Source organism: Hippoglossus stenolepis, chromosome 15 (assembly GCF_022539355.2).
Source record: "Hippoglossus stenolepis isolate QCI-W04-F060 chromosome 15, HSTE1.2, whole genome shotgun sequence".
Lineage (NCBI taxonomy): Eukaryota > Metazoa > Chordata > Actinopteri > Pleuronectiformes > Pleuronectidae > Hippoglossus > Hippoglossus stenolepis.
The window spans coordinates 18,219,964-18,284,771 of NC_061497.1; the positions used below are offsets into that span (position 1 = coordinate 18,219,964).

Consider the following 64,808-nt stretch of genomic DNA (forward strand, 5'->3'; position numbering starts at 1 on the left):
TTTGAATTTGCGAAAGGGGAAAATTCTGACAAGTAGGTCAGTCAATACCTCATGATTCATATTCAAAAGGGGTACTGCCTCTCTTTCAGGCAAACCTAGCTTGATGCAGAGCAGAATTTGTGAAACCCACCGTCCCAAAGCCACAGATGAATAGAAAGCAAAGAAAAGCTTTATCGTACAAAAGGGAAGTTAATATAGTTTGAAAGAAATTCCTCTGATAAGTTTTACCCTGTGAAAATCAACTTTACATAAGCATCTTTAGAGAAGTGTGTTAGATTACTGTGCTGTTCTGAGAAGGAAAATATCCCAGTTAGCTAAATGCTTCCTGCTTTGTTAAATACAGCACGTCTGTCTGTCTACCACTGCTGTCTTTTCATAGTAGTCGTAGTACTAAATATGTATTCACAATTTGGAATTGTTCTGTAGATGCATCCTCCGTCAACTCAGTCTTTATCAGTCTCCTAATGAATGCAATAAAATAAAAAGCTTGAATTCTATCCTTTCAAAGGCAATAGAACAAACTTCCCATTAACAGATGTAAACACACATACAGTACACAAGTCCAAAAAACCTTTTAGAGCTACAACGGAAAGTTCCCAAAACAAAAGGCCTCTAAAGATGTTAGTGGTTTGCTTCCCCTCATGCAGCTTGTTAAACATAATACAATTCTGCACAGTAACCTAGAAAAAAGAGACTAACAAAAAAGCTAACAAGTGTGCATAATTGGCTGCATATGAATACTTCCTCTGAATGAATAATCGGAGCATAATGTGCCATTTTTAACTGAATTAGGGGTCACATGATAGTCTGAGTAGCTCAGGGCAGGTTGTATTTGTTCCTCTTTTGTTGGCGAGATTGGTTACAGTGTCAGAGGACGAGTCTTTAAAATGTCCACATGTGTTTTGAAAAAGAAATCCCAGTGACTCACAGAGATGGAGAGATTAAAAACATGAATAGTAAAAGGTTTTCAATTATGTAAGAAGCAAAAAGAGACTGAGGTTCGCCTGGAAAAGATGAAAAGTGAGGCTTGATTTGTTACCCCCACCAAATCCTGTCTATTTGTTTGTTTGTTTGATGCTTGGTTTGTTTGTTTAGCAGCAGGATTACACAAAAATACTGAAGAGATTTCTACGAGGCTTGGTGGAAGGATGGCACGTGAGGAAAGACATTTTGGGCCGGACCCGGTTATTTTATCACTTTCTTTAACTTCGCAAGATAGAGTTTACAGGGAATAATTCAGGGATCTTCTTGATCAGATGTAGCTTTTGCAGTAGAAGAATTGATCGATCATAAATTTACAGGTTGAAGTATATGTGGCTGCGGAACATCTTCCCACCTATCCAGTCATCAAGCTTTTTATGGCACAGAGTTGCAGCGCAGTCTTGAGTCAGGCTTCATAAATCCCAGCCATGCCCACTTTTACAGCAGACTGGAGTGGACATGGTCTGTTATATTAGTGGAATCAATACACAATAAATTTGTGTACTTTATGCATTGGCCCTATAGTTCAAATTAAGGTAAATCTTAATTCCTCAAAGATGGTTTCTGTAATTTTAGGTAGTTCCTGCCATACTGATTTTTGTCCTTGTGTCCTAACTTTGGTTTTAATTGTTATTTCATGTTATGAAAATAAGGAAAAAACATCATGATTGACAGCTGAGACTTACTCATGATCGGTCGAGCACATGTATTGGCAGGACCTTAATATTGCAGTCAACACCACAATCCCAACTGCACTAGTCTGGAATCCAAAGTACATCAGAAGAACAAGATGGAGACGTCCATCTCAATACACAGTCCATATATGATTATTACAACTTATCTGCTGTGTCTTTTACTGCTTTTCTCTCTTATATTGTTTCTTTCTTTTTATCCACACTTGTGTTTTTTTTGTCCTTCGCTATGAATATAAAGCACTTGTTGTTTTTAATGTTCTGCACACTGTGAATAAATCGACCTGATTTTGCCCACAAAACAATAAATCCACATGTTGAAAGAGACAATCTCCTCCTGACATTACACATTACATGTAACCATCATGGATACACATATAAGACGTTTGTATCTTCAGCAAAAACCATCGTGCAAATTAAATATAAAGAGCGACAGAGCGAGCTGCTGTTTTTGTGGTGAGTCGGTGGAAATATTTCTCTGATGTGAAGGCGTGACATAGACAGGGGAGAATGCCAGAAATTGAATCTGCTCAATTTGTACGAAAGATTCCAACAGCTTGTCAAGCATCAACAAGCCTAAACATGCTGTTTAGGAACCGTAGTTTTCCACAGTTTCATATGAAGTGATGAGGTCTTAACCTCACTCTAGAAAGTTCTTTGAGATGAATGATGTTGTTAGGATTACATGACGTTAGTAATACTGAGAATTAATCATGTGAACAAGCTGTGAGTGCAGGAAAGTGACATTTCAATGCTTCTCTTAATGTCTGATTTCTTACCCCATCAAACAATGTGATGAAATATGCTAAAAAAACACGTTCAGCCTATTACACTGAAATATCTCAAATTATACTCAAACATGAGCGATCTTAATTCAAATTCAAATTACAGTCATGAAAGCATTTTAATTCACAAGCTAAACAGCCAAAACGACAAATAAGCTCGGCTACGACGAGCACGATTAGTAATGCAAATGCTGCTCAGCAGACTGAGAGCATAAATTAGCAGCGAGCAGACAGCCTGACATTTCCTAAGCAGATTAAGACTCACTGAATGTGTTACAAACAACTGCTGGAGTTACTAGAAATGACTCCCAGAAAAGCTCCAGTTCACAACCACGTCTGCCCAGACTCTTGTAATAACATATGTAGTGAAGACTCAAGAACAATTTAACAAAATGTATTAATTTTGTCATGTTTGAAAACCATTGACCAGTGGAGGATTTAGGATTTCTCTAAGTCAGGGGCCATAATTTACACACAGAGGGCAATTATATGTCCAACATCAATACAAAAAAATCCATGATTCATTAAGGTGCACAGTTCAATCAATCGAGCAGCTTTGAGCAAAGCTAAACATTTTTGAAAATATTTTGAAATATTTTCCCAGTTCAAGCACATTTTGTTCCTCAAATAAGGTTAGAAAATAAAAATTCTAAACAAATTGTCATGTTTATTGTTAGAATTGTTAGTTACTTTATTGAAATAAATTAAAAAAAATAAAAAAAATTACAGACTACAGACAGGACAGGGGCAAATAATGGGCCAGTCAGATTTGAGCCAGGGCCAGAGCCCCCCTTGGCCCTGCCCCTGGATCCGCCCATGCCTTTGGACAACCAATTTCAAACAGTTCATCCTTTGCCAGATGAAATTAAATTCCCTCCAGGTGATTTTTATATATTGCGACGTGACAGTGACCTTAACCTTTGACTATCTACTCTTTTCTAGGAAATTCCCCTCAAGATACTGAGATATCACAAGAATGGGGCAATACAATTACTTCTGCCACGACTGTCACCAAGGCATACAAAATAAGCCTCAAGTGTCAGCAGCCATTGTGCTGAGGACACAGACTCAAAGAGGCAAGTTAAGAAAAGAACACTTGGTAAAGTAAAGCATGGATTTACCTTTCAGTTGTGTCCCAGGATTTTTTCCTTTGAGGAATATTTTCTAAAGACTTTGAAGAATAGTTTTTATTAAAGCACTAGAACCGATAAGGAAAATATTTTCTGATATAGGGAGAAAGAACAGTTGTAGAACAGAACACTCCCATGTACAATCAATTAACACAGTAAAGCTGTCATAACAGATTAGTGCATTTCTCCATCCTCCGCTTATCTAATAATTGCTATAATCTGCCCAAACAGAAAGACATGGGAGTTTGTCCATGTCTGCACGTCTCTTCCTGTCTACACACCAGCGTGGATAACCTTCATGTCTGTCTCTGTTTATGGTTTGGATGGAGCCGTTCCGTCTGTATGACATGAAAATGCTCGAGGCTGCTTTTATCTCAGTATCCGAAAGGAGTCCTCTTTGGTCTCAGCTTTCAGTCCACAAAAAGAGGATGTGTCAAGAAAGCCAGTAGGAGCGCCTCATTTCATGCAGGCCAGCTAAGAAAGCAGGGGGATCAGAAAAGACTTACTTGACACCAGCATTGACTGAATAGTGCCGTGTTTACTTAGAGAACACAGGAATGTGCTTCACCTCCTTCCTCTCATGTCACTGCTCATATCAACAGAACAAGAGAAGCAGCATCTGTGCAGCTGGAGCAGCTGATGTGAGTGTGGATATACAGTGTGTACACAAAAGGACTGGTGGAATGGGCTGTCAACTGCTGAATGCAGGTCGTGCTGGTTCCAATCCGCAGACTGTTTATGAAGATGAACAAAGCATATCGACCTCCTACTGTTTCACAAAAATGAAGGTAAAATATTCCCGACAGAGACGCCACTACCTGGTGCTTTTGATGTTGTTTGGAGCCAGAGTCTGCACAGTAGTGATCACGGTTTGGAGCCGCGGTATCAAGGTCCATGCTATCGACAGACTGTGAGTCAGTCTCAGCTGTCAATCATGAAGTTTCATCCGCTTTTTACAGCATCAAATAACTAAAGCCAAACTTTTTGGTTTGGCCGATAGCACATCCATTGACAATGATTTGGCTTTCAGTTTCGAGGAGCTGCCACGTTGTCCATCTTTAATTAAAGTCTATGTTTCAGGATAATGCTGGACGACATTGATCCAAACAAACAAAGAAAACATGGATTTTTTTATGGCCGTGGACTTCAGCCAGTTATCAACTGTGAAAACCAAATATTAAATATTATGACTTTATGCTTCATATCAATTTCTGACCTAAAATTGGGACAATATGTATATGAAAGGGAAACAATTTCTACACTGTTCGTCTAAAGTGAGTCATCCGTATAGTAAAGAAACCAGTTAAACTTTGAGTCAGCTGACACACATTGGACCAAAACAGTGATTTTTATCAATTTCAAAAACTCTACATTATAAAATATAAAGTATAAAGTGCTGGTTCACTACGAGTTTACTGGCAGGACTGGCACCAGGAAGTACTCTAACTGGGCAAATGCATCCATCCCTCCAGCTACCACTTCCTGAAAGAGAGGAACAAATGCATTTCCATCGGAGAGCACAGAGAGATGAAACTTTAAACATAACACAAGGTCTCGAGATGAGAAAGGAAACCACGAGCCAAAAATGTTTTTTAAATGCCACCTTCCTCGGATGGTGCCGCGAATACAACCGGCTTGTTTATCTATAAATTACCGAAGGATTGAATAAATCAGTGCCGCATGGTGGTAAGAGTGAGATGGGCAGTGAGCGGCTCACTGGATCTGCGTGTGCTTCGAGAGCGATGAATTATTCCTCCGGCACAGAACAAAATCCTTCATTGGTGTAAAAACACATTTTCAGAAGTGATACAAATGTGTCTCACCTCTCTCTGGAGCCGGCGTCCGCATGAATCATTCGAATGGATTGATAAAACCCTCCTTCCTCCCATCACCAGACGAGGCCAGATAAGTGACACAGTCCTTGAAGACTAATGAAGGATGAGAGCTTCCTCTTCAAACTGTGACACATCCTCTTTGGTTTATATCCCCACGGGATACGAATGTGTGACATGACAGGGTTGGGGACCTTTGCTTCATTATTCTACTGAGATTTAATGAGTATGGCGAGGAGACAAAACACGGCCATTATATATTCAGCAGTTTACTAAGAGTCAGAAGTTAAGAGGCTGAGCTGCGGAAGTGCTCGAAGATATACAGATAAATCCCTCTCTACTCCAGAGGCCGGTCGATTTACAAAGCTTGGAGCACAGCCCTCTTACACCGACTGAACGAGCGGCTGGTTTCACCATAAAACAATATGCAGCGAGCTCCACGACAAAACAAATGCATTCACATGAGATCATTATTGGGGCTTGGAACAAAACAGTGGATACGAGGATAAGAGACCAGCAGTCTGAGGAACCCTTTTTCTGAATGGGCCAGTCAGACCAATAGGAAAATGGCCTCAGTGGTTTTTGGACCCTGCTGTATACGTGCAAGGAACTGTTGAATTATTATTATCATTCATCAGCCGCTGTGCTTTGAATGGGCCTTGTCAGGGTTTGCTTGTCCATTTTTACCTCGGAGCATCTCTGGCGAGGATGTGGGACGCCTGGCAAGGACAAAATCTACTATGAAGATAATAGGGTTTGCTGTTTGCCATTTATTTATTTTTATCTTGCCTATTTCCCGGGTGTCCCTTGGGACGTTATATATTTAGGATATTGATCTTTGGACGCCGTTAACGTGTTGTGTGTGTGTGTGTTGTTTTGTCTGAATGACTCCATGAGGGTCGGCTCCTGAAAATCGAATAACTTAATCATGGGAAATTTTCATTCGTGTAACGTAGCTAAGAGATTCATATGACATTATTTTAGTAATAGCACATCAGCGGTTTCCCCAATGGTCTTGTTGCTCTATCATAGTGAAGCATAATGTTCTCTTCTCTTTCCTGCTCTTAATTAGCTTCAAGGAACTATACACTCTAGGGACGACACAAACTTAGTGTTACCACAGCACGAATGCAAAAGCCTCAACCACAACCTCAAAAGCTACAACACAACCTCAAAAGCTACAACACAACCACAAGAGCTACAACACAACCACAAGAGCCACAACACAGCCACAAAAGACACAACACAACACAACCACAAAAGCCACAAAACAACCTAAAAAGACACAGCACGACCTCAAAAGCCACAACACAAATGTAAAAGCCACAACGCAACTACAAAAGCCACAACACAACCTCAAAAGCTACAACACATCCACAAAAGACACAACACAACCTCAAAAGTCACAACACAACCACAGAAGCCACAACACAACCTCAAAAGTCACAACACAACCACAGAAGCCACAACACAACTACAAAAGACACAACACAACCTCAAAAGTCACAACACAACCACAAAGCCACACAATGGACACACACCCACAAACGGAAGTGAAGTTACTTACTGTTGTCAACAGATCCATCGTTGTGAGAACAGTCAAGCTAGCTGAAATGTGATGCTCGTTTATTTAAGGTGTTACGGTACAGGTGCGTTTTTTCATATTGGTCGTTGCAGTCACCTGTACCGTAATACATGAAATAGACACGCCTCACATTTTAGTAGCTCGACCTCGACCAGTCAATTGCTCTACTTGTTTAATTGTCTCACTTCCGTTGTGGTTGTGTTTCTGTTGTGTGGCTCTTGCTGTTGTGTTGTTACTTTTGCATTCAATGAACAATGGCTGCATCCATCACTGCTTGACATGTCTGGTGCACAGAGCAGCCGAGCCTCTGAATCTGCAGGTCTGGGAAGTTACTTTACTTTTAGAAGAAGTTGCTGTCAGATAAAGGGGTCACGTCCTCTGATGTCGAGACGCTGGACGTTCGACCACAGGAAACGGAGTCAACGTGGCCTATATCCAGCAGCGACCCGAGTCGAGGAGCGATGACCCGTTTCCACAGTGGGACATTGTCAACGAGGTGTTTGTAGGACATCTTCTGTGTGAAAGCTCGTGCATTCACACAACTGACGGTGCGACCTTAAAATACTCAAAGCCTACATAATAAGATGACAGGAATTTGCATTTTCTAAGTCCTACAAAGCAGCAGCCATAATTACAGAAAACCACGGGTTGACACGCTGATGTTTTGCCTGTCATACTCGCTACAAATCAGAATTTCAATAAGGCTCATTTACATCTGTAGTCTGAGTAAACACACCGCTAATCTGGCCCCTGGAAGTAAACTAAAGATTAGTGGTGGATGCTGGATGTAGCGGTGCAAGGCAAAAAAGTCGATTAAACAAATCAGTAAAAATAAACCTTTCATTTACAGTCACATAGTGAATCGTCTGTATTTAACTCCACACGGTGCATTTATGTGCAGGCCTTTCTGCATCACACACGTTATGGGTAATTTCGGGTTCAGTGTCTTGCCCAAGGACGATTAAGCACTGAAAATGCAGGAGACTGGGATGGAACCACCAACCATCTGGTTAGTGGACAACCCGCTCGATCTCCTGAGCCACAGCTCCAAAGTACCTGGACCAACATTTTGTCATTTAATTTTTTTTATATTTGTTGATTGAATTTTAGTACATTCGCTGTATTTTCTAGCACACAAATATAAAACCTTTTGTTTGACGGGGACTAAAAGGATCACAGACATCGATGGTATTGGTTTAGATATGTCTCAGAAAGCATCTCAGATTTCTTTAAGTGCCTTTCAGCCACGTTCACTGACTGTTGTTGTGGTGTCGGCCGTTCATATTAATACAAACATCCTGGATGTTGTGCTGCCGGGCTGGATTTAATATGACAGCTTTATTATAGACTTTACCAACTGATTTGCTTCTCTCCCTGATGGAAACTGTGACGGGTTTATTAAACATTCATATTCATATGTTGGTGCTGTGATCTGTGAGCGACAGGAACTAGTATATGTTTTGTAAAATATGCACTTTACATTCCTATGTTTAAAAATGCATATTTTGGCCGAATGGCAGTTAAGTGTAAAAGCTCAGCAAAAACATTCAGCAAATTTATTAGAAATCTGAGTATTAGCTCTCTAAATAACTTCTCACTGATTAAAATATTGGTCAGAGGAAAATTTCCTGTATCAATTTGTGATCGCAGATTCCAGTCCTGTGCTTCCATGGTGTTTTGACGAAATGTTATTTATGATTCACTGAGATTTCCTCACCACCGTCCAACAACAGATCTGGCTCCGCTCCTGGGTTTGCTTTGATTAGTTGCAGCCATTCTCTGGCTATAAAAAAAGTTGTGGATAAGTGATAAAAACGCGATCAGAAATATGTTACACAGCAAAAAAATCTACGTGACAGTAATGGTCGACCAACTCAGCGTCACAATGACTTAACTGTGTTGGATTTATGAGACGCTTGAAAAACACTTACAAGAACGCGTGTGTGTTCAATGAACCGGTTTACTGCTCATTGATGGAGAGTTAGAGACTGGATGGATGCCGCTGCAGAATTGAAGCTGATTCAGCAGCACAAGCAACAGCTTTTCTGTGTGAAGGGCAGAGCTGGAAGAGTCTCGGAGGTTTATGAAACCTCACTGCACCGATGACTCCCGTGTGTGTGTGAATGCGAGTGTGGGAGGTTAGTAACGTCGCATCTACACATGGAAGGAGCGATGTAATGAAAGGCCTGTGACCGTGCAGATTAAAACAATTTATAATGGGACTTCTGAGACTCGTGAAGAGCAAAGTAGAGGAGACTTATTATTCTATCAATCCTGAGGTGATGCAGGTATTAATTGCGTTTATCTCTGTCGTGCTCACACAGAAGGAACAAATCACATGAAAGCCAATTATACCGACTGACACCAGAAGCAATTCAAGCGATTAACACCATCTGCTATGAGGCTACGTGGATGCTGAATATACAGTTTATGTATCACAATATGTCAACACACGGAGCTTTGATAGAGACATCGTCATCGTCACAGTTAATATCCCTGTTGCTATAGTAACTGAAGTCACAATGACACAGGATACTCAACGAGGATGACACGTCTGGAGAAATGAAAAACACGCAGGCGGAGGCAGAGAAAAGAAAAAGGTGCCCTTTTTCCTGTTGGTGTGTTTCTGTGACATAAAACAAATAAAAACACACAAATAAAAGTTTGTTATCCAAGTAGATTAATGTTTTATTTTCTGCCCATTTAATTCTAGAAAATGTGGTTTTCAGTAAGTGCACACAGACATTTATATATTCTCAAAAAAAGATGTAAAATGGCATTTTCATACAGGCTCGCCAGCTGTGGTCATAATTACTCTCACACCCGTCCACACGCATCCACACACACACACACACACAGACCCACACACACACAGACAGACAGACAGACAGACAGCCTCACAAAAATATAAAATTCTAATAAGTTCTATTGAAAAATCCTCCTTCAGAGAAACACTCACTCGGTTGTTATCAACTTGGTAAACTTTTTGTTTCACAGATACAAAACCAACAGAAATAAAAAAAAAGGAAAAATGCAAAGATCTGGTAAGCAAGCAAAAAGATGCTGGTCAAACATAAAAAATACATTGAAATAATCGCTCTTCAATAAAGTAAATATCTAAAGCCTCATACACACGTGTTGCTGCATAATGGGTGGGGGGAGGGGTGGGGGGGTGTTTACATTTAAATATTGACGAAGAGCAGTATGCGTTCAGTTTGGGGGTAAAGTGACGCTCAGACTCACAAAACCAGCAACAAACAGGGTGGCTGCAGTATTGACTTACAGATGCAAACACTCACTGATGCTGAACCAAAAAGCAAAACAAAAAAACAGTTGTCACCAGTAAGTTCTCCATATTCTTTAAAACATTAAGTTCGTCCATGTGGAGCTGATCTTCATGACACATTTTTAAAATGGATGTTCGACGGCAAAACGTTTTAAAAGACACCACCATTCACTTATCCATGGCTTAAACACAGATAATGGCAAATATGTGAGCAAACGATTATCTCCTGACACATCCAGCAGAGGCAAAGAAACATTAGCATCCACTCTGTTAAGTTAAGTTATTGTTTGCTGTGAATGTGCAGTTTATTTGATGATGAGCTAAACCTCTGGAGAGACGTACTTGGGCCATAATGTTTTACAACCCATTCCACCTGGCGCACAGAGACATTAGATTTAATACTGATATAAAAAATATTGATTTACTTTGCACATCATTAACTTTACGCTACAGTGCAACATAGGTTTGTACAGTTTGTTACTGTGCAGTGTTTCTACAGTTCATCTCGTGGGTGTGTTTCCTGCAGCCAGTGTCTGTAGACGGCCACGGGATCTACGTTCCAGTGCTTGTGGAAGGAGATGGCCTGCTGCAAGGAGATCAGCGTGTGGTTGTAGTCGTCCGGTCGAGCCTAGGATATCAAAAACAAGCCGTTTTGTCAGTGTGTGTGCTCATGATTGTGTCTGCTCAGTGTTTCACGTTTCATGTATTCAGAGGATTCCCACCGCTGCAAACTATCGGACTCTTCCCTCAGGGTAGCGCAGCTCAATGTTCTGTTGTCATAGACTCCGTAACCCACAAGCTAGTCTTTCTGTCTCTTTCCCCCCCCCCGACACTCAGGGAGGGATAACATGAAGCGAGCATCGTGAAGCGCGCCACCTGATACTGGAGCGTGAAGGTCAATATTTTGAATCTGGCTCTCATCAACAGTTTCTGTTTTCACGCCTCTGAACCAGAAAGGTGAGGGATGATTTCAGGGAAGGCAGCAGAAACAAAGAGATAGACGTGCTTCCTCCTGACCCCCTTACTGCAGAACAACACTGTGTCTTGGTCAAGTTGATGATTAGTTGCCTTCTTCTTCAGTACAAGCAGCTAACAGAATTATAGTTTTATAGGCACAATAACAGCGTTTTACATCAAAAGACGTCTGTCTGCACCTTCTGTCAAACGTCTCTGATTCCAAAACTCTAGTCTAGTTCACACCCCGTGATTTTTAGTCAGATTTTTTACCTGCCAACAAAAGCCCCGGATCAGAGCCAAATTGGCGTTCAATCAGCATTCGCCAATTGCAGAGAGTGAACTCTTCAAAGACACAAGTTGGCTGCTCCAAATCGACTTCTAGCAGGCTGCATATCCACATGAATCAGCCACAAATATAGCCAATCAGAGCACAGGACGCGGTGACCAGTCATAGTCGGGTGTTTCTGCAGGTGAAAGATCCTGGAGTCTGTGAGCCCCTGTCAGTCGGCCATGTAGTATGAACTCAGGACGACTGCAAGACTCCAAACCACAAGACAGCAAGTTGTGCAGTGTGTAGTGCACTTTGAAAGTCGAGTAGACAAAACATCGAGCTGTCTTATCTGAAAACCTTTTATTCCTCAATTATATTCATTAGTGGAAAGTAATTTTCCAATCCAGAGCCCTGACCAGAAGCTCAACATTAAAAACAAGAGCTGATTCTCTGAGATAACACGGCGGGTTTCTGTCTGGAGCGAATGAACATTTTCATCTTATCACTTTGTGCCATTTTTCCCCGTTTTTATCTCACTGGTAGAAAATCAGAAAACAAAGATCTAACACATCAAAAGTAAATTTTCCTTTAAATTTCTACCTCAAGATATCCTTCGTCGAAAAAAAGAAGACGAGTGTTATCTCATAAGAGACCCTGTCTGGAGTTTCCTTTCTTTACCAAAATCCATAATCACAAGTATATTGGTTTTGGAGACGGACTACAGCAGTAAATCTACTGTTTTTATCAAACTACTGCACTGACATATTGGTCCCAGGAGCCCGAGTTCATCAGTGCCTCTCTGAAAATACAAGAATGAATTCTATTTAAATCACAAACTCGCTGTGTTTTCTAGAGGTTCAACATTGGCCAGAGGACTTTTACACTAATTGGACAGGGGAGTCACTCCGGCAGCATCTTTCTTTACTCGTCTATAACTTGACGAGCTGCATCAGGAGTTTTCTCCAGAGACCTTTGTTAGACTTTATTCTGAGAACATTAGAGACAAAGCTCAGAGAGAGTTAATGAAGATGAAGAGGTTGTCTTGAGTTTATAAAAGCAGATCATTTCCACAAGAAGCTAGAATAGATGTTTAGTCTTTGATTAATTATTATTGGAAACTTAACTTGTGTGTGTGTGTGTGTCTGTACCTGGTGGAACAGTGGACTGTGTGTGATGGGGACACCGAGGGAAGTGAAGCACCGGCCCAGCACCATGTCGTCAGGAGCATCATCAGTGTAGCATCTACAACCACTGGAGACGAGCCTGGAGACTGCAGGCCTACTAAGCACCATCCTACACACACACACACACACACACACACACACACACACACACACACTGACCAAAAATCTGACTGATAGTGGATCTATTTGCCACTGTGTGATTCTCTGACACACACGTAGTAGCTCTTTAATCATGTAATACTGGTAATTAAATATTGTCCCACCACACTAAAATGTTAAATGTGCAAAATTCTATAAGGTGCACTTGAGAAAAACGTTTAGAACATTTCATTTAATATTATCAGCGGCTTCATCCTCATTTTATTGTCACGCTACACCAGCCTCACCCTCCGCCTCCTGTGGTGTAGCTGTATCCGTGGTTAATCAGGCTGTAGCCGTATCTCTCCCCGAGGCTCACCGCTTCCTTTGGATCATAGCAGCGCAGCAGTCGCCGCAACCTGGGTAAACTGAAACGGACAAAGACCAAGGAGGTCAAAGGTCACACATTAAAGCGAGTTACCAGGATTGTAGGCAGATTAAAACCGCTTATTGAGTTGTTTCTTTATCGCACCAAAACACTTTCTACACACACCGTCCACATTCACAGGTTGTCACTTGTTTTGTCAGATTGGAGCTCGTCTGGGGACAGTGTGCGTTTATCTGGACTGAAAACTCTTGCTGTTATTGCAACAGTCACATTTTCAAGGTCTGGAAAAACTGTTTGTGATTGCAATTCACTCCAATCAACCTGTCACAATCAGAGGAAATGAACCCCTCGCAGATGTGAACAATAAAAAGCTGGAGACATTTGAAGGGACTGAGAGCTGGAGAATCCTAAACAGAGCCAGTTCTCACAGCAGCAGCGCTTTGAGACACGAGTGTCAACTGGCTTTGACACGAGTCAAAAGTACAAATGCAAACTTTATTCTCCCCTTTGACAACTTTTAAACAAAATGATGTGCTAAACTTAACTTCTCTTCTTGGAGTCATAAGTCAAAGAAAAACTCTTGTGCCAGTTACCTGATGAGTGTATCATCATCAACAATGAGAAGCCAATCAGCCTTTGGCCCAGTGTCACTAAGGAACCGCGTCAAGATGGCAAATGTCTTCCCACAATGTCCTGCAGGGACACAACATAAAGATGTCAAGTGTGAGAAAGATGGAGAAGGTCACCGGCTCTGATCCTGGAGGTTTGTGACTCATAAAACGACAGAATAGCAGAAACCTCACAAAGGACTGAGAGAGAGAGAGAGAGAGAGAGAGAGAGAGAGAGAGAGAGAGAGAGAGAGAGAGAGAGAGAGAGAGCAGAGAGAGAGAGAGCCAGAGAGAGAGCCAGAGAGAGCAGAGAGAGAGAGAGAGCCAGAGAGAGAGAGAGCCAGAGAGACAGAGGCAGAGAGAGAGAGAGAGAGAGAGAGAGAGAGAGAGAGAGAGAGCCAGAGGCAGAGAGAGAGAGAGAGAGAGAGAGAGAGAGAGAGAGAGAGAGAGAGAGAGAGAGAGAGAGACTGTTTTGTTGTCACGCTGAAAAGGCTTTCTCACAAAATGATTCATCCACTTGTAAAAAGTCAGAGAGGAATGCTCACAAGCTGGAATAGATGATTTGGAAGAAAAAGGAAAATATCAAGACGAAAAAGAAACAAGGAACAGTGTGCAAACATGGAAGTAAAGCGATGAAGGGATGTGGTAAAAAATGTTTGATAAACAAGACAACAATCAAGAAATCTACTTTAACAGCCCTGCAATAAATCCATAATCCGGTTTATGTTTAATTTACAGAGAAGATGATCATTTTGAAGGACGTTCAAAATGTTGAACTGAACTTCAGAGACATGTTATAGTCCATCCTTATTAATATAAAAAGAAATAATAGAAACAGTCCTTTTACTGCAATACAAATCATCAGCCTCCATCATCAAAACCTCTATAAAATACTATTGATAAGAAATAAACATTACAACCATCATGAAGGCAGGATTTATTAAAGGACTGTTTCACTGAGGTGAACCTAATAAACCAAACCAGTGTAGGTGTTCATAAGAGACACAAAGAAAATACAACATGGCCTCTTTTTTGTGTCGATTCTTTCATGTCTGTAGAGCACAAGCTTGGGAAGCATTAATTAGTGATGGAAATACAAAAGAAGACTATGGGACAGAAGAGGCACTACGACACTTCACATCAGTCTGTGAACAAGAGCAGGGAGAGGAATTTAAAGAGGAACACGAGGAAGAGCTGGAGGTGTCGCTGACACTGTGCCGGTCGCCCGCTGTGTGAAGGCACATTAGAGGGAGTGACGCAGGAGGATGTGTGCTGTAATCAGGGGTTAGCTCAGACAAGAACACACCTAATACACTGATGTCTGTACAATGTTCAAACCACACATTGGTTATTTCCTTACACCTGTGGAGGAGTGAGGTATATTAGGCAGTGAGTGTTTGAAGTTGATGGAAGGCAGGAAAAATGGGCAGATGTGAGGGTGTGAGCCACTTGAATCTGTCAGAGTGCAGAGGCTGACGTGAGCTCCAGCCCGGTGCGTGTACGTCATTTACCTGGAGAAGAGTTGCTGCAGGATGTACTGTGGGAGGAAGGCGAGCCAGCAGAGCCAGTGTGCTGCTCGGATTTCTGGGATTCATGTTTGCGTTTTATTGACACGGATCAATTACCAACATTTACACCCATATATGGCCACGAGGGTATTCTCTGATGGTAATTTTTGGGCATTTCACCTTTATTGATTTGATGGAAGCTTGAAATGGGGAGAGAGAGCGGGGAAGACCCTCAGCAAAGGGCCGGGTCAGAACCGAACCTGCGGCTGCTGCAGGAGGGCTCCAGCCTCGGTATCTGCTAGCTCACCTGGTCGCGCGGCTGCCCTGGAAGTGGCCTCTATGAACGGGACAAGGAATTGTATGTGGAACACGGCAAAGGATTCAAGGTTTTGACAAATTCCCAATAATCTGTGGGATGTGCTGAAAAACCAGTCCGATCCATAGAAGACCCACTTTGCAAGGATCTGCTGCTAACGTCTTGACACCAGACGTCTGGTGGATTCCACGTCTCGACAGGTCAGAGCTGCCGGGGCTTTTATCAATGTGGCTGATCGCTGTATGTCCTCTTCTCACTGAAGCTGCTCATTAGTGCAGTTATTGTTTTCCAATTATAAAGCATATTGAGGAAGTTCCAGTGTCCTCTATCCAGAGGACAGATTTCCCATGGCTTATACCCTCAAAGCCAGAGAAAAGCTGTCTTTGAGAGTATAAGCCATATGCTGCTGTGAATCAGTTGGACTCTCTTGTCTTCAGAATCAGTCGTGAATCTGTCCGCACAGTAATTCATCCGCCTGCGGTGCACTTCAAGTGTGTGAGAGAGGAGGTCAGGGGCCTCTCACCTCAGCCCTCAAGAGGCTGAAGGACTTTCTCCCGCTAACAGTTACCTCACATCAGGAGGACAAAAGAAGGTGAAGAGCCACTTGATGATCCGTGAACTGTGGACAACGTGGGGATTGAACACAGAAAAACACGGGGGGGGGGTGGTCAGGCACAGTCTTGTTGTGAGCTGAATGCTAACATCTACCCAGACAGCATCTTTCTCCATTAATGTGCAGGTCTGTTCATCTTCTGATGGAGTCCCTATCACAATCCACCCTCCTATGTCTGAGCTGTGCTGCAGGAATCAATGAACGCTGCTGCCGATCGGCTCACCTCTCTCAGTGTTGGGCACTCCCAGGCTGATGGTGGGTATGGAGGCGTCAGTGACGTCGCTGTAATACTCCAGAAACCCAGCGTCACTCTCCCATGTTGCTTTCACCACTGGCACTGTGGGGAGTGTGTGGGGGGGGGGTCACACATTATTAGATCAAGAGGGACTTGGAAATACTCTTAATTATAAAGGAAGATATTGAGTGGAGGGAGAAAACAATCATAAATGTCAATAACTATATCACATCAATAATTTTCCTCCCTGATATGTGGCGACCAATCCTTAATTTGTTTAATCGACAAATTAATTGATGTATAGTCAGCTCACTTTTATAACCTGAAATTAAACAGCAAATGAAAACATCCCTAACAAAGTTAATCACACACTGCTAGTGTCCGTCCTGAACTAGTCTCGTTTCAACTCTAAAAACAGACATCAGTGTTTTAGGTAATTACACAAACCGAGTCTGGTTGAGGTTGTGAATTTAAAACAGGAAACCAAGTAAATGAACATGAATTAATTATATTTAATCCTAATTGATTCTCTAATTAAAATAAACTAAATCTCACAGTGTTACACATCAAATAACCAATTACAGGAACCATTGTCTTTATTCTACGTGCATATTGTTGATAATATTCCTCCATGTTTATTGAATTTAGACTATGAATGCTGGAGATTTGGCTTTAATTAATTACTTTTACATTCATGCACTGGTACTTTAATTTAAGTAAATGATCGCACACTGCAGAACATCATTAACTCCAGCAAGGAGGTGATGTTGGCTGGTTTGGTTGATTCACTCAGAAGAGCACAATCATCAACCAAGGCCCAACAGTTCCCCCAGATTCAATCAAACTGCGCCAAATTACATTCTCTAATAGTTATCAGTGCCCTGAATAAGAAGGATTATTTTTCATAAAGATCCGTGGATTATTCTGGCTTCCCTCTCGGCTCATAAGCTGCTTGGTGGAGGTCATTAATGAAACAGTATTCATCTAAATCCGACGGGTCAAACTAACACACACCTCGCTCCCTGTGGAACTTCTGGCAAGTTTTCACAGCAACAAATACGTCGTTCTTCGAGACTGAATCTCCCTAAAAAGACAGAGAGAAAATGTCAATGTCCCTCTGGATAGAAAATACGCTGCATGTAAGAAAGAAGATGGTAAAAGGTGCACAGGAGCACACACACAGAATGAGGCGCAGCTTCTACAGAGTGTAATGTTAAAATTGAGGCGGAATGGCAAAATGAGGAACACTCAGTTCTAACATTATTATGTGGGGGAAACGACTCACAGCTATGTTTTCCATTTTGGTTTTCTGGACAGATCTGTGAATTTATTTTTTCACCCACTACTCATTTCAGGTGTGAAAATGGCCGATAGTAATCAGTATGTTATTACTCATTCACGTCTTTCAGCTTCGATTTGCTACCTCTGCAGAATATTCAGTACAAATGAATATGTTCCTTGTGTGTGATGGGTTTCAAAGTGTGATAGAAAAGTATGAGTCATTCTTTTTTAGGCAAATGTGACTGGAAGTAAATGGAAAATGGATTTCACAATGTATGGACGAACCTGGAGTAAATATAACTTGGGAGGGTATCTGCAGATGAATGACTTTTAGAGCCGTCAAAGATATGGTCCAAAAACTAATCTTCCAATATGTCTCTGAAAATAGTCGAGCTATACCTCTTTTACACCCAAATAAGAGGGTATGTGCAGGTTTTTGTAAACACGGGAAAATCGCTAAAATGGGTCGAATGATTGATCCAAGTCTTATGATGTAAAGGTCATAAATAAGAGTTGTACGTACACAGTTAGGCAGGTAGGTCGTAAATGTGGTAGCGCAGTTGTCTCTCGGCTCGGTGCAAAACTCTGGAACTGCTGTCAGCTTTGGACCTTTTCCTTCCTCCCAAATATACAAAGCAATCTAAAAACACATGAAGAGGAATTTCGGCAGTATGAGGGGAACAGTGATTAGTGACATTTTATCATTGTCCTGTAAACTTAAAGTTGTCGGTTCAGTGTCGGACGAGTACAACAGCTCCTCCGACAGTGAAAGGCTCTGACCTCCTGAAAGTTCTGGACGTCCTCAGAACTCGGTCTGGGTCATATACACTTAGACAGCCAATGATTTATTTTTTATTACCCATAAGTCATTGGAGGATATTTTAAAGGGGGCCGCTCAGGCTAAGGCTATGAATTTGAATTTCAAAAATGATAAATTAATAACTTTGCGGGGTCTGGAAACCACAAACGGAAAAGTGAGACACAACTTTGATTTGACCTTGATTCTACTGTCAAATTAGGAACCACAGGAATTTTAAGAGTCTTATGCAGGAAACCAAATGTTATAAGAATCCCATTGAAAAAACTACAAAAACACAGAGTGCATTTCACATAACCACATACTATCACACCCATTCAGGAAAAAACATTTTGCATTAATAATATAATTAACAGCTTCTGTCACAAGAAGGTGCAGGGGGTTGAGTCTGAGCATCATCAGTCACTGGGGCAGTGCAGTCTGTCTACTTCACGTCAGCAGGGGACCGGAAAAATTCTGACACTAATGGTAATGATCCAAGTTTCAACCATAACTTTTTATCAAAGTGGAGGAGACACACACACACACACACACACACACACACACACACACACACACACACACACACACACACACACGATTCAAGAAACTTAATGTTACCTCATGCTTCAAGTCGATGGTAAAGTCTGACTTCAGATTCCCGTGTTGGATCCGCTCAGTGAGTCTGAAAAACAAAAGTGAAAGAAGTTGAAAGACGAAGAAGAGCAGATTGGAAAAGGGATGCACAGCGAGGACGTCCTGATTCAATTAACTGGTTTCGTTTGGGTTCTTCTGTCTCCTTTTTTATGTTTTTAATTAAAAATGTGAGTTGTTTTTTTTAGATATGAATACACAGGCAATTGAAAGCAACTGAAGCTCTAGATTTGAAAGACTGGATAAATTAATTTGTAAAGATTTCATCATGAGTCAATATTCAATTAGTTAAAAAGTAATTCTGAAGATAAATTACTCTGGGACCTTTTACAGACCTTTATAAAACTGACGAGTGCCTGTTTAATATTAATTTAGTGCCTGTTTTGAGTTCAGGCATATTTAGCCAAAATAGGGCTTTCATTGTATTGTTTGTATGAGCTATTTATTTGTATCTATTAGACTTGAGTTTCTGTAATAGTTGTAATCAGTCTATTCCTAAAACCCTGATGAAAAAAGCTTTGCTGCAGCTGTGACCCAACGCTCTCTCAAAATAACAAAGAGAGAGAGAGAGAGAGAGAGAGAGAGAGAGAGAGAGAGAGAGAGAGAGAGAGAGAGAGAGAGAGAGAGAAAACCTGTCAGTGACACTTGGATGCTCACAAGCACACACACACACACCTGTGGAGCAGGGGGGTGCTGAGAGCCCAGCCTGCTGCAGGGTCAGGGTAACCAAAGGAACTGGGGTCTTCAGAGAAAGCATAATGGTGGATGATGGAAGCCTCGTTGTCATGGAGACGTTTACCCAGAAACCATTCCTGTGACTTGTGAAAAGGGAAAAATGTTGTATATGAATAGAAAGTTCCTCTTGGCTGAGGACTGTTGTACGTTTAAGTGTTGGCAGCCCTGTGCAAAGTTTGGTGATCTAAACAGACAAAGTTAACACACCTTCTACTCGTAAAAGGATTTTAACAATCTAATATGACCGTAGCCCCCTTTATACAGAGATCACACAAAGCAAGAACAATGCCACCAGGGTTTGTACATTTCGGTAACATGCCCGCCTTCCAGAATCAGAGGCGTGATGTTTAAAAAGGCGTCAGTGTCTGTCCCACAATGCCAGATGTGCAAACAGGCTTAGCAAGTGCCTGCAGGAAGGTTTAGCGAACACAGGAGTGGGGGTGCACGGTTACATTATGCAGCATAGATATGGAACAGAGTCATCTGAGGGAAACCTGTAACCTCATCAGAGAGTCAACATCTGAGATATGAAACATGCAGCTGCTGTGGTCAGATCAGGGTGAAACTGAGCCAAAATCCCCAAAACAGCTTTTGCATAAAACTGAATATCGTTAGTTTTGTTGGTTATATGTTTTTATTTCAGGGTGCGTGTTTGCGTCTCACCTCGTGGACTTGATACCTGTGGAGGACCTGCAGCAGAGCAGCCAGTGAGACTCTGGTCTCCTCCTCTATGAAGAAAAACCAGGAAGCTGATTGGCCGTATGTGGCAGAGAGACTGGAAAGATCCATAAGAAACCATCAGCTCATCATTAATGCTTCATTCAATTAATTTTTATGGACTGTGATTTGATTGTTTTGTAATAATCTCTACATGCGGGTTTATGACTCACAGAGGAAGCGCAGGGAGGATACTCCAATCCCCTGCATACTCCGACAGCTCATGAAGAAGAAGAACAACCGGAACCACCTGAAACAAAACAATTCAATAATAAGAAACTATCAATATCCTGCCGTCAGATAAATACAATTCAGTGCAAAACGTCTTCGGAAACATTTTTATTTCACTGCATTTAAATCACGACGAGTGTAAACTCTCTTTCTGCAGCAGCGGCAACACGGCTAGAATGGAAGTGAAATAACACGAAGAAGAACATACAATTTAATTTTTAGGATATATTGTATTTCCTGGTCCAAGTACCATTACAACAAGGTCAAATACTTCTTTACAAGTAAAAGTCCTGCATTCAAACCCCAACTTAAGTAAAGAACAAATGCATATATCATCAAATAAAGCATCAAAATACAAGTACTCCAACTGGAGAAAATTGACATACATTTATAATAATTACTATTATTATAAAAATCTTCTTTTTGTCTTTTTACTAAAAACTCACTGAAATCTGGGACAAAACACATGCCCTCATTTAAACACTGCTTTGGGCACAAGAAAAAAATCTAAAAATATCTTGCTTTAATCTTTAACAATGCAAAGTATTTGAGCTTATTATGTTGTTTTTAACTGTAAAATCTTAATACAAAAATTCGTTATAGCTGTAAAATAAATGTAGCAGAGCAAAAAGAAATGAGCTGCAAATAGAAGCCTACACAAAAGCAGAAAATGGAAATACAAGTATCTCAGGTTTGTTCTTATGAAAGACTGTAAAAAAAAAAAAGGCAGGAATTACACAAGGGCAGGAAATGTCTCATCTCATCATGTGTGACTCTGCAGTGACACTGACAGATGATCTGCTGAATGCACCTGAACATGCTGGTGGGGGGGCGACACCTTAATCAGCAACATGTTGAGTGACGACATCTGCACAACCTGCTGCGTGCAATGTTTGTTTTTAATTGATTCTTTATTGGCTCAAAATGAAGAGGAATAAAACAAGGAGGAAAGCCTTGTTTCAGGAGCTTCTGTTTGAGGTCCCACCTCCTCACCAAGGGACTCGTGCAGAACAACTCACAACTCTATTTATATAGACACAGCTGTGAGGATGAATACAGCAAAGAATAGCTGAATGAAGTCAATGTGTGCTTCCCTTCTTGTCTGAACAGAGCAAGTCCCCTTGTGAGTTCTATCCATTTTACCTGGAGTCACACAAAGGCAGTTTGTGTGTAATCACAATGAGGACGCAGCTCTAAATGAGGTGTTTGAAACAGCAGAATCGTTGTGTCACCATAACAGGTCGTCTCGGGCCACCGGCAGCGGAGGTGGGCACTCACCTTCTCACACATGTTTGTAATATACAGTAGCATTAGTCACGATGGTTTCTGACGTATAGATTGTGCAGCGCAGGAGTCGTTGCTTCCCTACTGGCTTCACTTCTGTTACACAACTTTCTTTCCTTGCATTCCTCAAGCGCACAACCACAACAATACTGTGCACGCTTTCTATGCATCTTCATTTGTTTGCAAATTGCCTTCATTTTTTCCTCTGACGTTCTTCCTCTGGCAACAGCAGACAGTCTTCCATGCTCCAGTTTTATTTTTACACTTTATATCAAACTTGCAGCTGGAAATAAACATGTCACACACACAGAATGAGCCTTTTAAATAAGACAGAATGATATTGGCTTTTGCAAAATAACATATTACTGAGAGGGAACCTGGAGGAAAATATGTTGAATTCTTGTGTCTGGATGTTCTTGTTCATTCATCAAGTTATCACTTCAGAGCTGCTTTACTTCTACATGATGCTTTAAGAATGAGTCAGCAGCTTTATAAAGATGTCCTATCAAAAACTTTTTTTTAATTCCTTTTACTCTTAAGTTGCCTCTTAAGTGTTAGTCCCTACAGAAGCACAAACTACACAACCCTCCCTACAGTTATGCTACCATGGCAAAAAAAAAGTCTTGCTGCACTTTGCTGCGTGCACTCTCTCTCTCTCCCCCTTTCACATTCAAACTCTGTCCTATCAACAAAAATGCCCACAAAACATCTACAAACAAGTGTTCAAAAAGTGTCACATGTTGAAGTATAGCTGAAGGTATGAGATAAAACACCATGAAGGTCACTATAAGCTGGTGGAAGCAGTGCTGGCAGAGGGAGGGAGGGAGGGAGGAATCGAACACAAGGCAGCGCTGATGGACTTTAATAAAGAAAAACAGGTTTACAGGCAGATGGCGGCTAAACATGCTGATGAGAAGACAGACAGGCCGACGAGCGGCAACAGACAACTGCATCACATGAGGAACACAAGGGAGCAAAGATGAGAAACTGGGAACAGGTGTGTGTGTGTGTGTCCACACGGGCCAGTTCACATTCTGCGGGGCCATTTTTGCCACCTGCTGCGGTGTTGTGGAAGGTCGTGCGGCGCAAAAGAGCCGAGGCTGCGAGCGGTGGCCAAATGAGACGAATCTGTAATGAGTTTGGATGATGAGACTGTAAAAAACAGCCACAGGCGCCGACATTCAGGGATAAAAGCCTTTACTTGTGGACAATAACAAATGCCCTGTGGCACCAACCAAATGTTAAGCTTTACTTATAAATATGAAGTCAGGCTGTGGGAAAGAGAAATGAATTAAGAAAACTAGCAGCATTTCAGAGTTTACGACCTTTAATCTTCTTGAAATGTATATAACAGTCAAACGTGTGACGCATAACCTGCCCTTGTTCAAAACAGCTTTCCACAATCATGCTCTATCAAATCCAAAGAAAGCTTTGATTCGTCAAGCTCTTTATTTGGATGACACACTCGCACCACAGCCCGTCAGCACGCGCACAATTAGCCAGTTTAGACACGGAAGCATTCAAATGTGCCCTTTCCAAAAACTCGCCGTACACTCCTATAAACACTTTCAGAGTAATGGAGCAGCCAACATCACAGCGATTCCTTATCAACTTTACTATCGGATACAACCTCTCAACATCTCCATTCAAAAGAGGAAAATGACTCCCTCTTCTTTCACGTGTGGCATCTGTTTCTGTTGGAAGTGCTTTTGATGAATGAGTGCGAAAGCAGAAACCTTTTTTCCAGCATTAATATTTTTGCCGTTTGTCCCATCAGTCACGTCTTTCTTGATATTGCGAAGGACTCATGACGATTAACACTAAGAATTTACTTTGTTAAATGTCCTTCTCTTTTGAGTTTGTGTTTTAAGCGGCAGTCAAGGGTTCACTTGAGAAGGTTTCATGTGTTCCACAAAGACGAGAAAGGATTCTAATTATTTGTGTCATTAGCTTAAGCACATTGTGTTTCTTTGTTTTTGTGACTTTGATCAGATCTTATTTTATGACCAATTAATGAAGAAAACCGTGCACATTACAAACCAAATCCTAATTTCCCCCTAGGGATAAATTAAGTATTTCTGATTCTGAGTCTCAATCGGCCTCCTCTGGTGACACACATCCATTATCTGTGTATTGTTCTGCTCTCATGTGCCTGTCTGACATATCACCCAGTGTATTAACTGCTGTTCACAGCTGCGACACGACGACTGAATGAGAGATTGTTGATGGGCAGCTGCATGTTTCACAACTGATGCTTCCCACCGTTCTCACAAACTGAATCTTCTCTCTGTCTCTCAGGAAGAAATTGTGTGTAGACACCTCCAACCACAAACAACAAAACGTGGCTTCAAAACAAAACAATCACAGACGTGTCAAATTCAATAACATCTGTGTCGCTTCAATCACAAACAAGGCTTTATGTGATTAAAGTAGTTTTCGAGCCGCCGCAACACATCTACTGTTTACAGGTGTGATCTGACTGTAACAAAGACTCAGCGAAGTTCAGAGATGATGGTAAATACAATTCCTATTCCTATCTCAAACTTATCTCAACTTATTAACTTAACTTACCTTGACTTAAACTTCATTTATCTCATCTGATCGGATCTCAAACGCACCTTGACTTGACTTAACTTATCTTAACTTATCCAGAACGGACTCAGACATGTTTGATTTCTAAACATGTTGCTGTAGAAATCACTGCACAGAGCTTCTCCTTCTTTTTCCTATCCAGGAGATTTTTGTGGATTCAAAATGATGTTGTCGGAAGAATCTAAGACTAGAGCGGGACTCTCTTTATTTCACAACATCCTCTCCCGGCACCAGAAAAATCATCAAATCTATGCCTCTACTCCAGGCAGCCACATCCATATCTACCTCATTTCACTTTGGTCTAATTATTTTAACAGCTACCCTGCAGACAGATCTCAGCTCAAGCAGTGTGTGCTATGACAAGGAGGACACCTATTGGTACCAGTGTAATACCACAGTATTACACAAGAGCAAAGGATGCAAGTCAAACCCCTGACCCCTGACTTTTTATGTGGGTCAGTGTCGATTGTACACATTGAAAATAAAAACGCATGCAGCATCATTATCCTGTTAATACCAGAACCCCAGATTGCACTTCTTTCCAAACCCCCTAATGGTGATTGCAATATTTAACTGAACTGCTCTTTATAAACCTGTCTGAAGCACCAATGTTAATAAATCATGTGCCTCATTTTAAAAAGGACCAATAAACATCCAGTGCCTGACGGATGTTACCTGTCCTAGTTCAGCTGCCTGCAGCAGAATCTCCGCCCTCCTCTGAACCCCTCGACGGGCGTGGTAGGAGTTTCTCTGGCTCTGGATCACAAAGACCACATCCTCGAGTTCTGAGAAACACACTCACAGAAAAGAACAAGGGATGAACGAGAAGAAAGAGTAAGGACTCGTGGTGATGCAAAGAGACAGGGGGAAGTTAAAGGAACACACAGGGATCAAATAATTAATTATACATTAGTTCTAAATGGTTCCTAATGCATGTAATTACAGTAAATTACAGGCATGTCAGCTGTTTCGTTGACTTTAACTAATCCCTCTAAGATAACGTTTCTTCTTCTTTTACAACCACTTATGACTCACCATCGTTACGCTTCAGGTATTGTCTTGATTGAACAAACGAGATAAAACATGTTTTATGAGCTGTAAAGTTGCTGGCAGGTGTATTTTCTTTCCTGTTCTATTTCTCTATTTGACTGACTGAGAGGCGGCTGTAGCTTCCTATGAAGCGTGCACACACTCACGACATGTCAATCATCCCATGAAGCTCTCGGCAAGAAAGTGAATAACATCTTTTCCCAAATGTCCTTTTTCTTGCATTAGTTTTGTTTATTGTAATTTACTGTACTTTACTCACTGGCACAATGTCAAATACAAAATGTTGCTATTGGAAAATCAAGCCTCATTACCATGCACCATGAAACATTAGTTTGGCTGTGTAGTGTGTAGTGTGTGAGTGTGTGTGTGTGTGTGTGTGTGTGTGTGTGTGTGTGTGTGTGTGTGTGTGTGTGTGTGTGTGTGTGTGTGTGTGTGTGTGTGTGTGTGTGTGCTACTCGGACAAAACATCAGAGCCTCTGTGGTGAAATTCCTCACTCACCAGCAGATCTGCGTGCAGCGAGCTCCTGCTGCTCCACGGCCTGCGGGGAGTCAGAGTTGATTTAGTCTGACACACACTGCCGAGCCACATGATGAAGAATGATCACAGCAAGAATCTGGGGGCGGCACACTTACATGAGCACAACCAGTGTGTCTGTCTTCAGCAGGGGGACCTGAAGACAGTGAGACAGATGCAGCAGTGGTGTCCACGCAATATCAACACAATACTTCAATTCATCTTTCAGACAATCTAAATTTAGAGCAGATTGATTCATCTGCAAAAATGTAGAGTTTGAATCACTGGAAATAGTTTTTGGCTTTGAACAGAGCTCTGGAATATGGAAATAACTGTTGCTGAAACCCATTATTAAACATATTTAATGTGTTTTTCAACAAGTACAAACTTTGGTTATAAGCATGTAACCTGCAGCATAAGAACTTTGCCAACTTTCTTTTGTTCCAATATCGATAATACTATATTTTTCAAGGGAAGCTCCATTGTCAAGAAAAAAATTAAGTAATACAGAGTTAAGTAAGAGTTAAACAGATGAGAAATAAAGAAGAAGCAATATGACAGACCGGAGTAATATTAAGATAAAAACTGTTATACAAAATAAAATAAAACAGTAAATAAGAAAAATAGGAACACACACCCACACACACATTAATAGCAGATTTTTTATACATTATATTCCTGCATATTTAAAGATCTCACACAAACAAAATTAACTGAAAAATTCAAACTATGAAAATATTTTGTACAACATTTTAATCAAAAACAAAACACTACACTGACTGTTTAATATCTAAATAACTAATTTAAAAAATATGAACTGATAAACTAACATACACTGTGTACTGCTACATTATATTGACAGCATTTTACTTTGAAGGCCACATCGAAGCAACTTCCGGTCTCTTTCAGCCCCTCACTTCCTGGGAGCTAGCGGGTTAGCTAGCACCTCATGCTAACACCATTGGCTGTAGCTGTAAATGAGGCTAAACAGATTAGCTGTGTCGGCTTTAACTGCACTTACCCAGAATCAGAAGCAGCGCAGTGAACAGTTTACATCCCGCCGCCACGTCCCGGAGCGACATGACTCCTCCGCGGCTCCGTTTAAAGTCTACGTGTTTTCATGGCGGCCGGTGGAATGTGTTAGCGGCTACATGCTAACAGCGGCTGAGCACTGTGGAGCTGCAGCGACCTCTAGCGGACACCAGGTTACTGTAGATCACTGGAGCGGAGACACTTTTTATACAGATTTATATTAGTGCACAAATGAATATGTACATTTACTTCGTTACTTAATGTACTGCAGTACTTTAATAAAACACTGCACTGGTCATGACACTCTACTTATACTATTTTCACTATTTCTAGCAGAAAATAACTTTTGCAAGTTTGTGTTTATGTACAAACTTCTTTCTACTTGCTCATCCAATCATCCTGTGCCACTTCACTTTACTTTACAACATTTCTATACAAACCACTACAAAGTGTATATAATGTACGTACTCAGCATTCTTTTATTTAGTTTTTTTATTTTAAATCTATTGCCTTTTCCTATATATATATGTATATATTATTCTCTTGTCTACCTCATTCTGACTTGCCTGCTATATAATAAAGTTTTATCTTATCTTTTTTCTTAGTACACTTTTCACCTATCAGTACTCTACTTAAGTATATCTATTTTCGGGTACTTTTCACTTTTCACTTTCACTCCACCACAAAAATCAGTTAGGTGTGTTTTATTCACTTTATTCAAAATTATTTTTCGTTGCATTTTACACAAAGAAAAGTTTGATCAAATTTCTACATTATTCATAAGAATAATTGCCAATTTTTTTTTATATGTTATATTTGTACGCATTATAGTATTTCCGTACCAGAATGTTTTTACTCCCTAATACCAAACATCCATATCATTCAGGCCCTGGTATGAAGGTTAATAATAATTCAATACTTGAATCACATGTATTTTGTAAAACACCAAACATGACGACAAACCTCTTTCTCTGCCTCGTTGTCTGGGAAACCATCATGGTTTTTGATTCCCAGTGAAGCACAGGAATCATTTACAGTCTCAGCTGTGGCAGAGGCTTCAGAAAAATTATTTTCTGTCCTTGGCCATTCAGACCAGTGGAAAGCTCCAGAACAAATGAGTCACAGCGGCTAAACATGGACTCACAAATTAAACAGGCGGCTGCTGCTGTGAAACCACAGCTGTGACTGTTCACATTTTTCTGCAAATGATGTGAACGTAGGTCGAGATGAAAAAGCCGCATTCAATAGAGGTTTGAATGAAAAGTAAAAGTTCTTATGTACACAGGCAGAGACTGTTCAAACTTACTCCAACACGAATGGACAAAGTGTCACTTTATCAAACAACAATGAAACCAGAGATGATTCATGAGTCTGAACTCAACGAGGTGTGTGATTTTCTGTAAATCTGTGTCGACAGATCCAGGAAATCGAGGCCTGAGCAAACACTGTTTGTACAAACTGTGATCAGAGAAGTTTTTGGTGTGAAAGTCAAATATTCAGCACATGAAAAAAACTGTCCCTGCCGCACCGAGGCCTTCAGGTGACTCACTGTCCACCAGAGTTTACAAGTTTCCTTCTTGGTCTCAGAATCTGTCTCCTGTTATTTCCAAGCACAAGGCCAAATGTTGCCTTCAGGTGGTTTCCCCTAGAGTCGTATATTCCACCATCAGAAGTCTTAAAAAGCCATTTCGATGTGTTTTATTTGCTTTTTTATTGATGTATTTGTATATTTGTAATTATTTTCTTAATTATTGGTGTTTGTATGTCGACCATGTCATGAATATTCATTCAGCCTGAAACACTTGATCAGTTGTAAAATATGAGAGAGCCTTTGGAAGACTTGTGGAGTGAATGAAATAGGAAGTAAGTACATGTATCTTCAAAGTAAAAGTCTAGTGATTGCTACTTAGAAGGGTAAGACCATTTACCATTATGTGTATATTTACTTTTCAACAACACATATAATTTGTTATATCTGGATCTTCTATTTTGTCTTATCTTCACTTTGTATTGTTGGAATATTGCAGAACAAAAATTCTATGTGAATATAACTATTCATATATTATTTAATTTTGTAGTTATTGTTTATAAATTACCATTTCAATCAAGGTTTTATTTTTACCAAAGTGAAAATTCCATGACAGACGCACTTAAACTTACTTGAATCAGTTTCCTCTTAATCCATTGATTGACTCATTGAGTAAAAGATCAACCGACTTAAAATATTAACAGCAAATCTCTACATTTGAGAATTTTTACTTTATAATCTTTATCACAATTCTTGAGTGGTTTTCTTGTCCTGTATTACGTGTTTTTTATGGATAACTATCTATCTATCTATTTATCTATCTATCTATCTGTCTGTCTGTCTGTCTGTCTGTCTGTCTGTCTATCTATCTATTTATCTATCTATCTTTCTACCTATCTATCTACCTATCTATCTATCTATCTATCTATCTATCTATCTATCTATCTATCTCTCCATCTATGTTTAGTGGTTTATTTTGGTGGGAGGAGAGCAGAAGTCCTTCTCTTGTCGACACCTCTAACTTGACAGTGGTGCTGGAGGAGTATTAAAGCTGCAGCCTGTAGCCTCACTCAGACATAAACAGCTGCGGGCTCCAGGAGGAGGTAACGTCAGTGACATCATGGCACCAGACAAAACGTGCCGCAGCCGGATGACGGTTACGGAGGTGGAGGTGTTTCTGCGGGAACCCCCACCAGGTTTCACCGTGGAGGAGGCTCCAGGTTCGGGTTACCGAGTCCGCTGCGACCCGGAGAAGGTCCTGGTGCTCATCGATGACTTCCAGTGCAGCAGAGGGAAAATAGTTTTCCAGAACTCGCCAGGAAGGTGAGACGGAGCAGAGACTGCATATGTGAGGGTAGATATATTTATATATATGACTCTGTGTGAGAAACTCACGAGAAACTGTCTGATTTGTGGCAGGAAAGTTAAGATGCACGATCTGTGGGAGTACACCAGCATGAGAAAGAGCCTCCTGTCCAAGAGGATCTATCTGCTGACGTCTGCCTGCCAGGAACACTTCTCAGCCGGCAACAAAAAGGCAGCGAATGAACTGAGAGGTGACTGAACCTTTTCATCACAACGTCTCAGCATGAATTCACACTGTCATAATCATGCAGTGGAAAAAGAAATGGTCTTTGAAGGCACCACTGGCCTTTCTGCTTGCAGTTTGGTGGCTGGGGTGACTCACGATGCTGGCCTGCTCACTCAGTTTGCAGTGGGCGGGGTGGAGAAATAACAAAAGGCAGCGCAGCACTTACGTAGCTCACATGTCATCATGTTTTCTTCAGTCCTCTGTCCTGGTTTCCTCATGGGCGGCTTGTGTTTCAGTGCTGCAGCAGTACGTGGTGTCCATCGACGGCAGCGACCCTCTGATCAAGTGGCAGCTGGAGCGAGGCCTGGACTGGACCATCTCTTCTGTCGCTGGAGAAAGCTACAGGGTGGATGTGAGCAGGACTTTACCAACCTCTCTGTTGTCCATGTCCATTGATAGCAGACGGATGTGGGCCACTTCAGGCGATGATGCGGCCCTCTTGTGGTCCCTAACCCACTTGTAAAATTGGCAAATGTCCCCAAAACAAATGTTGGCCTGACATTGCAAGGTGTAATCTGGATGTGGACCTGAAGTGGCCCATGTGGTAAATGGTGGATTCGGCCCAAATAGCAAAAAACTAACTCAGGCCCCCTTTGGTTGACTTGTGGCCCAGATCTGGCCAACAGGAGCAAACTGCTGGTGTGGGCCGAATCTGGGCCAAAGCAATCATGCTATGTGCTGATGGTTTCCTGATTTTCCTCATGTCAGATCGACTTGGCCGAAACGCTTGAAAGCTGGGCCGCAAAAAACATCCACATCGAAAGTGACAAACTACTAAAAGTGGAGCCCGTGTGGAGAGACGCCTCCTTCACCCTCAAGTACTACTCTGACGCCCTCTTTGATTTCCCTCACTGGTTTGGCTTCAGCAAGAGGAACTTTAAGGTAATTGACTCATATTCTTCTCATTTCATATTTAATCTATTTCTGGATTTGTCAGCATGCTCAGGATTCTCTAACCCCCCCAACTCTGCTCGTATCTCTGAAGTTGAGACTGACATGATCCAGCAGCGGAGGAAGATCTGGGATAAATCAAGAGTCTGCTCAGTGTTCGGTGGCGTTTCTTGATCGACATACGATTGGTTTTAATACCGAACTTCCCGGTGAAGGCCCAGTTCTACCTCCTTGGACGCATGGGTCCAAATATTTCTTGTGCTCAGTGGATGGAAACTACAGATGGGGACTGGCAAGGAATTTCTGAATGACATGAAGATTATATAGGGAAATGATATGTTTTAAATAGATTTGTTTCAAAGATGTTTTTGTCAGTAAACACATTCACGTCCTGATTTGCACACGTTTGTATTGTATTTTGTACGTTGAAGAAGTTTCAGAGGTTGTTTCTATTTTTGACCAAACTCAAATACAATAAATGCTTTTACAAAACAAATACATTGACCTGTTTTAATGCAACAGTTGTCATCAGTGAAAAGATGCCGGTGTTGTGACGTGCCCGACACTAAGGGATGAGGAGAAGAGCAGACGCAGCGTTGGTGATGGTTTGCACGTGCTCATGATAGTCGTTGCCGAAGAAACGCATCAGCAGGTAATTGAAGATGCCGACGACGCACATCAGGAACAGGAAGAAGATGATGCGTTTTCCGAACAGGTAGCCGGGGGTGCTGCAGGAAAATGAAAAATAATCAAGTTACACTGCATCACTCGCAAAACACACGCAGAGCCCCGATCACCTGTGTTCATTTACCTTTGAGAGGTTTGTCCCAAGTATCCCACAAAGTACTTCTGCCTGACCATAAGGTAGATGATTCCAGCGAAGGCGGCAGGAGCTTCAACCAGAGGAAGGACAAAAAAAAGACAGGTTTGAATTAATAATTATAAAAATAAAACACTAAATGCACGAATAAACTGTTTATAAAGATCGACAACATGAAAGCTCCTCAAAAGTGAAGTGTGTCTCTCTGTTAGCTGGCTGCAGCATTGGCCCAGCCTCCTCCATGTTAGCGGACGGGACATGGAGCAAACCAAAAAGCGAATATACGTTCAATAAAAATGTTCTCAAAGACAGTTTCTGTCATTTTAGATCCTTCTTATCACACGGATGTTTGTTTAAGTTCTGTTTTTTTTGTTCTTGCTATTTAATACTATAAAAATGAGGTGAAACGTCATGATTGACAGCTGAGACTGACAATGGCAGCGTTCGTTGCAGATATTTTGGCTTCATTTTTGGCTTCATTTCTGGATAGTGGGAGGAAGTGGAGACGCGTCGTCTATACACAGTCTATGGTCTTCATGCAACGTATAACATCCAGCGACTTACAAAGCATTAAGACAATTTCATGATCGTGCAACTTTCTAAAAATAATTTATTCCAAAAATGTTAAAAGCAAAAGCATTAGGACAAAGATCCCCATCGGCTCCAGGGCCCCTGTGGTAATCCGTCAATAGGTGTCAAATAAATACTGGAGCGGAAAAAGGCATAAAATATAAGTGAAATACGTAGCACTTGTAAAATTATACAGCATCTATCAGTTGAGTTCAACTGATAACAACAGACTCATCCTTTGTCCTGCAGAGTTTGGACATACACGTTGAACTGGGACGCAAATTATGAGCCATTCCTGATCGTCCTCCTACATTGATGCCTGGAGACAGGCTCTTGTGGCTCTTTGATGACTAGAGGTTGCCATAACGACACATTCATTCTAATGGTGGATTCACATTTCACAACGATCACAACAACAACAAAACCTCTCATTTGTCTACCTGACCTTCTAAAGCAGCTCTGACTCTGGGGTGTGTGTCTGTTAATGATTGATTCAAGTATACGATTACCTTGATTGAGACAAAGGCCGGCGCACCACATCACTGCCAGGAACGTGGGATACGCGTCCATGCAGTTACGACTGGAAGAAACGTAAACAGCCTCTGTAAACAGTTTGTTTCAATAGAGTCCGGAGCAATGAGAGAGTGTGAAGCAATCGCCAGCTGATACCAGGCCCCTTTCGCCTGTGACTGTTGGGAAATGTTCTGAAACTGCAGAGCAGAAGTGGCTTGGACAAACTGTGCATGAGCTACCGGAGCCAGTTTGGTTCTCTGAGTGTCAAAGGAGCGAAGTTGAAAATGGAAAACCAGGAAGAAACTGAGGCCAGTGTTCGAGTCAGCAACTGTTCAATAAAGTTCAGTGATCAGTTCACAGAACCATGTCCCTTTCACCTTTTCAGATTTTGAATTGAACATTTATCCTGAACACATTATAGTTTGCAGCGTATTTCAGGAATAAGAAAGAAAAATAGAGTTGGTCAGTTGCTCAGACAAGATTTCTCTTAAGATCTGGTTAAGATCCAGGATTTTGTGATTTGAGTTTTTTACTGCTTCATAGACAACATGATTAGTCTTGAGTCTTTAGTCAAAAATAAAAACCATAATTAATTACAGACCTATGTACAAGTAGACTTGTTGCTACCTCACAACAAACCACTGGTTTAGAACATTTCTGTCAAGAAAGCCTCAAACTTCACATCACTCCCTGAACCGGTTGACAGCTCGACTGCGTTCTGAAGGAAATCTGATACTTTGGGGTTGAATTCAAATTGTGAGAAAGTTCGAGAGACAAAACGTTTTAAACTGTCACTTAATGTTTGCATCACATTCAAGAAATCTGAACATCACCTCTACAGGACAGGATGTGGCTCAGATATTTCCTTTAAAAAACAGGAAGTACGTTGCAGCTGATGGACTAATAGAGTTCCACAAGACAAGTCTGAGCTGTTCCAGCAGGTACAAATATTAGATTTTAATTTCTGCCTGCAGCCTTTTTATTATCATATTCTTCTGATGAAAAAATTAATTGCATAGTCTTTCAAATGTCAGGTGACCTACGCTCTAACGATCAATCACATATAATTTAACAGAGAACATAGGTATATTTATGTTTATTGCCACTTGCACAGGTACATTGTACGTAAATGTCAAATAAATACACAAAATATAAAATAGGCGATGCAGTTCAGAATTAATGCACAAAATGACACTCAATACACTGAAATATTGACCCAAAGACATTTAAGTATTGCACAACTGTAAATCAATTTTCTGCTGATCAATTAATGGATATCACATCACACATTGTTCAGTATTCAGGTCAAAATACTCTTGAGTTGACTAACACTTATGTGCCAACCAGTTTTGCAATAAGCGTGAAAGTCACGATTTTGACACTTTAATGTTGCATAAGAAAGACGAGTCGGTGTAAAAATTTCCACAGAGTCGTTTTCACTCCTCCACCTGTGAATGATTAAAACGACCCACCCGACCTGAGCGAGAAGCCGGAGGACAAACGGCCTTTGTTGCTTTCCCTGCAAATATTCAAATCTGTATTGCTGTGTATTGAATGTTCCCCTGTGTGTGAGGCAAATGAGGCCTGACTCTCACTGAGCATCAAAACAATGAGGTATGTAAAACCCAATGCAAATTTTTTAGAAGGAAATAAATACAACATAAAAGTCATTTTGTCACTTGCGTCAGTGTTTATGAGGGAATCAGAGAGAAAAAGACACTTACTTGGCACAGGACACTCTGTCAGAGGCCGGTGTGTGGGTAATGCATTCCCTCTCTACCTTCTGGGCAAAGAAGGCTGAACACATACACATAGACAGATAAACATAAATAAAATAAAATTAACGAATTTCATCACTTCTAATATATTTTAAACATCTGCTTCTTTCCTCTACTCACTGTTCTGCAGGACGCTGATGAGGGTGACCATGACCAGGAGGTAGATGTTCTCCACCACTAGGTTGGAGTCCATGATCGATGCTGAGGCTGAGGGAGGCTGAGTGGGAATGTACGTTCACTGTCGACAGCAAAGCATAAACATGATGTGTCCCTCCACCACATCACACACACACACGCACGCACGCACACACACACACACGCACGCACACACACACACACACACACACACAACACACACACACACACACACACACTTGTTTGTGACTTCCCCTTTATGTAAATGATGCCCTGGCTTTAAAAATACAGAACTTTACTCCTGTGTGTGTGTGTGTGTGTGTGTGTGTGTGTGTGTGTGTGTGTGTGTGTGTGTGTGTGTGTGTGTGTGTGTGTGTGCATGGCTTACATTTCATAGATGGATATATAAATACTTAATTTAACCTGAGGGACATTTAGAAAAGCTTTGTTCAAGCAGCTGTTTCTGTGTGTTTTTGGTTTTCATCCTCTTCTTTGATGGAAAAAGCTTCTGGAGAATTTCTACCAAACGGGCAAACTAATGCATTTCCATGTATTCAATTTATCAAAGTAAGTTAAATTCATAAGGGATAAGTGGGTCAGTTTATCAATAATATTTTGTAGGGTGTGGATGGTTAAATATGTTCAGATGAAACTTAATAAAAAATCTAAACATCCCAAATTAAGCAAACGTGCCTCGGTATTGTCATTTTCATTTGGTATGGATAAAAAACTTTGAGGAGAAACTTCAAAGAAATCCCAATCACCTCAGGCTCCGCAAAAACTTGAAATGGTCATTTTTAAACAAACAAACAAAAAAAAGAGGTAATAATCCTTATATGAATTGTTATTGGCACTTTATTAATCCAGATCTGGGAAATTCCTGTGTTTTAAATGGAGGATGCAAGTTTCCCATGTGTACAGATGGTGTTTAAATAGCACTTTTCACAGCCTAATGTTTATTCCATTTCACACAGCGCCCTTGTGGAGCAGCAATAGTCATGGAAAACTGACAAAGCTTCAGCAAATGATGAATTCATAATTTTTCCAAGACGCACAAGTGTGAGCCACATGTTTGTGGATATAGAGCAACGTCTCCACCTTTCTCTGCTGAGGGATTTCATGCAAAACTGTATGCTGCGATTAACCCAATCAAACAATGTGACGATAAAGGGACTTATTACTATATGTGTGTTTAATCCCATGAGTGATTGTAAAGTGTGATGATTGTTTTCTATATTTTTGTGCTGCATTTTGCCTTTTTCTTTATTTTTATGATGCTGGGGCCTGGACTGAAATGAATCCTAATTTATCAACTGAAGTATGAATGTGCAGGTCCAGTGAAATATGTTGTGATCAGTCAAACAGCACCTGCATGTGCCTCTGAACGGAGCTGCAGCTTCCTCTTAATCTCCTTTCTCTCACTTTCATCTAATCCAATACATTTCAAATGATTCAATTAATTAAAGCTCAAATTTATTAAAACCATTAAAGCCCCGTCCCCAAACTTTAGCTGTGTTCAGTCAAATCAAGCAAATAAACGGCTTAAATAAAAATAAATAATTAAATTACTGCTTATTTTTATTTGTATTATTTATTTATACGTTTGTTTTATTCATCAACCAAACAAAACAACTTGAAAGCAAACACAAAATCTCAAATCTTGTATGAAAAGGAGCAGAAAGAAGAATAATCTTATATAATCTGAGCCTCTTTCACAAGACACGAATTAACAAAGCAAATCGTGTAATTCAATTTAAATTTAAAAATAGCTGCAGCCCCTCACATCACTCTATTAGTTATAATTCATTTTAAACCAGTCAGAGAAGCTCCCAGAATGATTTTCCTGTCACAAAAAAAACTATTATAAAAATAAATTCTGGCCTCTAATTGTTTTGGGGTTTTTTTTAAATATGATTTATATTGTAGATTCTGTGGTTTCTTTATCAAAATATCTACATTAATCTCACATACGTCACATAATAAATCATTTATAGTGCCTGACTGTCGCCATGGTATCCCATATGGTCTAGCGGTTAGGATTCCTGGTTTTCACCCAGGCGGCCCGGGTTCGACTCCCGGTATGGGAACTGCTCTTTTACTCTCCGCTGGAAGTTTTCCTCAGCACATAAAGTCCTGTTCAAACATGTGGTGTTAACAAAGTGTCAGTGATTGAGAGGACAGGTAGAGTTGTTTTTAATTAACAAATCATGGCCCCTGTTTCCGCTCATGTTTGTTTACGTGACCGTGACACAGATGACCTCACTTTACTGTGTGACTGTCAAAATAATATGAATAATCAATAATACAAAATATTTTATGTTTGAACCTGGCAACACTGTGAAACAGGTCAAAATAAACGGGGTTCTAGATTTAAAGTATTTCTTGGTGTTAGCTCGCCTGCGGCTGCTCAGGTATCCAGGTCAACTACAGAAGAATAAGATGTTTTTGTAAAGGGTGTTTGTTTTTTTCTGAAATTGTATTTGGTGGAACAAACATGTCTGGGATTTTTTTTTTACTCTATTTTATAACACTGATTTCAACATGTTGAACACGAGAACATAAAGATTGAGATTCTGACTCAATTCCCCCTGTGACTTTTTATTACCTACATCTTAGTTTTCATCTTTCATTTACAATCTGTGTGTAATTCAGTTTTTATGTTTTCCTCAAATTAAGCTACAGTCCCAGGTTGATCTGTACTAGAACTTCAAGAGTAAGGTACTTAAAGTGCAATTCACAGATTAAACACATGTACACACAGTAATGTTAATTCATTAAAACTAAAAATATAAATATTCTATTTCTAGTATCCAGAAAGGTGTATTCAATGAAATGTATGCACGTTTTCTTTAAAACAATTCTCACAATTTGTAAATATAGTATTTATTAAACGAGACTAAAAAAAGAAACTTCGTTCCCAAGAATTTTCAAGTAGTTTTTCAAGAATAACAAAACAAACAAACAAACACGACGGCTTCATACCTCTTTCATACAGTTCATGCAAACAAAAGTGCCAAAGTTGGAGAAAACTCTTCAAGATGCCGTTAATACATTTTGTTCAACAAACCATAGCAAACATTGACACATTCAAACTTCATGAAGTTTTTAGAAATGATCAAGAAACTATAAACATGTACATAGAGCAATTTTATATTTCACTACTTTTACTGGCAGATAACATTTTCATGAGTTGAACTGACGTGTGAACGATCAGGTTCAAAAGCATTTGATAAAATTTGAATTCCTTATTGAATCGTTTATTTAGAGTGAGATGTGATCTAATTTCCCTCAGTGCAATAAACAAAATATATAACATGATATTTTACAATCTAGATTCTTCTTTTTGATTTAAAGATGCATAATTACCGCCTTTATTTCATAAAGATATTATGTGATTCATGACACTTCAAACATAAACCTCGTCACCGTGCTGCATTTAAGTGATGCAGCATTTTCACCAGTTTCGTCACCGTTGTGCAGCCAAACATTTAGAATAGGAATTGGCTCGAGTTCTTATTTTTAACATGATGGTTTCCGAATATTCAAACAGATTTGTTCACTGTCACTACCACCACACAAATAATAAACTTTACAGTTGTTTCGATGAACAGTTTAAACCACTTTGCCGTGCGTGGTCTTGATAATAGCGTCACTAATTGTCCAGCATATGGATGTCTGTAGTGTGGGAGGGAGGATAAAGACTAAACCAAATGAATTAGAGAAAGAACGACAATAAAGACTTTGATAAGATGTTCATTAGCAAACGCATCTTGGGTTATTACCAAATCGTTAGTTGCTGCACGAACCCATCCCTCCTAATAGATGAGGTGCAGATAGTTAAATAAGAACATTTTTGCATAATTTTCTCACAACAGGAAGTCAGTGTGGAGGTTATCTGTGCAGCAGAAGAAAACATTTCACCACAGTTTACATGAACAGATCAAGTCCACTTAGAGCCTCGCTCTCCAGCGCCGTCGGCCCTTGAGTCACAGCCTGGGAAAGAAACTCGTCCATAAAGTTTTCAGTGTCGGCCCCGTTTATAAAAGCATTTGGTTGCGACACTGCCCCACCAGCATTAACCCCGTAGTCCAACTGGTTGACTCCATTCTGTCCTTTGGCGAGCATCTCAAGGAAGTCGGTGCTGTCTGGCGACAGGTTGCTGGCTGTGGTTGCGGGCGAGAGCAGATCTGAGAGGAAGTCGTCGCAGGTGGAGCCGTCGTACGTACTGGAGGTAACAGTGTTGGGAGAGGTCAGGTCAGTGCTGTCTGGTCGGAGGCACGCTCCACGCGGATGACCCAACATTTGATTCAGCTTGGCGAGCTTCTTCTTCTTCGCTTTCAGTTTCTTCAGCAGCTTGTAGCGGAGGGCGTCCGTGTCACTAAGATCTGGAGGAACCTTGGACGACTGGCCTCTGGAGGAGATCTCAGGGTGCCCGTTCTTTTTGGGCGTAGGGACGATTGTAGCAGACACCAATGTTGTGTTCATTAGTGATATTTGGGAGAGAGAAGTGATGGGTGAAAACGGCGTTGATTTTCCACAGAGAGGGGCGGGGGACGCCAGTGGACTTGGTGCCTTAGAGCTCTTGTTGCCAAATCCACCGTACATTTCTGCAGCTTTCAGAGGGAGACTGTCACTCTCCTCTAGCCTGAGCTGTGGTTTGGGGAGGATTCCTCCAGGAGTCTGCTGCTGTCTCTTCACAGGGTTGGGGATAGAGCGAGGGGTGGGGATAGAGCGAGGGTTGGGGATAGAGCGAGGGGTGGGGATAGAGAGAGGGGTGGGGATAGAGAGAGGGGTGGGGATAGAGCGAGGGTGGGGATAGAGCGAGGGGTGGGAGTGGGCTTCACTTGTGTGGCCGAGGCGGGTGTGAAGGTGGGGGTGAATTTGTCGTCGGACTTGTTCGCAGGGTGTTTGCTGAGCAGGAAGGACCAGCGTGTGTGTCGAACCAGTGCTGATTGCTTTGTGAGATTGTTCTGACTGGTACCAGTAGAAAGCGAGGGGGGCGTGGTAGTTTCAATTGGTAGCGTTTCTTCCTGAGCTGCGGCGGCCTCGGGTTTGTCACTGACTTCTTCAGTGGGCTCCGACATCACAGGTGGTGAAACAGGTGGAGCTGCTGTTGATGAGACGGCTTTTGTATCTTTTTGTCTACCGACAGCTTTGCCTCTGCCCGTTCCTCTGCCCGTTCCTCTCCCTCGTCCTCTCCTGGCAGCGGCCGGCACAAATGTGGGATCGCTCGTCGAGCCATCCCCAGACTCAGTGTCGGGGGTGGAGGGAGGACCATCATCGGGGGCGTGACACATCTCACCACCCATCACAGTGGAGGAGCTGTCCGGAGACGCACTGAGCGTTTCATTCTTACAGGGGTCGCTCAAACCCTGACTTCTCTTGTCGTCTACAGGCGTCATCGCTGAATCCGTTTTTAACTCCACCAGTGTGAGTGTAATGATGTCGTTATGGCTGAGGCCCTCGAAGGTTTCGAGCAGCGTCGTGGAGCCTATGGATGTGTCGGCTGGAATGGTCGTGTCCATGATGCTGCTGCTGCCGTCTTCTGAGAGCACAGAGATATTGTCAGTGTCGTGATGTGCGAGGAGAGACTGGTCGGGGGAGCAAACCAACACTTCCTCTGCTGCTGGTACGTTTACAGTGGGGATCCTCTCAGCTCTTGATGGGGGAGAGTCAGTAAATGTGCTGGAGGGAGAACAGAGACGAGGCTCTTTCTCCTCCTCCACTTCCCAAAACACGATGTGCATCTCCTGGGCAGGGACCGGGAGCTTCTGATGGGTCCTACATTCTGGATGTTTCAAGTCATCGTATTCCAGCCATGAGCCTGTGAGGAACAGGAACACAGTTGGAAAAGTAAATCAGCATGTGTAGCCTGCATGTTTACAAGATGTGTTATGATTACAATCGAAATACAATCAAAGCCAATAATTGTTCGGATCAATCTTGAGGTTTGCTTCATACCTCGGTTTTTCAGGCGACATCCATACAACTACATTTTCATCTAAAAATAGTTTTTTCAAACCAAAACGATCTCTGTCCACACGAGTGTTTTGGCTCCATATCAGTTTTGATTAAAACGCAGCCCCGGAGTTTTCAAACTAAAAACGGGGCCAACAGCGTTTCCAAATTTGTCCGTTTCAGCGGCTCCAAAACTTGGGAGTAACATGGACTTCAGGCGGATCTGTAGCAGAGTCCATGCAGCCTCAAACTCAAGGTTATTTGCCAACTTGAGCTTATTCAACTAGTCTAACTTTTTCTTGTAGATGTTTGTGGGTGAGTCAGTTTTGGTCTCATCTTCAGATTTGTCAGATAGCTCTAATAATAAATATAATAGTAGCTTTTTTGAAAAACATTTGGCTCAATTCTTTCACTAAGACCAATCATTTCTTTCACGGGAGAGTCTTGGCTAAAACGGCAGAAAAACATACTACACAAGAGAAATTTTAAATAACTTAACACAGATTTATAATAAAAATCTAATGTAAAAAGCCTAATCAAATGTAGTTGTAAAATCTTAGCTGACAAGTTTAGAATACTAATTCTGTATAAATGACAGTGGATCAAGATCTTCAGGGCTGCAAAGGCTAACATTACATTGACTGTCCAGCAGAATGTGCTGTTGAGAAACTACAATGTAGAAGAATTCAATGATTAACCTTCCTGCTTAAGTGTTCATGGTTTCATACCACAAGGAAAAATGTAGGTTAGAGTTTCACATATGGAAGCACAGGAAAAAAAACAGGTTCCCTTACATATTATTTCATTGATTCACGAAAAAAAGAATTCCTGTATTAAATGACATCTTCCTTCTTCTGACTATATGGAGAAGTAATTTATTTATAATGAAAGTTGCTCTCGTGCAAACAAACCAGACGCCTGTGTTGTAAAGCGAGTTCAACATACCAAGGATTTATTTTAAATACCTGCCGTCACTGAGCAGAACATTTGCCGTCCTCAATAACCTGTATCGCGACGCTGGCTATCAACAGCCTCAGTTCACCCTGCATTTTATTGTGTTGCTCTTAATTACAGCTGCTGAACAAAGCGCGGAATGTGATATGAGAAGAAACGCTGAGAGCTGCAGGTCTATCGGGTTCAAGTGACAACTAAAGGCAATATTCGACAGAATGATCACATATCTAGAGACAGAAATGATTTCCAGTCACTAAAGTAAGGGTATTATTATCAGTAAGGCAAGTTCATCAAATTTCTTATCATGTGGGCATTATTGAGCTTTTGTCTTAATGCGTATCTGATGCAGATACAAAAAGTTGAAAGTAACAACAGATAAGAGATGAAAAGTCTGATGAGGTCAATCTGATGGAAATGTCACCTTATGAGGATAAGGTGAGCCAAGGAGAGAGATTAACCCTAAAAAGGCCACGTTATCTCTCAAACTACAGCAGAGACAGCAGGGATCCATAGTATCTAAACACAGACAGGCAGGGTACCGTAATAAATTCTGAACGTTAACTTAATCAAGACCATATTTAAGACTTTTGAAGACCTAAAATTCAGAAATTTTGCAGAACTGCAGAAATTCATTTTTATATTTAACAGTGCGTGAAGCACTTGTCTAATAAAGGACATTAGACCCTATTATTATTATCATCATCACAAATTCTCATGTTATTCTGAGCTGCTGAGATAGAATAAGAGTCACAGCATTTACACTGTCAGGAGCCCTGTTGGATGAAAATTGAAGTGATAAAAGTTGTGTATTTCTACAGTGCGATAAAATCATCCTGTTTGTTAGAAGCTCTTTTTCAAGAGTGGACACACAGAAAGTCTTTAAGACCACAACAATTAACCTGATCCATAAAAATATCTATTGCACTCATTTGTCCCCGTTTGGTTCCTATAGGTCTGTTGCCCTGGTTTTCCAGGGATCTGATTTGGTCTTGTTGACCTGTTTTGATCTGATCCTCAGAAGTCGAACCTGCTAACCCGCTGCGGAGCAGGGTAGGTGTATAGCATAAGTTGCCATGGCGACATACACGGTACCGGCCTCAGGCAGGTAAACCAGTTATTTTTTACATCTTACACTGGTGAAATGAAGGTAATAAACAGATGAAGAGAATCAGTCATAAGATACCCACCGTCAGGACGACTAATCCAGGTGACAAAGTGCTTCAGTCGATGGTTGTACTGTATGACAGCGGTGACCGAGTAGCGTCTCCCTTTGAAGGCGAAGCTGTACATTCTGACGTCACTGTCAGGGAGCCCCTCGACAAAGTGCAGCATAAACACTGGAGGCACACTAAAGAAAACACAAAGCAGAAGTCTGGTTCAGCGGATGTTAGGTTCGTGTTTCTTTAAATACTTTACAAACACTGATTAAACGAAGGCTACAGCACCTGTATCGTTGTTCTCACTCCTCCCAATACACATTCAATGTGTTATTACTGGAGTGTGTGTGATTATAAGATAGCAACATTTAATATTTAATTGTGACAATTGACATTTAATAATAAAACCACAATTTCTTTGGACAATGCAACAGTATTTGCCCTGGCAGTTAGTTATTGTAACTATAGACAGACAATTAAAGATAATTGGTTAATTTGTGGTGCAGATATGGAGGCACTGGTTTTTTATTGAGTCATTTTGTTTATTTTAACCTGTAGATTTCAGTTGAAATAAAAGTTTCTGCTTTTTCCAATCACACAACTGACTCTTCTGAGGATAATCGATTTGACTTCCAAAGAGTTATAACTTACTCAGTAGTTTTACTGTACGTTAAAAAGGACAGTTTGTTGACACAGTAACAACGTGTAATTTTGTCCTGAGTTTCAGCATCTACAGTGTAATCATCTCCTAAAGGTACAGTTGTAGGTTGAAGTGAAGCTAAATTACATGTTTTGTTGATAATTGTGGTGAAAATAACTGACTACGACCGACGCAGAAAACACATTCGCTGTGTTGCTTTTTATGTCACCACTTATAAAAGTAGAAGTGACAGCCCCTAATGGAAATAGAGATTTTCTCCCCTTCCCGACTCTGCTCGCTCTTTTTCTCTCGTGCTGACACATGCACAATCAGTGTGATCGGACACATGTGTAAACTCAGACTGGGTATAATGTACAAGGAGCTGGAGGAGATGACGGGGCACACTTGGTCTGGGTCAATACGGTTGAATGATAGCGACAGAGAGGAGCAGAAAATACTGACTGAGCCGGGGAAAAAGTAAGAAGAAAATACCTTTTTATATCTTCAAAACGTGTATAAAAAGACCAAATACGATTCTGGTTGACCAGTATATCCGTGATCACTATATCATTGTAATGTCTTCCGTGAAAACAAGCACTACAATTTTGTCAGGAGGCGGAGACAGCAGGAATCTGAACCCGCCTTGCAATTCTCCAAGTAGGAAAAACACTGTTTCAGTTATCAGGTGTAGCGGTCTTAATTTTAAACTTGGTATATACACAGGTAAATACAATGCATCTTAATCAATATATAAAAACTGAATTCCAATAAGGTTAGTCATTTAATATTTTAACGTTAATAAAACAAAGAAGTCTCACCTCTTCAGTATCATCGTCCTCCTTTGCTTCTTTCTGCAGCAAAAATTGCACGGAGCCAGATGAACGGCATGAAGTGGGTTCCAATCAGGCACAATATTTGTGAAGGAGGGAAGAGTTTTCATGACCCTGAAAAGTACAGCATGAATTATATTCAGGTTTTAAACAAGATAGCAATTTAGAGATAGATGCAAGGACAAAGAATGTTTTTGTTTTTAACAGATTAATACTATTTTCTGTACAATGTGGTGTCAAGGCTGTGTAGTCGTAGCATCTATGATACAATGGTTCCATGTTGAACTTGTATTATCTGAAGAATTCCTCTGCTGAGTTTTCACCCCTGTCTATTGGTTTGTTTGTCAGATTTCACAAAAACCCCTGAACGTATTTCCATGGAACGTGGTGGAACGATGTGATGTGGGCCAGGGAAGAACTCATTACATTTTCCGCGAGGATCCGGACAAAGCTGTGGATTGCAAGACTTTTTCTCTCTCCACTCTTTTCAACATTTGGAGATAGGGGGCTTTTTTGGGGACATTTTCACAGATTACCCAGAGAATAATTCATGAATCCTAATTAAAAGAATCAGACATATTCAGGGGACTCATATCCATGAGTGTGAGTAATCTCATGCAGATCCAAATTAGAATCTGGATCTAGTGAATTTAAATGTGGGGTCATAAGGGAACTATTGGAAGTATACGCTTATTCTAGTTATGTTATGTCATAAAGCATGTAATACAAAACTTAATAAGAGTGCTGCTAAAGCTGAACAATGTAGTTTGGTCCTATGTTCCTAATAGACTGAAGAGTAGGTTGTCTGTGATCTGCAGCTGAAAGACAAACATTGTCTCTGTGAAACCATCCTCCAGCTTAATGCTCAAACATTTTAATCTTTTAATCAACTGGCCGAATAACAGAACATTATTGAACCACAATTTTCATAATAATTTGTCATTTATCAAGTAAAAGGGCTAAATATTCACATGACGGTTTGCTTTTGTCCCCTCTGACAACTGAAAACTGTGAATACCCTTGAGTTTTGTACTATTAGTTAGACAAAACAAGAATCTGGAGACATTACCTTGGGCTCTGGGAACCTGTGATGGACATTTATCGCCATTTTATCCTCACAAGGTTGCTCGGTTTATACAGCTGTTACAGAATCATGATAGACTTGTGGTGGCATAATATTATCAAGACAGGACCAAGCACCGTTCCCCTGGAGAGAATATTCTACCACTAGAGGCTCTGGGCAGTTCAGTCCATGTTTCAAATGGCTTCATTGAATATGCTTTTCTTTCTCTCCAGACATGTCGCTAATAACCAGAGATTAATGAGCTGAGGGTTTTAAGCCATTATTAGAGATTAATCAACAATCCACTGTTCAGTCACTTGTGGATAAATGAGCTGAAACCAAACATGTTTTTTTTTTTACACAGAATTTAGACCAAGTAGTTTTCAATGATTCATTAATTTGATCATTTTCTAATTCCAAACAAACAGTGACAGATGTATTTCTTCTCACCATGATTTCTTTCAATCTTACCACTAACTCCGGGATGTGAAAGCTCTAGGGCAAGTTTCTAAATCCCGTAAAGACAAAGCTCTTCAGTGAATCGAGCGAAATATGGAATATGATCATCACCTACCTTTCTGAGGAAGCCGCTCCACATGCACTGCACTTGAACTCCCACTGAAAGGTCGACTGGAAGAGAGGCTCCGCCCAGGAGTCCAATGAGAGCAGAAGCGGCATGGCAAATACCGGACTTTCTTTCTGACCTGAAAATCCAAAACATACAGTGGTTGGATGATAATAACAATACTTCAACTTCCAAATCATCAGTGGACGAGATGGGGTTCAGAGCTCTGCACACGTGGGTCTGCACACATGAAAATGAAAAGTATGTCCCTTTGACTATATTTAAACATCATCTCCATCCTTCTGTATTTTTAATATTCAAAGAGTGACACCGGCCTCGTGTGGTCTCCCGCTTCCATCTAGGGATTCAGCAGTTGAGGCAATTAGGGCTGTAGTTGTTTGAAGATCTTATATTTTGTGATTACATTGGGATTTTTCATGTGATTAAATTTTGCAGCTGCAATTTGGCAAAATAAAAAATAAAAAACCTGACTAGTCCATTGTATACTTCTTTTTGTCACGGTAATCTTTTTGGCAAAAAAGTGGCATTAGGGTATATGAAATCTAACATTCATGAACAGAAGGCTTGAGGGGCCTTGGGAGCATTGTGTTGTGGAGTTTGAAAAGCATTCGCTCAGACAGCTCTCCCTTGCTTACAGTAGCTTGGCACTGTTTGCATGTTGTTGCTGATCAAGCACTGGTTTCAAATTAGTGCTGGTGACTTCACAAACAGAGTGCAAAGAAATGTTTTCTTTCTTTATCTTGATGAGCGTCTTTGCCTCCATCAACTTTTCTCCATCTGTCTGGGAGAGTCTGTTCTTGATTCTCTTACCTCAAAAGGAAAATATGCATCCATGAAATTGATTTAAAAAGAATGAACTTCACCGGAACAATGGCGGATTTTGAAATCAATGTTTTTGTTTAGTCGATGCATTATAGCATAGAAAGACATAGAAAACTGTGAAATGATCACTCTGCTTCATTAAACAATCTCCACACCAGAGAGAGAGGACAAGAAAACAATGATGAAGCGGTGGCTCAACGAATCACTAGTATTTTTTCTCTTGCTGTTCTGGTCACGTTTAATAAAAATGTACAGTATCCTGAGCAGAACATGCGCCCACTGCAAGACATAAACCTCATGTGACACATACTCGCTCAGGATGCTTCTCTGAGCAGCAGTATTCCTGACACCAACACGATGGTTGTGTTACGTTTTAACTAACACACGCATGAATTGGTAACAAGGTTGTGGTTATGTTTTTGCCCCTGTCCGTTTGTTAGTTTGATTGTGTTTAGGCAGGATTACGCAAAAACTACTGAACTGATTCCCTTGAAACCTGGTGGAGGGATGGGACATGGGCCAAGAAAGAACTCATAAGATTTTGGTGTCGAACCGAGCAAAAAGCAGGCAACGGATTATTATCATCTATTTTTTTAAACTCTTACTTAAAAATAATTATTTATTTTTTTACATTTCAAGCTATTTTCAGGGGAATAATTCAGAGATCTTGATAGTAAAACAAAATCAGGCCTATTTAGAGAACAGAAGGTTCTTGCACCATTTTTTAAAGTCAAATTTAATGCTTTTTAAGACCACATTAAACTATAAATAAGCTTAATAAGATATCGGAATAACAACATTGACTGAGGGTATCATTGTAACACCTTAGAAGAAATGTTTTAACTTTACACACACACACACACACACACACACACACACACACACACACACACACACACACACACACACACACACACACACACACACACACACACACACACACACACACACATTAATATCCTGTTCAATTAAAATTATTATTACCATTGTTGCTTTTGTTACTATTACATTATTATAAGTCGGTTGTTTATTAGTTTGTTTTTCACGTTATGGTTGTGTTTGCCAATAAAGCTTCATTGACTTGAAGATAAAACCTATTTTCGATCACATGATTATCATGTTATGCAAAATTCAAGTGCTCACTTATCCTTTACATTCACGTCACCACCACACAAGAAAGTTCTGATTTGCCACGGCGGGCAAGAGGGATAAACACAGGCGACCACCAGAAGTGCCAAGGTAAAGTAAGTGTGCATGAAAGCTAGCCAGCAGCATTCGTCAGCTAACTTGCAACAGGCAGATCTCTTGTGTAACGATGGTGTTTTCTCTAAAACTACAGTACAGCCTAAAGGAATATAAATATACATCACTGTGCCTGTCTTATTCACAACGTTTCTTTCTTGAATTTGCAATCGCTACACTGTTCACACACTACAACTGACATGGAGAGACATTACTGGGGCATTACAGGGCTCATTGCAGTTCCATAGCTGACCACTGACTTGCAAGACTGGGAATTGTGTGGCGCTGTAACTTGCTCTGCCCACATGAATACACAACATTCAGCGCAGAAGGAAGCGACACCAATCAGTGTTTTGCGATCAGAACCGTAAAGTTTTGACAACTTCCCACATCAGCCTTAAAAGCACCGCCTGCAAATTTAATAATTTGCAGCAAATTAAGACCTTCATTTTATTTATTTAAATTTAAGGGAGCCGCTTGAACCCTGATCTACGAGTTTGTTTAATTTGCAGCAGCTTCATTGAATTTAAGGGGACTGTTGGTGCTCTACTGGATGCCACTGTTTTTTAAAAGTCTTCAACTACCTGGACTTACCACAGTAAGTCAGTGGAAACAGACAATAACTAAGAATGTGCAAACCCATTTCTCGAATTGAATTGGTGTTTGTTTGGCTGCTGCCTCACATCCTTGTACAGCTTCAGTGAATGCGCTTACCCAGCTTGCAGTGCAGCTTAGGCTGCAGCAGTTTGAAGACCGACATCCTGAGACTGTGTAGATCTTCACTGGCCGTTTGCAGCACATGATTTGACACCCTCACCACACCATCTAGACAGAGAGCAGATTCAGATAAGTTACCTTCATGTAAAAGCATTGCATTGTATTAAATAATTACACACAAAAACTAGCAAAACAAACATTTAACCATTGTGGTAGTAAGTAATGCTTTCAGTTTCTTGATGTATCCGCCTCTCAAACATCTGCTGCCATCTCATTGTAATCACCAATACAATGGAGGCGAGTCATGTTGATGCATGATATAGTTCAATGTTTTCAACAGCACAAAAAGAAACATTACATTGAAATGGCAGAATAAACCTCAGAGGTAGATATGTTAAAATCAGAGCAACTCAAACCAAAACAATCTGCGAGGAAACATTTATGACTGTCCCCTTTTAATCGAAATTTGCAGATTCTATTTAGTATATTTTCAAAACAAGAACCATATAAGCAAATAGGAAATTAGTTACTAGTTTTATGATGGTTGTAGATGCAGCAAGACAAAAAAAAACTTCAGTTACACCACACACAAGTACAATGTAGATGATCGTTTAAACTTACCAGTGTTGGTCTGTTGATGAACTTGAACAGCAGCACAAATGTCCTCATATTCTGTCATCAGCTGCCAGACAGATGATCGCTGAGGCTCGTCTCGAGGTTTACACTTTCCCAAGCTCTTACAGTTTACCAGAGCAGCGAGCAGCGAGTCCAGCCAACACAGTTTGTCCCTGTTCCGCCAGAAAAGATGATTTGGAACAGATACAAGCTTCTCTGAGTCGGTTAGTGGGGTAGGAGAAATATCCTGAGTTTCTAATTTAATGTCTGCTATGTCCTTGATGACGGCTGCTGTCAGTGATATCTGCTCCGTTCCTGCAGTCTGCTCCTTGAGCTGAAGCGATGGACCATTGATTTCAGTTGAATAAATGGCCACATTTGTGGAGTTGGACTGATTAGTGACCAGACTGCATCGTCTGTTCAGCACCTCAGGGTGAATCTTCACCTGCCGGGAGTCATTCTCTGCCTCTGACATGCCGAGAGCCCCACAACAATCCCCAGCAGCAGCCAACAAGGCTTCTGATGAGCTCTGCAGGTGTCCAGCTGAGGCCGAGCATGCAGGGGGAACAAAACCTTCTGTACAGGCAGCACTGTCTGTTTCCATCTCCAGAACAACATCCTCAACCTGCAGCGATGCCCCCACTGTCTCTGCAGCTGGACAATCAAAGACCCCGTTGTATCCATTAACCTTTTCACCATCTGCCTCGGGTCCCGCATGTTGGCCATTACTGACAGCACAGCGCTCTGCTTGGCGGTAAAGCGTGTCGGTAACATTTGGTGTCCCAAAACTATCAAGTTCACTTGATCGTTGGCGTTTGGGGGAGGGTATAATCAGCTCTTCCTCATCCAGTGGCAGGGGAGTTTTTCTTTTGTTCCCAACCGTGGGCTCCGCAGGAACCAATCTAGCCAAAACATCCTCCAAGGAGTGACTGACCAGAGGGAAGAGGCACTATGTGGGGCATGGAAACAGAAAGGTTAACACAAAACGGTACATTGCTGATTAGTGGAATGTTTGTTACAGCTGTGATGGGATGTACCTGTGGGTTTGTGCAGAGGGTGATTGACTCCTGGAGGTTGATGCGGTATGAGCGCAGAGCATAGGTTGAGCCCTTTGAAGTACACCAGGGACAATGCTCCAGTGATGCAGCTCTTTCCTGAACCTTTTTTTAAAAAAAATGTGAAGTGACAAAAACATTGTTTTAGTTGAGTCTGACGTGAACAAACCTAAAGTATCAGACACTTGAAAAGCACACGCAAGACTGAACAAAACACAAATCTTATTCTTGATATTCGTGCACATAAAATTTCGGCCAACCTACTGTCAAACACATTCATCGTTTTATTCTTCCAATAACATTTAAATATATATTTGTACAATTGCATCAGTTAATTAGGAAGGTCTTACTTGGTTTACCTTGCAGAAGTGGAGAAAACAAGTTCATGTAAGAACTGCTTAAAGTAACTATCAGGTAAAAATTTTGGTTGTTTTTTGTGGTTTCAGATTTCTGCTCTTCATTGTGTGATTTTAAAATTTTCAAAATCAGCAGATGTCAAATTTTTGTCTTTCAAATTAACACTTTTAGAATAATCATGTTTCATATCATTGGAGGCTTCAAGCCTGCCCAAGTACTTTCGCCTTTTACTTTCAAAGATTTCCGTTAGAGTTTGTTTCCTTTGGTTAAATTTGGATTGGTACTGCCAAGTCACAGTGTTTTTCAAACGTAATTCAGCTTTGCGCAAGTGACCACTGCTAGAGAAGCATGAGCTGTACTGACTTTTCCCAAATACCCTGCCAGTGGTGAGGCCAAAGCCCCCAAACCAGTGTCTTCACCAGTCATTGGCAAACCCCTGCTGCTCTTCTGGTCCACAGCCGTCCGGTTCCATTCAACAATCATTACCATGTCAGTGCAACCTGGTACGATTCTGAGGGAGCTGAGGGGGGAAAAAACAGCATCACATGGCGCATGTTAGTCAAAGTTTACAAGTTATGAAATTTACAAGATAAAGCTCTTCACATTCAGGTGGGAACATAAAACAATGGAAATTTGTAGACCAAGATTTTACTTTTACTTCATCTTATACAGTGGAGACTGTCCTTTTTTTTTAAAATATCTGCTTCTATTGCAGGACATGTTGCAAATCAACGGGCTACAAGGTGCATGGCAGTATTATCACATTTGCTAAATGTTGGGATAGATTTCATGACGTACCTTGATTTGTCAGGTATTCAGCAAACGGGCCATTCCCAACTTGTTATTATTAATGTTTAACAAACGGTTTCTTGTTTGAATTTCCTGACAGTTTACTTCATCCCGACGTAAACCAAGCTAAAACTGAATCAGTCTTATACAAAAGGCATGTGATAAAGTCTTTACCTTTGCAAAGGTTTTAAAATTACAATTATATAAAACGTATAATTAGGCGCTGAATCAACTGTATGACAGATTTGGTGCTGTTGAACTGCATTAAACAGATGTGTGTTCAGCCTACCCTCAGATATATAAAGAGGTGGGAAATAATAAAAACACCTGTTGGTATAATGTAATACAATTCATCAGACTACATTCAAAAATCATCAATCGCACACACCTCTCTAAAACTGTTTTAACAAAAACTGGACATCACAACAGGTGGAATTTATTGCAGGCCTGGTGTATTTGTTTGAGCCTTGTGGTTCCAAATAAACTTCCAACTGAGAGTATATTAAGATCACAAATTTGTGAATATGATGAAAAACTGTGTAGCCATTATTCATACTGTTTTTATATTACAATAAATAAATGAGACGTTTCCTAGCAACACAAGTCCCCTGAAGGATAAACAGGTGCACGTTGTCACACACGTGGGATCATTCGGGCCGGATATTTACTCTGGAAGCACAGTAATGAATGCATGACTACGAAAACAGCTAGAGTGGCTGTAACCAGTGTAACCAGTGTAAACACCACTAACGACATACTAATGCATAACGAAAACACGTTATGGTTCTGAATGTATGATTTATGAGGAGACGCTGCCAGGTCACAATGGAGACGGAGGGAACCAGTGCCCTCACACATGCAGTCAGCGCAGCCTTCACTGAAGAGAAAGATAATCCGATAAAGGGCAAAACACAGATTTCTCAGGTTCGGTTTAATGCATTATAGTTATAATAAATTATTTTGACTCCAATCTAATCCATTAAAAAGCCTCCACGCACCATATTATGAGTCCCTGCAGCTAGCGACTAGCATGCTAACACGTTAGCATTAAACCGGGCGTCACTTTCAGTCGCCGCCGACCTACTTTCTACACTTTTAGTGAGTTAATATAATACGTACCGAGCGCAGACGCTATATTATAAGAGCTGTGTCGATGCTGGTCGGTGAAATCCATCCACACATGTCTGTATGTGTCGGTGCCCGCCGGCGCAGCAAGTCCATGTGCATCGTTTTGTCAGTTTCGTGTTGCCGACGTTCTCCTTCCGATGCGCCGGGCGGTTGTGCGTCGGCCTTTGTCTTCCCCCCAATCCCATCGTGCCGGACGATGGTTCCGCTCAGCCCCACGCGGTCGCTCGGGTGAACTGCAGCAGCCTGGACTCTTTATTGTTCAGGATGGAGCTGCCATGAAACCAGAGCAAACCGGTGCGAGTGCGTGGACGTGGTTTGAGCCTCATTATCTTTATCTCCATTGCTTATTAACAGCAGCTTCGAATATTCACTACTAGGTCTATGGTTGAGATCCATATTTTTTTTAGAAAAGAAGAATAACATTTCCACGAATAGTCACTATTATGTCTTTTATTCGACGTTATTATTATTTTTAGAGAAGGACTATAAACTTTGCATGATATGTTTCTGAAAGTGAACTAACCTATATAAACAGCTTTAAAAGTATCCTGCAAATAACAAGACGTTTCATAGTTTTTATTTTGGCTATCTATTAATCAAAATTTCTAATAAATCTTTATTGTCATAATTCTCAGGTGCAATGAAATTGTAAGAGGAATCTCTCTACGTGATGTACGAGTAAAAAAATATTGAAATATATGAAAAACATAATTTTGTTTATAATAAGCTAATAATTCATTAATCAATTCATAATTATTCAGTATTTTTTTATATATACCTTTTAACTGTAGTAGAATAACCCTAATAAAGATGAAAATGTGTCATAATTTAAAGTCAGTTGTCTAATTTTGTGTCTAAATATGTATTGGACCTATACTGTCTGTGGCTGTGGGATAAGTGGAGGGGTGGAGCTGGTTGGATGGGGATGGCTGAGTGGGGGGGATACATATGTCACTTGCTCTGGTTTTATAATATTGCCCCAGCTCTGACACCTCCTGCTCCTGTACACCCCCAACCCAACCCAACCCACACATACATGGACATTCATGCGCACACGTTATCTCCACCCAATCCCGCCTCTTGCATGTGCCCTCCTCTCCCCTATAAGCCCCTCCTGGATCTGCTGCTCTCCTGTCCTCTATTTTCCTCTTGATGACAAAATGAATTTGCATATCTTTCCCAGGGAGCACTCATTAGAATGCATAAACCGGCCGCCTCCGAGCCTCATGATCGGGCTCCAGCTTTCTGCCTGCCGTGGCATCTCCTGGTGCAAAAAATGAGACACAGACAGGCAGCATCACAGGCAGACATGTGGCCTGAGTCTGGGTTGTGATTGGCATTTGGAATCAGTTCACCGTTCCCATTCTTAATTCAGGGATAAGAATAAACTCTGTGTCAGCCATTTTTCTTTGTTTCTTTACGTGCTGCTTAGCATGAGGCCTATTTATTAAATATCAATTTCCTTATTAAAATGTTCAGAGAGATAATTAACCAATGTCAAGCACACACAGGATTATCCCCTGTAGGTATATGACTGTATTCTGCAAGTCATAATGAACATGGACATTTTCTTTATCGTAGCACCCCACCCCCTACCACTGCATTTCAACAGACAAGACAAGACAAGCCTTTCAGATGATTACATTACCTCCACTTTGAGCAAAGTGTGCAAGTCGTCTTGAAAAATGTCTCTTTATTGGCTTCAAATCATTTAGCAGATGTTTTTTTGTAGGCCCGGCCTGGCCCAAGAATCATCAATTGTTCTTAAGCTTGGCCTAATGGTGGCGCTAGACCTCAGGTCACTGGGTCACAGAAATCTGAATGTTACCTGAAATATGAATCTACACAGATTCATATTTTCTAACCCCCTCCTTCAGTATAATACACAGTAAACGTTTTAATGTCTGTATTAGTTACATATCAGTAAACACCAAAACGACACAGTTAATATGAAAGACGCACTCATTCAAAAAAATTGGCCTCTTATCCTGGTGAAAGATCAAGGTCACAGGGTCATTAAGGTCATTAGGTGTGTTTGAATAGCATGAATGTGCAATATCTGTCATTGATCAGATAAGCAAACACAATCACACAATCTCCTAACACCTCTTGGTACAGGTAGTAAGCTGAATTATTCAACTTTACAACAACACAGTGAAATAAGGTTTAAGAGACATTGTGGAATTAACACCTTATGTGATGAGACATATTCTGTCCTGTAGTCTGTGTGAAATCATCAATTAGAAGGATGCTGTTAGTCTTGGTAATACAGTGGTTACACATCTGGAACAACAGCCTTTAAAATAAAAAAATACATATGAAAGTGTGTGAAAGCCATATTCTGTTTATATAGCCTAATATAGCTGGAGACAGTGGGTTACATTGAAATTAATGAATTTCTCATTGTTGTCATTTTCATATTTGAGTATATTGTAATTTAGTGCTTTAACCATTTCACTGCACTACACAGTGTCTGGGGTTAAACATAAAAATAAATCTGCATTGAGACTATGATACAGACATTTTTACCATTGGGACCCATATATTTATATCTATGGAAACAGACCTGCAAACAGTACTGGACTCTTTGCCATTAAAAAATAAATTCCTATGGGATTAAATGATTATGTTGCCTATAAAATGTTTTATCTTTGTCTTAAACCGAACAGTGCAGCCCTTAGATCATATTAGTCTGTGTTTTAACTGAGCTGGAGTCACTATCATCCTGCAATCAGCTACATGATTCCAATCAACTATTTGAAGCCCCCATAGGAAGGAGGCATAAAAACATATTGTGCAGAAAAACATGAAAAAGAATATATGTCTATGTATTAAATACCTTTATCATGGCTCTGATTATCATAATGGGGACTGCAGACTCATATGTAAACAACCACAGCACCAAGTAAACATGAGTTTTAATGACACAGATAATTAACAGATAGTAAGAGAATTAAAAAAAACACATCATCTTAATCAGTTTGATGTTTTATTTTTTTCCACCCATGGGTTGAAAATGAAAATGATTTACTTAGCACAGCAATCAAAGGGACATGTGATTAGCTGTGTTCATATCGTGCTGTCACTCCAACGCGCAGCTGAAACCCTCAACACGTCCCATCCAGCTCGAGAAACGCGTGAAGTTCTCCTCACGCACTTTCCCCCGACCCCCCACCCCCCCAGGTATAATTGTGCAAATAAGCTCACGTGTGCTGCAGAGGAACGCACACTGGAGGTGGTCGTTGGGGGGGAAATAAGGAAGAGGAGAGGGGGGGGGTGGGCCCGTGCATTGCGATCGGACGGCGTCTCGCAGCCCGTCTCCGATCCCCCGTCTCATTCACTGAGCTCCTCCACTGTACACTGCGCTCGACGTAGTGAATTGAATACTATGGCGAACACCCTGCACTACTACCAGCAGCTCCCCGCACGCCGCACACTTGTGTTTTCGTATCCACGCGCCTCGGAAAACTTCGGTGACGTTTCACAAAAGACGGCCAATCGGAGCGCGTCTTCCATTAGGACAATGAAAAGCCGGCGGCCAATGGCAGCCGCGCCAGACCGGGCGCCGGCCAATTGCGTGCGGGCCCCGTCGAGAGTAATGTTAGCGAGCTGAAGACTGAAGACATTGCGTATCGCTGCTCCCTCATACACAGCCATTGCAGAGCGCTGAGATCCAGAGACTGTCCCTCGGTGAGTATCACTCAGCAACATTCAAACTGTCCGGAATCGGGTAAAAATCATGTAAAGACCCATTGTTAACATCTGTGCGTGTTAACCACGATCGAATTTAAGACATTTTGTCGCTTGTGTGTTTTTTGCATGAGCAAAACCGTGTAAAAAACACAACAACAACAAAAAAAAAATTAAATAGCCGGCGCCTGGCAGCTGACGTTACTGTGCCTGGGAGTGAGGGGCAGACGCTTTGTAAGGGGAAAAAAATGGGCAAGAAAATAATATTAACCTTGAGCGAATTCGACGATAACAGTCGATTTTGCTGAATAGGATTAATTCTGTATGTTGCCGTCGTGGTGTGTGGAGAAAATCGAGGCGAGTCGAACGGTGGTTATCGCGTAAAAATTCCGTAATGTCCAGCGGACGAACGCTGTTAGCGACAATGGTAGAAGATCACCGTTAGCTAGGCATTGCAGTGCATTGCGAAGCTGAATGACTGTCATGCGAAGAGCAGCGAGCGTGCGGCTCCCGGGGAAAGAGGCGAAAAATCAGGGAAACACGAGAAAAAGAGAGGACGTGTCAAGACGTACACGTCCGTGGGTTTGTCGGCTTGAACTCACCCGAGAAGACGGTGGAAAAATTGCCTCACGATCTGCGCTTTTACTGTAATGGCTGACTGTATTCGCATAGGAAACAAGGCAGCGAGGCAGATGGGAAGCCAGCGACAGAGGCGCAGTTCACTTCAACTTTTTCTAACCGGCTTTTCTAGCGAAGCGAACGCGCAACTGTGGCATCTAACGACGGCAAAAAAAAGCCCAGCCTTCCCTTGTTCCAACGGCACCATTGCCGGATTGTTCCGCCGCTGACAAGGGCTTCAAATCGGGCTCTGAAGTGAAGTGGTCGCCGCGGTCGCTCTGCCCTCTATTGCATGCAGTGCAATGGCTGTGCGCTGACACAAAGAGAAGGAGCCATATTCTCCATGTTAGTGGATGAAGACGAGCGGCCATTAGGAGCTCATAGAAACCAAGTCAGTGGCTCAGCCCGCTCATAGACACAGCGCAGACCCAATGTATTACTATACAAGGCGGCCAGTGCAATGGGATTCAATCGGGGGAAATATTTTGCCAGGATCGCCGGCTTTTCGACCATATCTGTCGTGTTGCAAAGCGAACTGCGGGGAGGGAGGAGACATTTGAGGGGGACTTTCTTTCATGAGGAAGGCATTCTCACAAAATGGAAGAAGAAATATTGCTGTCGTTGTTGACCTCCTTTTCCTCAACGAGAGCCTATGCGCCATTACTACTTCGCTCGACGCAGCTTTACTTGGGGACTTGCTGTAGCGTTTCATGGGCGAATATAGAGGAAATATAACGCGTTTTAAAACGCATTTTCTAAACAGTTCGGATTTTTTCCCAGAATGACAGAGATGGAAGACATGAAGGAAACGAGTGTTAGATCACATCCAGACGCAGTTTTTCGTGTTTTACTTTACAATAAATACGTCTTTTGTGTGTTTTGTCTCTTTTTTGTGTAAAAGTTGTTTTTTCATGAAAACACGAACACGAATGACACGAGTTGTTCCCGAAGCCCTATTCTTCATACACATGATATTTATATATGGTGATTAATTTTATTTTTTATTTTTTTTTGCAAAAACACGAGTCATGTTTTCTGAAGCCAGTGAGTTCACGGTGAAGAGTCCCACACAGGACTGAGCTTTAGTTTATGTTTTCTTTTTTACTTAAAGTCAACTTTTACAGTTACATGTGGAAGTGAGAAAAATATTAACGGACTAACACAACGAGAACAAATCTCGGATCAGTGAGTTTTATGTGAAATGACACCTTACAGGTTGCATCATGAAATGAATAAAGTGATTTAAAATTTTCCACCAGTTTCCGGTTTTATTATAACGGGATTTGCCAACTGGTCCCAGTTTGACAGCAAGGAGGGCGGGTCACTTTTGACAGCTCTGTCAGTACTAGTGGTGAATGGAGAGAACTAAAGGCGTGATCGTTGTGTTGAAGCGAAGTATGGGTGAACTAAAAGTAACACACACATATCTTAATATGATCTAATCAATCTTTTTAATTAACGATTTAAAGAGATAATTAATAAAAATTTAAAAAAGTAAAATGATAATAATTTTTCATTATCTGTGCAGTTGTGCACAGCCTGTTTTTACTTGCTTGCAGATAAACTACCATAAGGATGGGGAAGGATCCAACCAAGCCGAGGGGGAAGATGTCCTCCTATGCATACTTTGTGCAGACCTGTCGGGAGGAGCACAAGAAGAAGCACCCTGAAGCTTCCGTTAACTTTTCCGAGTTCTCCAAGAAGTGCTCTGAGCGATGGAAGGTGAGAAAAGAAATTTCAGATTATGGCCGTGGGATAATTTTAAAGCTCTTAGTAACAGTTAAATGTGCACATTGTGCAATAGGAAAGATTATGAAGCACCATCCCGGGGAATCTTGAGGGTAAAAAAAATGTTGTGTTTAATCTGAGTGTCGCCACAAATTCAACAATCTGCTAATAACCTTTCTGTTTTCAGACAATGTCTGCCAAGGAGAAGGGCAAGTTTGAGGACCTGGCCCGAACGGACAAGGCCCGTTATGAGAGAGAGATGATGAGCTATGTCCCAGTCAGAGGAGGAGGAGGAAAGAAGAAGAGGTTCAAGGACCCCAATGCCCCCAAGAGACCCCCGTAAGTACTGCATGTCTCTCTGCAGAATAAAACAAATAGAAATCATGAAGATCCTACTCGTGTTGTAAAGGGATAATATGAAAACTGTTTCCTTTTTCCCCCCAGATCTGCCTTCTTCATCTTTTGCGCAGACTTCCGCCCTAAGGTGAAAGGTGAGACCCCTGGTGCTACCATTGGTGATGTTGCCAAGAGGCTGGGTGAGATGTGGAACGGCACCGCTGCAGAGGACAAGCAGCCCTACGAGAAGAAGGCTGCTAAACTGAAGGAGAAGTATGAGAAGGTAAAGAAACAACTCACCTATTGTAGCACATTTTAACAATGAGTTCCCGTTGGGCTGATCTGCCTCATCAAGACTCAATTACAATGACTTTAAAGAGTCAACATTTGTTCAATATCTTGTCTTTTCTAAATCGCAGGATATCGCTGCATACCGTGCTAAGGGCAAACCAGGCAGCGCAGCGCCAGGAAAAGCCCCGGCCAAGGCTGAGAAGAAGGTTGAAAATGATGATGATGATGATGATGAAGATGACGAGGAGGAGGAAGACGATGATGATGATGATGACGAGTAGATTGCGAATGACATATATATAGTGGTCATGTTCTTGTTTATAAAGCATTTAACCCCCTTGTACACACTTCACTTACTGAAAGAAAATACGTTAGTATCCAAGGGGTAAAAAAACAACAAAAAAGGCTGTGTATATCAGTTGTTTTTATGCTGTACAGTTTTTTTCTCCTTTTTGTATAGTTAACACTACACAAGTATTGTGTTTGTATCCTTCTGCCAGTCTTATTTTTCCAGTGGTAGTTCCTGGGCCACTATCCTGCCTGGTACAGTGTAAAGGGGTGGGCTTACAGTATTTACCCTAGCTAGCGGTGCACAGCACATAAAAAATCATTCTGAGTTAGAGCTGAGTGTTTATTCTTTTTTTCCTTTTTCCTGTGTGTTTTTATTTTGAAATGACGTTATCAAGATTGACGTATCACGGTTGTTTTACTGATCCTTATGTACCACTGTAATAGCAAAAATAAGAAAAAAACGCCTTGTTTATCGTTGAAAATTAAATTGCTTCTGATGTCAATAAACTTTTTTTTTAAATAAATCGTTTTGTACAGTGTGTCGGAAAAAGAACTAATGTTCTGCACAGTTTATCCTGCAGGTTTGCTTGTTTTAAGATTAAATGGTTGTGTCTATTCTGATGCTCGTGTGAGGTATGACTCATCACCACAACTGTTTATGTATCCTGTGTTTCTATTTCTGCTGTGGTCATATGCAAAGGGGGCTGTGTGTAGACGCTCCGCTGGAGGTACACTACAAGTTGTGGCGCTGTTGTCAGCGCTGCATGCCAGCATGCATCACTGACTCTCCCTGTTCTATTTAGATACAGCTGCTTCATCTCTCACGTACACTCTAGGTCCCATTCAGGGTAGGGGGAAATAAATAAATAAAAAAGACCATTTATATAAGAAGGATTATGTGCTTTGAAAAACCCTGTGACATAAGAAAATGGCTGGTGTGTACAAACCACTGCAGCTCAGCTAAAAGGCACACACCAACATACTGTACATGCATATGGGAGAGAGCTCATTCAGTTTCTGGGGGTCACCAACTCTGGGCCTGTACAAGTATTCATAGAAATGAGCAGAGCAGCGCAGGCATGTCTCTGATCCACTGTGTAAATTACAAGGATGTGTCTCCTCAGCTCGGTCTCTGCTCTGAGCAGCGGCCTCCTGACCCAGGACCAGTGTGGAGTGGGCCAGAGGACAGGCGGACGCGGGCCGGCAGCTGACCTCTGCACTGCTCGGATACAGCCCAGCGAGGCCATGAAGGTGACGTAGCCCCCCTGCTACCCCCGACCAGTGCTCACACTCACTAACACTCCTGTTAGATTTAAATCCAGAGCATAATTACAGCCATGGTGAAAACACAGAGAAACACCCTCAACCTTTGGTTCATATCATCGATGTGTTGTTTACATCTGTTACTGTTCCTGAAACCCAGACAGGCTGTGAGGATTACCAACGTGAGGCAAACACACAGTTGCCAAAACATGTGACAGCTGCAAGCTGCTGTCACTTCTGATTATCACGTCCGCACTGTTCTCTGTTTGCAACACAGCCTCCGTCCACTTACAGCACACTGAAGGAGAGCAGTTAAAACGGTGAATGTTTGCACACATCCACAGTGTGTTGGCCAACAGCTCGTCCTTTCCACACCGCAGTGGACCGGGCTGCTGAGAGGCAGGATGGGGGGAACTATGCAGAAACAGTTGCAGCGCTTCGTGGCTGCTCTCAGCTGTTGATCAGTGTCTGTGTGCAGGCCTGCACAGGCCACAAGTGCGCATACAGTTTAGCAGCTTTAGCTACACAGCCACTGTTAATCCCGGCCACCTGGTGTCCACTGTACATACTGCATTCAATCTGCGGTCTCTGGCTGACACCTAGAGGCCGCATCCCTGCACCTGCAGCCAGACTGTTGAGAAAACACTCAGCCTCAAGTTTAGTGTTGGGTTTAAGAGAAAGATAAAAGTAAAAATCCTTCATTTTTACACAGATACGTCAGAAATAAATTTCTGATCAAATTTATTTTAACTTTAAATGCTCGGGAGGTCTCTGAAGCCTTTTGAGAGAAGGTCCAGAACAAAACTAAAGCACCTAGTAGAGCACATCCCTCCACCAAGGCCCCAACAGGCCCTTCACATTCAACCAAGCGCCACCAAATTAGAAACAATCATAGATATCAGTCTCCTAAATGTAATTTATCATCAAAATTGGTCAAAATGTAAAAAAATAAAAGCCCTATTTCTCAATGTTAAAGAAAGAGATAAAAAACATTGTGGATTCGCTCCTTTTTTTTGTGCAAATCTGTCGAGTAGTTTCTGCACAATCTTACTGACAAACAAACAGGGAAGAAAACATAACCTCCCATGAACCTAGAACGCTGCTGCTCCTTCGGTTTGTTAAATGATAACAATACAAATAATCATGTTACATTAGATGAGGTGGTAGCCTATAGGAATTCAACTATTTGCATTTGATAGGATATTATACTACCTTACACTGTAACTGTCACTGTCATCATCTTTAGTGTTTAACTTTCTATGACATATGATTGATCTGATAAACTTTGCAGAATATCTCACACCAGAATTTTGTTTCCATTTCAGCTGATTTCCTATTATTTCATCCCTATTTGTATCATATTATACCTTAAAAGTATATCAGACTGTGAATATGCCATGTTAATTGTTCATTGGGATTTAAATATGCAACACAGAAAATCAGTGTAAATGCTGGTGGTTTACTTTTGTTTGCTTTGTGCCAAGAAATGCAGCCTTTCTTGTGCCAAGAAATGCTCTGCCAGGTTTCTGACACAAATTCAGTTTCACTAAGAATCCAGGGAAGTAGAAAACAACTTTGCTTTTCATAACGTTTATTTATGAATAATTATGATTTTCAGCACTGAACTTATGAAATCATGTATTTAGGGGGCATAGATTGAGGTTAAATTCAAAATAAAATCTGTTGTTAAATCATGGTTAACACCAAACATTATAACTGTTTGATATATTCCCTCTTCCTGCGTCTTCTATATATTTGCAAATTCATTTATCTTAAACCTTAAGATATCATGCTCTATAGGAAACAGTGTCCAACAACAAGTCATTTGTCTTATTTCTATCCTTTCTTGTGATTTTGTTTCTGATTTGACATCATACATGAATTTCTTTGATGTGGTCTCAGTGTCCGACCTTTTTGTTCACAGGGTGAACATCACTTGGTTTGATTCCCCAGCTGAAAACTTTTAAGAAACTGCACTTTTATGACAGAATACTCGTAATAGTTTGTTTCTATATACCGTCTCAAACATATTTGGTATGATAGTTATTAAGATGATGCATAAATTAAATCTGGACTTCACGTTCATCAATCATAAATCTTCTATATATGAGTAGAAATAAGTAAATTCGACTTTAGAGCTTAACACGTTGCACAGCTCAGTGTGTGACTCAGTCGATGCCCCCGGCACTAGTCTACTCTGACTCTGCTGCATATTGCACACTCACATATGTTCACACAGGCACTTCAGGTATAGTGTCTGTGTGTGTATTAGTGTGAGTGTTGTGTGTGTGTGTGTGTGTATGTGTGTGATGTGTGTCTGAGGGACCAATCGGCTGCTGTTTCTCTGTACCAGCCTACCTCTGCACCAATCGTGTGAGGGCTGGTTCCCTCAGGCCTGCAGCATCACTCTGTCTGGTTTTGCAGAGAAAACATCATTTTTTTATTAGACAGCGAGAGACGTGCAAAAGGAGCCTAGTTTTGTGGAATATAAAATCGTAGCTGCCCCGAACGACTCTGTGAATTATAGATGTTTCTGCATTCCTGCATCCTGTTAGAAAAACCTGCTCCACCACAGGGTGATGCTGTTGCAGAGGACAAAGTTAACCAGTGCAATTAGCTCTCACAGTCACAACCAATTTAAAAGTCTGACTCATATTATGTGAAGCTTCACTGTAATTGTTCTCCTCATTAGACGTTGCAGAAAAGTATACATGGAAAATGTCCAGGTCTCAGTTATGCAGTAGCGTAAGTTTTATGTCTTACAACAGGAGAAACAAATCAGCTAATTAAAAATTTCTGAAAACCAGGGTTCAACAAATAAAGACTACAACAACAACAAAAACAACAATATGAAACTGTCTGAAACACACTGACAGTACAAAGATAGCACATTACAGCAGGGTCATGAAAATTAGAGAAGAGATCCAACGGTCAAGCCTTTGTGAGAGCTCGACTTTGACAATGCCTCCATTTTGTTCTGAAAAAAAGTCTTATTTAAAAAAATAAAGTTACATGATATTAATTGAAATTGTGCATGTGTGTGTTTGGATCCGCAGTAAATGTACATTTGTCTGAGAGGGAGGCAGGTCTGTCATTATTGTGTGTGTTTGTGTGTCTACAGTAATCTGCTCTGTGTTTGTGAAAGACGGCGGTAGTGCAGGTTTTTGCATGGCTCAGTGTTCCGAGCAGACAAAGTGTCGCAAACGCTTCAGTAAGCTGCACAACAAATGTTGAGTTCTTGTGAAATCAGGTGTGTCATTGTTCTCTCGTGGTTGTCTCTCATGAATCATGGTCTTCCTCCAGCCTGTGTGTTTGTGCTGATGTGTCATTTATCTGACACAGTGTTGGTGTTTGGGGAATGAATATCGTGTTTTTGTGTTTTCTATGTGTTAATATGACCTATATGTGCAAACTGTGTGATAATTTGTTGCCAGTACACAGGACAAAGAACTGAGTAGTAGCCTGAGTGAATTATCGGTTGCTGCAAACGTATTGTATCAGTGTTTGCAGATATGAA

General features: G+C 41.1%; 5 protein-coding genes and 1 non-coding gene across 7 annotated transcripts; 3 read left to right on the forward strand and 3 right to left on the reverse strand.

The window, feature by feature from the left end:
- Positions 1-9,668: 9,668 nt before the first annotated feature.
- b3glctb (beta 3-glucosyltransferase b) lies at positions 9,669-27,462 on the reverse strand. Of its 2 annotated transcripts, none has more exons than XM_035179297.2 (15): positions 27,325-27,462; positions 26,423-26,460; positions 26,289-26,328; positions 25,415-25,524; positions 20,806-20,882; positions 20,579-20,690; positions 19,856-19,992; positions 19,148-19,211; positions 18,254-18,370; positions 17,464-17,533; positions 16,438-16,551; positions 13,763-13,862; positions 13,090-13,209; positions 12,668-12,812; positions 9,669-10,919 (listed from the first exon to the last, which is right to left on the reverse strand). In XM_035179297.2, the coding sequence occupies exons 1-15, from the start codon at positions 27,383-27,385 to the stop codon at positions 10,785-10,787; spliced, it is 1,440 nt and encodes a 479-aa protein (XP_035035188.1). In that variant the 5' UTR covers positions 27,386-27,462; the 3' UTR covers positions 9,669-10,784. The 2 variants fall into 2 exon arrangements, with proteins under 2 accessions (XP_035035188.1, XP_035035186.1); XM_035179295.2 differs by having other exon boundaries at positions 19,856-19,998.
- A 2,428-nt stretch (positions 27,463-29,890) lies between these two features.
- Positions 29,891-31,841, forward strand: LOC118121721 (mesenteric estrogen-dependent adipogenesis protein). Its single transcript, XM_035177794.2, has 5 exons — positions 29,891-30,186; positions 30,283-30,419; positions 30,691-30,806; positions 31,163-31,336; positions 31,440-31,841. The coding sequence occupies exons 1-5, from the start codon at positions 29,984-29,986 to the stop codon at positions 31,452-31,454; spliced, it is 645 nt and encodes a 214-aa protein (XP_035033685.1). The 5' UTR covers positions 29,891-29,983; the 3' UTR covers positions 31,455-31,841.
- Positions 31,737-35,292, reverse strand: LOC118121722 (arachidonate 5-lipoxygenase-activating protein). The gene is made up of 5 exons (XM_035177795.2): positions 35,147-35,292; positions 34,973-35,045; positions 33,245-33,315; positions 32,157-32,238; positions 31,737-32,073 (listed from the first exon to the last, which is right to left on the reverse strand). Exons 1-5 carry the CDS (start codon positions 35,217-35,219, stop codon positions 31,911-31,913), a joined length of 462 nt encoding a protein of 153 aa, XP_035033686.1. The 5' UTR covers positions 35,220-35,292; the 3' UTR covers positions 31,737-31,910.
- A 1,884-nt stretch (positions 35,293-37,176) lies between these two features.
- On the forward strand, positions 37,177-37,248 carry trnae-uuc. The gene has a single exon. It is a non-coding gene; the product is annotated as a tRNA-Glu (tRNA).
- Positions 37,249-38,028: 780 nt separating this feature from the next.
- On the reverse strand, positions 38,029-53,228 carry uspl1 (ubiquitin specific peptidase like 1). Its single transcript, XM_035177983.2, is given in 10 exon segments — positions 38,029-39,931; positions 39,934-40,985; positions 43,261-43,421; positions 44,689-44,814; positions 46,338-46,467; positions 49,128-49,238; positions 49,752-50,694; positions 50,783-50,905; positions 51,521-51,677; positions 53,066-53,228. Coding segments are annotated over 9 exon segments (3,615 nt in total). The 5' UTR covers positions 51,647-51,677; positions 53,066-53,228; the 3' UTR covers positions 38,029-39,088.
- Positions 53,229-56,621: 3,393 nt separating this feature from the next.
- hmgb1a (high mobility group box 1a) lies at positions 56,622-60,552 on the forward strand. Its single transcript, XM_035177984.1, has 5 exons — positions 56,622-56,764; positions 58,911-59,104; positions 59,298-59,449; positions 59,555-59,729; positions 59,866-60,552. The coding sequence occupies exons 2-5, from the start codon at positions 58,958-58,960 to the stop codon at positions 60,016-60,018; spliced, it is 627 nt and encodes a 208-aa protein (XP_035033875.1). The 5' UTR covers positions 56,622-56,764; positions 58,911-58,957; the 3' UTR covers positions 60,019-60,552.
- Positions 60,553-64,808: the final 4,256 nt, after the last annotated feature.

What these genes read in the sequence shown, in the direction of transcription:
- b3glctb (XM_035179295.2), bottom strand. Translation starts at nt 27,385, where the DNA reads ATGTCGCTCCGGGACGTGGCGGCGGGATGTAAACTGTTCACTGCGCTG. An exon ending in GACACACTGGTTGTGCTCAT is followed by an intron (nt 26,329 to 26,422) that starts GTAAGTGTGCCG and finishes GACTCCCCGCAG; the next exon opens with GCCGTGGAGCAGCAGGAGCT. An exon ending in ATCCTCCCTGCGCTTCCTCT is followed by an intron (nt 20,691 to 20,805) that starts GTGAGTCATAAA and finishes GGATCTTTCCAG; the next exon opens with TCTCTCTGCCACATACGGCC.
- LOC118121721 (XM_035177794.2), top strand. Translation starts at nt 29,984, where the DNA reads ATGGCACCAGACAAAACGTGCCGCAGCCGGATGACGGTTACGGAGGTG. An exon ending in TTCCAGAACTCGCCAGGAAG is followed by an intron (nt 30,187 to 30,282) that starts GTGAGACGGAGC and finishes GATTTGTGGCAG; the next exon opens with GAAAGTTAAGATGCACGATC. An exon ending in GGCAGCGAATGAACTGAGAG is followed by an intron (nt 30,420 to 30,690) that starts GTGACTGAACCT and finishes CTTGTGTTTCAG; the next exon opens with TGCTGCAGCAGTACGTGGTG.
- LOC118121722 (XM_035177795.2), bottom strand. Translation starts at nt 35,219, where the DNA reads ATGGACTCCAACCTAGTGGTGGAGAACATCTACCTCCTGGTCATGGTC. An exon ending in GACAGAGTGTCCTGTGCCAA is followed by an intron (nt 33,316 to 34,972) that starts GTAAGTGTCTTT and finishes CGTTTCTTCCAG; the next exon opens with TCGTAACTGCATGGACGCGT. An exon ending in TTGGGACAAACCTCTCAAAG is followed by an intron (nt 32,074 to 32,156) that starts GTAAATGAACAC and finishes ATTTTCCTGCAG; the next exon opens with CACCCCCGGCTACCTGTTCG.
- hmgb1a (XM_035177984.1), top strand. Translation starts at nt 58,958, where the DNA reads ATGGGGAAGGATCCAACCAAGCCGAGGGGGAAGATGTCCTCCTATGCA. An exon ending in AGTGCTCTGAGCGATGGAAG is followed by an intron (nt 59,105 to 59,297) that starts GTGAGAAAAGAA and finishes TTCTGTTTTCAG; the next exon opens with ACAATGTCTGCCAAGGAGAA. An exon ending in TGAAGGAGAAGTATGAGAAG is followed by an intron (nt 59,730 to 59,865) that starts GTAAAGAAACAA and finishes TCTAAATCGCAG; the next exon opens with GATATCGCTGCATACCGTGC.